General features: G+C 37.5%; 2 protein-coding genes across 4 annotated transcripts; both read right to left on the reverse strand.

Annotated features, from left to right (window-relative positions):
* Positions 1-3,774: 3,774 nt before the first annotated feature.
* Positions 3,775-32,266, reverse strand: MS3_00008272 (uncharacterized protein). Of its 3 annotated transcripts, none has more exons than XM_051216632.1 (5): positions 32,117-32,266; positions 6,571-6,661; positions 5,490-5,714; positions 4,494-4,544; positions 3,775-4,065 (listed from the first exon to the last, which is right to left on the reverse strand). In XM_051216632.1, exons 1-5 carry the CDS (start codon positions 32,176-32,178, stop codon positions 3,868-3,870), a joined length of 627 nt encoding a protein of 208 aa, XP_051065221.1. In that variant the 5' UTR covers positions 32,179-32,266; the 3' UTR covers positions 3,775-3,867. The 3 variants fall into 3 exon arrangements, with proteins under 3 accessions (XP_051065221.1, XP_051065220.1, XP_051065219.1); XM_051216631.1 differs by lacking the exon at positions 32,117-32,266 and adding an exon at positions 7,709-7,856; XM_051216630.1 differs by lacking the exons at positions 4,494-4,544; positions 32,117-32,266 and adding an exon at positions 7,709-7,856.
* Positions 32,267-33,470: 1,204 nt separating this feature from the next.
* On the reverse strand, positions 33,471-34,564 carry MS3_00008273 (uncharacterized protein). The gene has a single exon (XM_051216633.1). It carries the CDS (start codon positions 34,010-34,012, stop codon positions 33,623-33,625), a length of 390 nt encoding a protein of 129 aa, XP_051065222.1. The 5' UTR covers positions 34,013-34,564; the 3' UTR covers positions 33,471-33,622.
* Positions 34,565-72,089: the final 37,525 nt, after the last annotated feature.

Below are 72,089 nucleotides of genomic sequence, written 5' to 3' on the forward strand. Positions count from 1 at the left end.
AGGTGCGTCTTGTCCTTCGGAAACTTGGTCCATCCGAGCTCGACAAGTATTGCAACTTCATTCTTACGCAGAACCCACACGACCATTCCTTCGACGCCACTATTCAATCTCTTCGGCAAGTTTTCGGTGATCATCATTCACTTTTCAATACTCGATATCGCTGCTTAAAACTGGTCATAAATGAGACCGATGACTCCTTGAACCACTTCGACGTTGTCAACCGTGAGTGCGGACGGTTCAAGCCGCGACCCCACACTGAAGACCAATTCAAGCCCCTAGTACTCATATACAGTCTCCAATCACCCAAATTCTCCAGCATCAGAACTCGGTTGCTTAACCACCTTGAACAAGACCCAACACTGTCACTCAATGCGCTCATAGACAAGTACCAACGCATCATAAATTTTCAGTGTGACCCCACTTTGGTTCAATCTGGGGGCAAGGGTGGTTCCGAAGTTCATGCTGTTCAACATCAGAAAAAATCTTCAAGATCGACAACCCCGAGCCTGTCAAACGCCAGCGCTGTTTCTGACAATAATCACTCCAAACCGTCTCAGAAGAAGCCCCATTCGACATGTTGGCACTCTGGAGCATGACACTATGTGAAGTTTTGTCCATTCAAACAGCATGTGTGAGATCGCTGTGAGAAAGTTGGTCACAAAAGCGGCTTTCGCAAATCCGACCGATCCAATAACCGTCGAAATGCACAGACGCAGCGTCGTTTTCCGAAAAAGCCGATTACCCCATCAAGGAGTTTAGCCGTAGTCTCCTACACTCATGCCGCGACTCGATGCAAATTTCTGACCCTCTCAATCAATGGTCAGCCAGTTCGATTGCAGTTGGATACTGCATCAGATATCGTTATTCTTTCGAAAATGACTTAGCGAAACTTGGACCAACCCCTCATCAAACCATCCACTCAGACAGCCGTCAGTGCCTGTGGGGATCATCTCCGCCTTCATGATGAACCCTATCGCTGCATTTCATTCAGAGGTACAACCTTCAATGGTGAGTGCTGTAAGATCTGTTTTGAATGTTTTGTGTGTGTGTGAAAATCCCTCCATGTATACACTTGCACATTGTTCCTGTCGATTCCCTTAGTTCTACATTGTTAGTCTTTTGATTACATTTGGGTTGTTAATATTTGTATTTTTTATCATAGTTTTTATTTTTCTTGCGCCTTCACTAGGTTTTTGTGTTTCTTCCCGAACTGCATCTATGTTGTTTTACTTGATACTTGTTCTTTGTGACAGCCATATTGATTTGCTCCTCCTTTTGTGCGCGTTCTTTCCAGTCAGGATGGAATAGCGTTTATTTGTTGTGACTGGTAATTTTTCCCGCATCTTTTACCAACGCCCTTATTTACTGCAATTTAGATTTGATTGACTGAACAATTATTGGTTGAATAGCCGAGTGGTAATATTTGTTTTCGTCACGATGTACATTTAAATTTGTGATGAATTGTAGAACCGTCATTTACCCGGTTACTTGTTTTGATTTTGACGGGCAAGGGCGCGTGTCTAACCTACATGTACGGCTATTCTTCAGTCCAAACCGTAGTTTGGATTCTACAGTGCTACATCACCAATTCTCCGCTCAACCTTCTAGGTTTAGATTGGTTCGAAGAAATCGGTCTCGCTGATATTTTCATTAGCGCTATCCGCAATCAAGTACAAACTACTGCCTCTACACAACAGCATGCTGCAGACCTTCAAAATCGATACACTGAACTCTTCCAACCTTGTTTTGGACTTTGTTCCACAACGAAAGCTGTTTTAATACTAGAGCCAGAAGCCATGCCAGTTTGTCACTCAAAACGTCCAGTTCCATACGCAGCTCTACCACTGGTTGACGATGAACTTCAACGTTTGGAAACTGAGGGTGTATCAGTACCTATTTCTTATTCATCGTGGGCTGCACCAATTGTGGCTGTAAAAAAAACTCATTGGTTCCGTATGCATCTGTGCAGACTTTTCCTTAGGACTCAACGCGGTTCCACAACAGCATCAATATCTGCTGCCGATCCCAGATGACTTATTTACTAGTTTAAATGGTGGTGTCTACTTTGCTAAGCTCGATCTGGCGGATGCTTACCTTCAAATTCCAGTCGCTCTGGAATCGAGAGAGATTTTGACAATCAACACTCACCGAGGACTTTTTCAGTGAACCCGGCTACCCTCTGGTAACCATTGGCATGATATAAACGGGAGAGAATCTGGTGCTGCACTATTAGCTAATGCTTTTCGGGCAATGCCTGCTACCGCTAAAAGATGTTCGGGAAGCTACCAGAGAAGACCCGATTTTCAAAGAAGCCATCACTTATATTCAGAAGACATGACCAGTTAAACAGCTGAGTGGTGGTATGCAACAACTAGCGAATCGTCCAGAGCCCTCTGTGTTGTTAACGATTGTTTGATGTTCAATGAACTCTTAGTAATTCCAACAACCCTACGCTCCAAGTTCCTACGTCAATTTCACCATGGACACCCAGGGATAAACCGTACGAAATCCATCGCTCGCAGCTATGCATATTGGCCGAACATGGACAAGCAGATTTTCAACTTCGTCAAAAGATGTTCACATTGTCACACAGCTGCGAAAAATCCCCCTAACATGTTTGCAGTACCCTGGCCAAAGTCAGGAAACCCCTGGTCGCGAGTGTATATTGACTTCACCGGAACCCTATATGGTACCACATATCTGATACTGGTTGACTCCTACCCCAAATGGCCAGAGCTTTTGCCAGTTGCGCTACTCGCTACAACTCGAACCATCAAACTCCTTAATCAGATCTTCGCTCAGCATGGTCTTCCAGAAACAATAGTAATAGACAGTGGTTCACAGTTCACATCTAGCCAATTCTGAGAATTTCGCCTGCAAACCTCGATCAACCATGCCTGTTTTACGCCATATCATCCACAATCTAATAAACAAGCTGAAAGGTTCGTTGATACGTTTAAACGAGCCATGCTTAAAGCACGAGTGGAGGGGACCGCAGGAGATATCATCGAACGATTTCTGGTTGTGTACCGGACAACCTCACATGACGTATTGCCAAACTTCCAATCCCCTGCTGAGATGCCTATGGGGCGAAAGCTACGAACAGTTCGTAGTGTGATGACACCCGAACAAGTGGCCCAGCAGAGCCCTCAGATGCAGATTACGCGAATTCCTTACGAAGTTGGTGCGAAAGTGTATGCACGGAACTATAGACACAGATGTGATAGATAGGTAGACTTTGATGTCACAAAAAAACATGGGAACGCCATAAATGATGTTGAGGTGAACCAAGACATCTGTACCACGCATCAGAATCAACTAAGGCCAAGGGAAGCTAGTGAGAAAGAAGAAATTATGAAACGCGTCCCACTCGACTTGCTGTTGGATACTTTTCAACTTCCGCAATACTTAAATCAGAGAAAACTAAGTCACCTACTCTAGCAGAACATCCCTCTGTTTCTGGTTAGTTACTATGGAGGTCGGATCGCAGGCGAAGATAACCAAAGAAATTTCAAGTAAAACTTTGGATACGTCACTTCTAACTTTACCAAAGGGAGGTGTTGAGATATTCAGAAAAATATCCCAAAAATTATCTCGTTAAGTCTAATGCTATTCTTGAATGTGAAATGGTGTCATTTTCTTATTCATCAATATTTATTTCACGTGTCAATATTCACTGTAGTCTTAACTGTATAAATATGCATTTGTCTGTAAAGTCTGTTTACATTTTAAGCGAATATTTTCAATCCAAACATCTAATTCAACAAACAAATGTCTATTTAATAGAACGTCTATTATGAATAACAAAGCAGTTTACAATAATCTTCAAAATATTCCACCTGAATATCTGTGAACTGATTAAAACATTCAATGGAACAGGATCTGTTCATCGTGTCTAATCATTGTCTTGTTATTCCAATTACAATCAATGACTGAATTCAAAGAGAATATTAAACTGATGACAAGTACGATGTATTCATACATCAATAGGAAAACACAGTACAGTGTGGAAAACTGTCGTGATTTGCGATAGCTGTCCAGATAATATTTTGTGCAGGTAACCACCTGTAATTATGAAAGTGTAGATCAATACTTCGTTATCGATGCATCCATATCAATATGTGTATCAGTGAAATATTAGGCATTTAATGACTTAGGGTTACACATTTAGTAATTTCTGAACACTCATACATAACAAATGAACAGTAAGTGCCTTGTATTTTGACCCGTCAAATATTGACAGATGATCGTTTTTATAACAAAGCATCATATAGATTGAGCCGTTCAACAACTCAACGCCTCTCTTTCAGCGATTCAGCTTGGCATCTCGTTGTGTTTGCTTCAAAATGTTTCGTGATGAATGGTTGTGAATGTTGTGAATAGTCGACACTAATGCTTCAAAGTTCTAATTTAAACAGAACGATATCTTTGAATGCATAATAATCAATGAACGGTTATTTGTACTGGAATTCGCTTATTAATTCGGAACTTACAATGAACATTTCACCGCACCAACAAACCAAGGTTGCACCTAGTAAACCTTTCTAAAATATAGAAAAGAAAACAAGTCACCCAACTTCATCACAGATCTACATAGGTATCAGTGGATAAACAGTATTACTTTATTAATAATTTCTACCAATTTTAAACTATTATGTACCAGTTCATGTATGAGACCAATCAGGCTGTTATTCTGAATTCGCGCATCATGTAATCACTCTGTCTCATGCTTGACGGTTGTTTAAACAACGAATTAGTTTCGTCAGACTGTATCATGAAACATTCAAGCTACCTATTCATCGAATATGAAATCGTTGCTTGAAGATGTACTGTTGGTGGTTTTGACTGTAATGATCATTTTGTTAGACAATCATAATATATAGATAGTATTGAGAATTACTTTCTCAAATTATAACATTATTTCATGATGCTTTGTATTAACAACATACAGTGTAAAGTACACATCAGATTGCAGACGTTTACCAGTTTTAATCCATGTGTAAAGGAAACTGGATTAATTAAGCAATTTATACGTGAGGAAAATATGATGGTGCAAATACTGTTGTTAGGTTCGAATCCCGCGGGGTGCAGGTCCGTGGATGAGCACTGCTGAGGAGTCCCATACTTGATCGAAACGGCCGTCCAATGCTTCCAGGTTTTCAATGGTGGTCTAGCTTCAACTGACTCATGATTTCAATCTGTGAAAATTTCTAAAAAATAATCTCCACAAACCCCTTCTGAAAACACTGTTAAATTTACTATTGCGGCGATATGATGTGAATAAACGTTCAACGCAGCCAAACATGTATTAGAAAACAAAGGTTTGTTTGGAATATTCCTCAGTGAAATACGAATTGAAAATGTATTTCTATTTCAATGTTGGAAACGTTTCATCGGTATTCATTATTGGCAATATTTCATTAGGACAACTGTAGCTATTCAAGAAAACCACTAGTATGGTGTGGAAATCTTTGATTAAATCAACTTACAATTTTATATATCACCCCGAAAACAAAGAAAATCAACCCAGTTACAGCAAATACACAACACAATGTGAACAAGATTATCATCCATTTCATTTTTGAACCTTGTAGCTTTATATCCAGCAAAACGGCAATGATGAAGAGCGCGGTAGCTATAGATACAGAAATAATTTGTTCGTACCATTTTCCAACTGACATTAGTAATACAACACCGACAATAATAAAGATCATCTGAATATTGAAAAAGTAGTGTCAAATTCTTATTAGTTCAGAAGATGAATCTGTCAGCAATTAAAGAAATAATGAAACAATAATCTTCACTGTCCTGCATTCGATTGAAATGCTTAGAAATGAATACTTATAGATACAAGCACATGGGAAGGAATGCTTATCTAAGTCTGTCATATTGACAAACATGAATTAGTTTCAAAGCTAATTCGCTCATCCAGTACACATGACCATGTTATGTGACATTTATTACCTATAGTGTGTGAATTATACTAACTTGGGTAAACCGAGAACCACGACAACTAGTGGTGACTGCAACTTGATGCACCAAATAATGACTCGTGTATCAGTGAACACAAGTTCAGTGGCAGATAAAGTGTGTAGATGATTACACAAATGAAAATGACAGAAATCCAATTCGTTTAGTTGTTCTGTGTTTACAACCCATTCCACATCTTACAAATGGTAATATCAACAAACGTAGGTGAGAGTGGAATGTATCGGTATCACGTGTATCCACGTCTACATATTTCTGAATTATCCAATAACATGGACGAATACCTTTTAATGTTACATTATTTTCACCAGTTACCAGTTAAGTCATAGCCCATAAACGAACGGATCACCAATGAAATCAGTGAAACTATGGAAACTGGATCTCCAAACATATTCGGATCTTAAAATTCAACGTCAAAACTCATCTGTTCAAGTCAACCTTCAAACATTCTTTTATCTCTATCACTGTCATCAAAACAACAAGACAATATTGACATTATTCAACAAACAAATCTACAATAAATTCAATCGATGGTTGAATGAAAATACCATGAATGTAATTTTAATATCATAATCAACTGACCGTTATCACTATGACGATAGTGTTCATTGTGGATTTAGTATGTAGATTTTTAATAAATATTATTATTAATCCAAGAACTAATCCGATAAATCTGAAGAACAAAAGAGAGAAATGTATAACATACTAAACTCACATATACAATAGACCATAGTGATGTGCATCAGGTGTTCTACCTAATCTGTATGTATGAAATGGTTGAACAAGTTTCTCATTGTCTCAGTTCGACATTTTCAAAAGTTTATGAAACTTGTCAAAATAAACAATGAGTGGAATACTTAATGATTGGTCGTCTTGAATATCTTATTTCATCTTGAAAATGCCCTGAGATTGAGGAGAAATAGGTCTCCATCTCGAAATTCTCTCACATGGACAAGCATATACAGCCACTGCCAGAAAACTCCTACTCACTGCCCTCTCATGGTGGAGGTGTTGTTCGCAAAATTGAGAGAACGAAAAGCGAATGTCCAGCGCTTCATCCGGATTAGTTGACACGGAGAATCCACCTGGTGGAGTTGGAAAACACTGATTACAAACGAATGATGCACATGGCTACAGGATACTGTGGGAAGAAATAGCATGTGAAACTATTGTTGTTCACCAGCTACCGTGAGACTGCATCTTCCGACGTTGCTCCACTGACTTGTGTATCTAGCGTTTTAGTCGAGGGCTCCGGGTGTAACTCCGTAAGAAAACCGCTTGCTTCGATCTGATCACTCGGGCAGTGTCACAGCTCACACGCAAATCCAGTGACTTGTGTGTCGTATATGTATTCGCTGACCCTTTGTACCAATATTTATGAATTCAAATAAACACCTAAAGATATTTCAGTATGGTCATTTATTGTGATGGGATGTAACACAAAATGAGAGTTGTTTGTACTGGAAACTAAACAAACTAGTTTGCTGTTCCTCAATTATAACATTCTTGTCAAACACGGGTCAAATTACTTATAACACTGTATTAATCGATTCAATGAATGATACGTAATAGTAATACATGTGAAATTGTCGTTATGATTCTCGGGGAATACGTTTATTATAAACATAGATTATTTACGTTAATATGAGACCACTGAGAACAACTGGATTTGTACACTGAGTAAAGCTGAATCTGTCAAATGGAATGAAAAATATCTTACATGCAAGTAGAATTATTCTGACTGGTTTCATTTGACAAGTTATCAAATTCGAATTTCATCATCTTTGAACTATCTGCAATGGAGATTTGTGGATAATTCACCTTTGAAAATTCACCTTCCACAATCACCAATTCTAACGTTGACTGAAATAAGTAAGAATTCACAATACAGTAATGGAAATAATCAATTTTATGGATTACGTAAAACCTTGTATTTTCATTCGCATGCCTATTCCTTTCTTTTTTCATTGTATTTCAACAGTTATGGATTTGACTTTTATCTGACTAGTTTGCTGTATGTATCATCATTACGAGATTCATAACCAAGACCGATTTCACAATACAGTAATGGAGGTTATTAATTTCATGGTTTACATTAAACCTTAACTATCTATTCACATGCCTATTTCTTTCCTTATTCATTGTCTTTCAACAGGTATGGATTCAGCGACAGAATTTGACTTTTATCTGACTAGTTTGCCTTATCATCTTAAAGAGATTAATAGGAAAGTTCAACAGTCGATGATAATTCATCTCATTAGATTCATGTTAGCTGCTTACGGCATACGGTGTTTTGGAATCATCAACGTTAATACACCCACTCCAGTGAAGATAGTTAACATTGATTAATTTATTCATGTCAATAAACAAAACTCAACAGAAGTATGTTTTTTCGATTATTTTCTCCTGTGATTTTCAGAAAAGATTTTGTCGTATTGTAAAGTGTAATGAAGGCAGCGAGTAGAGTGTGTGGTGAGTCTTTCGAGATGATCACGAACACGGTTGTTGATAGACATTGAAAATCTTGCAAAAGGCCGACATGTGATGTCTTTCCAAATATTTACCATCCATTTCATTCATATTCTCCATCCTGTAAATCTGGGAGAATGAGGCACCAAAACATGGGAATCTATAAGAATGTCTTTCGTGTTTGTAATAGAAACTAGCTGGAATCATTTATGCTGAGTGTACTATATTCTAGTTATAATATAACATTAAACTGAACTGTTATTATTGCTACTTATAAAACAACTTATCAACAAATCTAAACTCATGCCCAATTCACACCATTCTATATAAATTAACAAACTCACATGGAATGATTCTGATGTTCACAGTAAAAATGGTTCAATAAAATTAAACGAATTTATAACGGAATTCACCAATTACTTTGATTCAACTTTGTTAACTTATGAGTGCTTACTTTTTTCATTGAACTTTGGTTAAGTTAACTTTGCACAGAACAACGGAATAAGTGATTCGATTAGAAATAAAACAGACTCATTTGACTGTTTGTCCATAATAAGTGAATAAGTGATAGCACCTTTGAGTGAGAATGATATTGCCGCTTTGATGTGCTCAATGGTTGGATGAAGCCTCTACAGAGTAATGACGTTAATTGAGACATCATCAAAACATTAGCGATGTTCACATATTTCTCTTTTTAACACTATGATTAGTTTTTGTGGTCGGAATCGACACATCTTGTGCACTATCAGTATATACGTATTTATGCAATGTGATTGATGAAGGAAGTCGTTGAGAAAACCTGAACCTAGCTTTCATGTGAATACGCCGTAATGAGAAAGCTGTAACTGTAGTCTTGAGGAGAGTGATGCTTTCGATTCGGTGTCTACCAACCTCAAAATTAGAGACGTTGCCACTGAAATGTAATGAATCTTAAACAAATTAGCCTGTTGATGCGGTTTCATCGTCAATTTCCATTTTAATTATTTATTGTTGTTATCGCCCCCATATTTTGATAAAATATTCTGTCCTATAAGGTCACTTCAGAAGTTTATATTTCCATATTTATTTAGTTGCTTCCAATGGACGATACGTAGCTACACTGCCTTGTGGATCATACCTTTAGGTTGAAGGCTCTGGGTGTTACCTCCCAAGAAATCCACCTGCTTCGGCCTGGGCACCCGGGTAGTATCACAGCCGACATACAAATCAAGTGGCTTGTGTGGTTCATGTGTATTGGTTGTTCCTCTGCAACTATATCATGTCTATCAACCTCAATGAATCGTATTAACCTGATCATCTACTCTGTAAAGCTTCACATTAATACAATATATTTTTACTTGCATGTCTCGTCGTTTTCTCATCCATGAATGGTGAATGGTTTGACAATCCTACACAATTAGTGTTATTTCAGAATAGGAATTTACTGGATGGAATAACGATTTATTCACTAACCCATGAACAACAGTTGTTAGAAGCACACTAGTCCAAACACCGTCTGATGCATATTTGATACGATGATGTATGCAACTATTATTTACATTCAGTCTATCACGTATGTGCGTTATATTTCAAGTCACATACTCTTTTAATCCTTTGCATTATTCAAGACCACTAATTCACTCACATAATCTTACAGACTGTTAGATCGTTTTGTTTGCTATTACTTATCATATTGTTCCAATTTCCTCTTTGACATTACCAGAATTGATTACATCGGAACATAATGGTTACAAATGGAAGGATAATTATACGTGTTGTTTCTCTCATTTACATGATATGAAACTGGATGTCAAATGATGATAAAATTCATAACATTCCAGTAAATTAAGTAGGTCTATTACTGTGCATGCACTGTCACAATCTACAGTTCGATTCCACTGTTAACCTTCATTTCATGATACACATACATCAAGTTTTCTAAACATTGAAGCATACCATTAGAATATCCAAAACATGATGTGGTAGGAGTTCTAAACAGCTCAGCAAAGCATGTTCGACTGACAATAATCATGTCTTTTAAAGAGTTCTTCCAGCAAATTCTAATTCTGCATCAAGAATTCACTTTGATGAGCATGTCAATTGGAACATTCTATGCTGAACTGTTTCAAATTACATATATTGATATTGAAGGGGATATTCCTTGATTAACGTTCAATGCTTTTACATATCTAATTACTTATTCAAAGTATAATTAGTTAGTTGGATTGTAAATGCATTTTCACTGAACTTAATTCTTGAGTAAGATGTTGCATTCTACTACCAACTATTCATCTTGATCAGTTCGCCCAATGGTATTTGCAATGAGTATTAAAGCATATGATCGAACTCAAATGAATATTGAATAATCTTGTGGACATAAATATCAACATCTTACTCTCATATATTTGATAACTCTTTCAAACAATTGAACGCGAAACAACAGTCTGTGCAAGTAGATGGCTAGTCATTGAAACAATTTTGGTGATTAGATTGACTAGATAGTTTTCCTAAGTATGAAGTCCTTAACGAACATAAACATTTGAAACATTTGCTAACAAGGAATGCTTGGTGATTACTTAGTCTACGTAACTCACATTATCGAATACTAGATTCTATTACACAATGGCAAACATTTTATATGAAAGTCGATTACCGTAATGATTCGTTTAGGTCTACTGCGAATGGACGTCATTTCGAATGCATACCTATTATAGCTAGAAGACAGAAAGTGGTTATAGTGGTTAAGCGTGTGTTCAACAGCATCACTTCACATCCAAACATACAGTGTGTTCGTATGATGAGAAAACTACTTGTAGAATTCAATTAAAGCCTATATTGAGTAGGTGTGTATGATGTTTTATACTTCATTTTAGTTGTATACCATTCTCTGTATTGACATATAGATTACGTCGAATGCTAGTAAACCATGTAGAGGTTCATCCAGTTAGACTTCCATAGAAATGGCGGATTTCAATATATCCGTCACAGTGTGTTTTCTTTCAATATTACTGTAACTAAGGATTGAAAACACTTGTACTGCCCTTTTATTGATATGAGCAGGCTCAGTATAGAAGATGGATGATTTTTTCAGTTTTATATATTATTTTATATAAGTCTTTATCGTCTTATTACTGTTTATCAATTTGATGTAATGACATTCGTTTCATGATCATTTTGCACTTGAATGAATAAATGTTAGTAAGTATTACGTTATCATAAGGCGATATTACTTTGCTTGAATACATTATTATTTGAATTGTTCTGCTAATTTCATGTGAAACACAACGGTTCCTTGACACAATAGTTTATGAATCCTAACTTGGTAACTAATAGAGTTGTTCAGGTAGTTTATTGATCGGTTAGCTCACCAAGTGATAGTTATTTGTTCCATGTGATGCTCACAAATAATTCTTTACTGTTGTATTAAAAACACTATGACACATGAGAAGTAGGTCTTCCGAATGCATTATCGAATGTGATCTCTTTCCCGATTACGAAGATTAGGGTCGTAAAATGAATTTCAAAAGTCACACACTGATACATAAAACAATCCGTTTGTAGAACTTGTGCAGTATTTTTTCTGAAAATGTATTCACTGTTAAGTAGTTGGTCATTTTGATTGTTAATGCATGTTTAACGGGTTTTAGAAATCAAGTGCGAACTAGCTATCTACTTAGATAAATCATCAGATTGATATGCATTTAACTATTAAGTATATAATGAATTTGATTTGTAGTGGGGATAGAACACCTTTTAGTCATTGAATTCATGACATACGTGTAATTTGATCTTCGACCAGTTTTGTGTGTGCAGATCATTAATTCTATTGTCAATTTTTCGAAGTTTGTTTCCTATACTTGTGAATCGATTTTTAATTCACACTGGTTCAGCGTGTTTTATTATGTCAACCAAGGTGAACTTGACTTCTTTTGTATGGTACACTGGATCGATATTCCATTGAAATCTCATTATAAGATGACACCAACCTAAAATGACGTAGAACAATTATGGTGTATTCAAAATAACCCATAAGTTTATCTTATTCATTCTAATGTTCACATTTGTTTGGAAACAATTGGTGCTTAAAATTTCTCTGATATTCTTCCGATACATCACATTGTATTCACCTTACATTTGTTCAAATGATAAACAGGAAACAATAAACATGAGTAATTATTAGTGTTTTGCACTGATTAGTCTAGTAATAAATCGTAGTTTCCAATGAACGTCAACATGAACATTTTCATACAAAATGGATTGATATAGACGTGTAATGAACAGCGATCACAAGATTACCACATTTGGGAAAACAAGAAAAACCTTGTCTTGAATCTAACCTCCTAAATGCTAATCATGCTATTCATTTGTATTGGTTTAATGTGAACTTCAATTTAATAAACTCTCAAATGTTTACATACTCCACGATAGTTTCAAGAAACAAGTATCACGAATAACATCACAACTTCTAATTATTTTCATAACTTTACTTCTAATTATGTGGGAAGTATATAAACCAAGATAATGTCGATTTTCAAACCATGATTCAGTTATTGTCACTGTTAGTCGAACTCCTTGGACTTTGTTTAAATGGATGGTTTAGGGAAAACTTTAGACAATCTAATATAATAAAGATTAGCGTCAGAAACTCATTTAAAATCTTCTCAAAAACATGATGCATTAAAGAACACTCTTGATCTAGTAGTGCTTTTCCGGATATTACATATCGAAACAGCATCCACAGACCTTCTTATAGATGTCGCCTCACACAGTTTAAGAAATCATCATGATCGCAAGCAAATCTAGAGCGGGAATGCAGTAGAACAATACAACATACAACTGAATTACTGAAGTCAAACACATAGGTAACTGAAAACTTACTCCACGTTCTGTTCAGGAAGATTCGGGGGATGAACAAGTACCGATGGACTGGAAAGAAGGATACCACATCAAGATATCAAACAAAGCAGATGTGAGCGGATGCGCTGACTACAGAGGCATCCACTACTGTCACAACCAGGAAACGTTTCCAAAAGTGTTGTTAAACAGAATGAAGGATCCAGTAGACGGGATTCTATAAGGATCGGTCGTACGCAAACCAAATCAGAACAATGCGGACTACTGTTGAGCAATCAATGGAAAGTAACTCGTTACTATGCATCAGCTTCCTTCACTATGAGAAAGCGTTTGACAGTGTGGATAAGAGCATCTTATAGAACCGTCTTCTACACCATGATGTCACGGAGAAAATCGTAAACATCACCCGGAATTCATGTGATGAGCTATGCTACATGGTGGTGCACGGACAACTGTTTACAGACCGTTCCAAGCGAAGGATCGTGCCAGACTAGACTACTTATTCTCCCTTCTCTCTCATTGTTCTCGTAGTCGACCGAATTATGAAGAACTGGACATCTGAAAGGGAAGCACGAAATACAGTGCACAACTTGCATGCAACTAGGCTTATTGTAACAGAGAACAAACAGACTTCCGATTGAAGAGGACACTAAAAAAAGACGTTGGGGCTAGATCGGACACAAATTGTTGAGATTTATTAACTCCATCATATGGCAATCCATGACCTGGAATCCTGAAGGTGGAAGGAATAGAGAGAGATATAAGAACAAGTCGTGCCGGGAATTGTAGGCAGATATCAAGAAAAGAAATGGTGTTTGAAAACTCTGAAAGGAGAATCCATGACAGAGTTGGTTAACATATCCTGTTTTGGAGACTCTCGTGCTCCTGTGAGTGAGGTAATAGGCATGAGAAAGCTATACACAATCACATTGTATGAAAGCCAGTTACGACCAATGACCTTGCGCTTTTCGACTGCTCACATAGCCGCTTTGATTAATAATCCATTAGAATCATGATCGACATCTCGTAAGTGGTGTCAGTTCACTGCATTGGATCATCAGAGTATAATAACCCTCAGACATATGTCTAAACGTCAAGAAACCATGATGAAACAAAACATTGAAACATTTTATAACTATAAGCACCTATCATGTTCACACATTTACAACTTTTATAAATGGTAATAGTTTTCGTCAACTTTGATCATGGATACAAAACACAAAGTCCTTAAACAACACAAAACATCAATATGGATCTCAAATGGATTATACGTTGACTTTGAAATGTTACTTGACTTATCAATGGTCAGACACTTGAAGCTTTATGAAAGCCGAAAACAAAAACAAAAAATAATAATATTGAAGATTTCGTTGTATTTTTTTTATTTGATGAGATCAACGACTTCGGTGAAGTTAAGACATAAATGAGTTAGAATACGATTAACATTCATTCATCACTGTTATCTGGTTTGGAGTCGGAAGAAAAGGAAGTTTACGCTCGTAAAAATATATACACATAACTTATTCTGGCTTCCGGACAAGCCAATTTATTCACCTTTCTTGAGTAACATCTTAACAGTGCCAACTATTAAATCATCAACGTTGACTGTGTTTGGATGAGCGTATGTGCGTGCATTGCGTATTTTACTCATCACCTGTCTGTAGCTTATTTTCATCGGGCTATAAATATCGATTACCGCTTGATTAAGCTGAATTGGCTCAAAAGCTTTCTCCACTGCGTATCATTTTGCTGCTCCTCTCAGTTGTCTGGATCAACGATCGTATGTAATATACGTAATCACAATTCATTCTCGTATTTGGTTTCGTTGATCACGTTATTCACTAATGCGAATTAAGTCGATCATTATAAACGAGGATTGGAGACTAGTGATGAATCAATAGAAGATAGTCTACAACCAGCTTGATTGGCCGAATACATAATAGATATAAATAAACGAATGAGTAAGGATTAGGTGTCTGTATTTCATAGATAATTTGCCTTCCATTTGGACTTGACTTGTTCATACGCTACATTACTACTTTCATTAACAACGTTATAGTTTTATTGTTAAGGATTTTAGAACCGATAACATTATCACATTATACATTTGATTGTCTGTATTGAAACGTGTGAATGTTCAGACCAGTTTGCACACAAATAGAACAATTTCTAAACCCATCACCGAGCATGGATTTTAAGAGTGAAAGGAGCTATATAAAAACATGAAGTTCCAACATTAGATCTCAGCGGGATTCAGTACGAGCACTTCTAAGGAGTCTCATACTCAAACGAAACAGAAGTCTAATGTTTCCTCTTCCACAATGGTAGTCGAATCAAGATCAGTCATTAATGTAGAATATGAAAACTGCTTTCTTAATAAACAATAATTGTAGTACATTCAAACGTTGCTTTTGCAAAAAATTTAACAAGTTACCAGACACATTATGCAAGTATGATATACACTGTTTGAAACAGATGTTTATGTGAGACAGCATGAGCTTTTCTCACTTCCTTTTGAAGACGACTGGATTTCGACAAATTGAATGCTTCACATTCCCTGACTCCTTTAAATGAGATTGATCAAAACTACTGAAAGCTATCAAACGAGTTACAGTGGTACAGTTGACATCACTACATTTGTTTATTCGTTCCAGGTTTATATTTTTCAGTTCCAACACATCTTTTGTTGTCACACTGATCTTTCATAGTATCCTGTGTGGTGTTTTCATTTTATGGTAGGAGTAGAGCTTTAGTGAAAATATCCAACAGAAGTTATACTGATACCTGTCATTAATTCTGACTGCTTCATACAATTTCAACTTGAAGTTGTTGCAAAATAATTTATGTCACGTATCAGTGACATACGTTTCATTGTGTTATTCTGTTTCATTATTAGATCTTGGTTCCAGTTTAAGTAAGTGGTGGACGTTGTTTCCACCATCTTCTCTGAGCTTCAGACATGGACTCACCGACGTCTACCGAGGCAATCAAATATAAAATTAATCCTTCACTGCCTACTTTTTGAAATGTAATTATTTGTTCTCATTTATCCGTACTTGTTTACACTCAAAAATTCACAAATCACTGATTAGTTGGAAATTTGGAAAAAGTTCACAATGTAACAACAATTTGCCAAACATAAAATTTGTCATTTCCTTTCCGTTAACTTCATTCTACTCCTCTTTATTCGTATTACCCAGCAGAAGTCCCCGAATCAATGGGCTGAAATATTAACAGATCCATACGTGCGACAAGAGAACACCAACCAAGCCGATCACACTTGATAGAGAAACTGTGGGGGAGATGAATACATTTACGTACCTGTTCAGGATCATCATCAATGAACAAGGAGGATCTCATGCAGAGGTGGAGGCACGGGTTGACAAAGATAGGACAGCATTCCTATAGTTAAAGAACATATTCAACTGTAAACAACTATCAACCAATATCATAGTCAGAATATCCAATACGAACGACAAAACAGTTAGTTCTACTGTACGGAGTTGAAACCTCGTGAACTAACACTAACATCATCAAAAACGTCTAGCATAAAAATTGCTTTATTCACAATATCTTGAATTATTAACACACCTACCACCAAAAAGCATGATTAGCAAAATCAAATGAATGTACTTGGAAGAGACAAATTTTCACAAATGCCATCAACAACTGTCATCACACTCAATATCAAGCACGAAATTGAATGAGGAGGCCAACAATGAGTTTCCAGTAGCGCAATATATAAACCGACAAACTCTTTCAAATCAACCCATGCAATTCAAATAAGTTGAGGGCGAACAACAAAGAGAAGAAAATTTTATTACAAGAATAAGCTGAGTAAATGTAGAGAGCATTAGGACGGACAAAACTGCCCACTCTTCGTCTTCGTCTGCATAAAACTAAAATAACTGTCAAATTTCACGATCAATATTAGCTCACATCAATGAAAGTCGACAGATTTCGACACTTGTTCGACTTAGTAGAAGTCAACATGTCAGACAGAACATATGCAAGTATGACTAGCGCATTTTCAGAAAGCTGGCAATCAGGTCAATTTGCAGCCACTGAACATACTGAAATCGGTACAACTTATCAAACAGAATTGTCATGGAGGAGAGTTCAGATTAAAGAGCAGGCAATAGAAAGTTACGGTCAACGACAAACAATGAATTCGGAGTTCGAAAGGCTCTATAAGCTACTAATAAGAGGAAGAATTTTTTTGCCTACTTTTAGCTGGCATTAAGGCGTTTCATGTTGTCTGGAGGACTGATTAAAACCATCCAGCTCAAACAGTGTCAGTCAAAATACTAGTCACTGAAACATACGTTATTTTTCAAAGTCACGACACGTGTGTTGTTGGTAAATACGATCGTTGTACAAACCATTCCAACCAATGTGTTTTGTTTTAAGTTCAAGTACAATGAAAATGTGCCTCAATCCAGAAATTTACACCAACAGACGAAGATCTATTTAACACAACATCTATTATAAATGACAAAACAGTTTACAATAATATTCAAACTATTCCTCATGAATATATGGGAGTATCTGTAAACTAATTAAACACTCAATGGAAAAGCATCGATTATTTGTGTCCATTAGTTATGTCATTCAGTTTTTCCATTTTTTGGATGACAATCGATGATTGTATTTAAGGATAATTGTAAATTGATGACAAGTATGAAATATTCATAAATCACTAAGAATAAACTGTAGAGTGTAGAAAAATGTTCTTCTTCACGGTGTTCGGCGACATGCAAAGTGTGTGGATGATCATAAAAATGAAAAAGACAGAAATCCAATCTGTTTAGTTATTCTGTGTTTACAACCCATTCCATATCTTATAAATGTTTATAACAACAAACATAGATGAGGGTATAATGTATCGGTGTGATGTGTATCCACGTCTACTTATTTCTCATTTATCCATAACATGGACTGATATCCTTTAATGCTATACTATTTTCATCACATAACGAGGAATCCTCATAGATCACGATCCAACAGGATCATTGGTGATCTGAATTATATTCGTTGACATTTTTATGAAATCAGTGAAAATACAGAAACTGGATCTCTAAACATAATGATAACTCAAAACACAACATCGAAAATCATCTATTCAAGTCAATCTTCAATCATTTTTTTATCTCGATCACCGTTATCAAACGAACATGACAAGGTTTTTATTATTTAGTAAACAAATATACACTAAATATAATAGAGAGTAGAATGAAACTATCATGAATGTAGTTTTAAACAATATTCAACTGACGGTTATAACGATGAAGACACTGTTCTTTGCAGATGCAGAATGTAGTTTGTTGTTAAACATTATTATTAATCCAAGAACTAAACCGATCAATCTGAAAAACGAAAGAAAACAATGTACAATATCATAATCTCACAGATACAGTGGACAATAATGATGTGCATCAAATGTTCTACATAATCTGTATGCATGAAATGGTTGAACAAGTTCCTCATTGTCTCAGTTCAACATTTTCAAGTTTATGGAACTTGTCAAAATATACGATAAGTGGAATACGTAATGAGTGATTGTCTTGAATATCTCATTTCATGCATTTCAGTATGATCATTTGTTATGATGTGATGTAACACACAATGACATTGCTGTGCACCGTGAAGAAACATACTATTTCTCTCTTCCTCAATCATAATATTCTTGCCAAACGTGAACCAAGTGTTTTATCACAGTGTATCAATCTGTTCACCAAATGATGCGTAATAGTAATACACAAAATGATGTATTTTAAACATACATAACTTACATTAATAAGAAACCACTGAAAACAACTGGATCTCCATTACGTTCAAAGCTGAATCTGTCAAATGTCAAGAAATATGTCTTACATGCAATTGGAATTATTCTGACTGGTTACCGTTGACGCATCAACAAATGCGAATTTCATCATCATTGAACTATCTGCGATGGAGACTCGTGAACAATTCACCATTGAAAATTCACCTTCCACAATCAGCAATTCCAACTTTGACTGAAATAAGAAAGAATTCACAACACAGTCATGGAGACATTCAATTTCATGGATTACATAAAACTTTAAATATTCATTTACATGCCTATTTCTTTCCTTATTCATTGTATTTCAACAAGTATGGATTCAGCTACAGAATTTGAATTTCATCTGACTAGTTTGCTGTATGGTCTTTATGAGATTAATTATAAAGATCGAAGGTCGATGAAAACTGATCTCATTAGATTGACGTTAGCTGCTCACTGTTTACCGTGTTCTAAGGCCATCAACGTTAATGCACTCATTCTAGTGAATGTAATTAATATTGACAAATATAATCATCACTATAAATGATAGTCAAATGGAAGTATGTTGTTTCTTACGTTGAGCTATTTCATTTACTTTGATATCTTTGCAGTTGAAAGATGAATGTCATACAGTCGAAGCATAGACACCCTTCGTCTTCTGTGGAAAACAATTTGTTCAGTAAACTGATGATCTCAATGTGTGCATTAGGAATGAGGATTTCAACCCCCTCATATCCTTAAACACCCTGTTGTAATACAATGAATTTTGTGCTATTGGATAGCCGTAATGAAAATAATGTCAAACGACACTTGTCGTGTTGTAGGGTTTTGCCCAATCATTCTCCCTACCCTCATGTGGTATTGATATCAAGCAAAGTTTTACATCCGACTATTTATATAAATGAACTATATTGCTTGTAGCATTGCCCGACATTCACATTGACGATTTGTTGATTCTTGCACATTACGTACTATTCACTACTGTTCTCCATTATGTTTTCCGCTGATTTCCAGAAAAGATTTTGTTACATTGACGAGAGTGCTGAAGGCAGTGATTAGAGTTTATGGTGAAGATAATTGAAATCATTTCCGCTGATATTTCTTTATTGTAGTTAGCCTATAACATTGGTCGAAATCGTTGTGATTGCTACTTATAAAACAACTTTTCGACAAATCTAAACTCATGCTTATCTCATACCATTCGATAGAAATTAACAAACTCACATGAAATGATTCTGATGTTCAGTAAATCTGATTCCATAAAATTACACAAATTTATAACGGGATTCACCAATTACTTCGAGTCATCTTTATTAACTCATGAGTGGTTACTTTTTTCATTGAACTTTGGTTAAGTTAACTTTGTACAGAACAATGGAATAAGCGATTCGGTTAGAAATAAAGCAAAATGATTTAACTGTCAGTTAATTGTGAAAAAATGAGTCATAACACCCCAAAGTGGAGATTAATTTATTACTGTGATGTGCTAGTTTGTTTAGGTTGAATGACGTCTCTACAAAGTCTTAACGTCAGTCGAAACGCCATCAAAACATTATTGATGTCCGTTATTTCTTTTTATTAATAGTATGTTTAGTTTCCGTGGTGGAAAACTATATATCTTCTACACTATGAATACATATATACAAACGTAATGTGACTGTTGAAAGAAGGCGCCGAGGAAACTTAAATAAAAGTTTCATGTGAAAACGCCGTCGTCAGCAAGCTGTAACTGCAATCTTGAGGGAAGTGATGTATTCGAATTCGCGTCTCTCAGCCTCATATTTTTCTCACTTTTTGTCCCTCTGTGTATAAAGGCTGAACAACTTTATATGTCAATGCTGTACGTCGACAAGTTTTCTCCTTCTTACAACTTAAATTATTTGATTATTTATGTGCTTGTTTACACACCAATACGGTATACCAACTACAATATTCTTGAACCTGATGGTTAAAAGCTGAGAAATCTCAATTAGTTGAATCGATGTTTTATATGGCATGGTACCGATGAAATCACTGTAATATGATAGGTGATTAAGCATTAGGAATTCGTAAGAGAACTTTCGCTGATCAACGTATAAATGAATACGTAAGTACAACTTCAAAAGAAGTCTATGTGACTTAACAAACCAAATGAGATTGCTTTCTTAATAACTAACCTGTTCTATGATTTCGTTAACTAATTCAACCATTTCTAATGACGAAGTCAATATTTTATCTAATGAAAGAATAGTCAATTATCATACAGTATTTAATAACGATGAAAATGCCATCGAATTCATTCACTGAATTCCACTTGTTCATATGCCTAATGTCAAGTGTGTTCGAACAGTTTAACTTCTATGATGGAGGTAATCAATAACTTGTGTAGGCCAAGTTAATTGAATTTAATAACTGGACATGAAAGATAACCACCAGTAAAGGATTCCGTCATGCAACAAGTAGCATTTCAAATAATAAGGTTCACTCTGTCTATTACAGAGGCAAAACGGTTTTGATCTGGACTTAAACATGACATGAATACCACGAGATATGAATGTTCCATAATGAAGAATAATTTTCCACTTGATAAACCTTCTTGTCATATTCGATATGCGTCATTTGTGTTTATCACATGTGAGAAATACTCCAGTTGATGTACACCATAGGAAGTTCACTCAGTCTTTTATGAATAATCCGAATGAACACATAGAATTCATGTCACACACATAATTGATATAGTTTAAACAATAAGTACTGTGAGAAAATTCCTATCAACTGATGCGAATACATCACGACTACGTCAAATGGAAAAATCCATATATCTTAACAGGCTGTAACAAAATTTAAAAGTGATCGGATGATATGATGATTTCCTTGATAACCGTCGGAAATAGTTTTATGAGAAGTTGTATGAGTCAAGAGTAACATTGAATTTAATTGATATCGTTTATTTGAATCTTCGCATTGTTGTGTTAGAACTGCGATTATTCAGGCCCTCATTAGCATATGTGCATACTTTGAGTATTGTCTCGATATTACCTTCCGTAACAAGTATTATAAGCAGAGATGGATGGTGACTAGCAGTGGAATGGAGGACGTGCATTTCCATCGTATTTCGGACTCGTCAGTTGGATGTATCTAATACTCCGAGTTGATGTTGACGCTAGAACTGGAACGCAGTACCGTTCGCATCAAACGCGTTATCCACTCAGCTGATAGCCACTTGCCTGTGCAATGTATGCTTGAAAACATATTGAGCATATCTGTAGGACAAAATGACTAGACTGTAATTTATGGGCAAATCAATCGTGTTTCTGCGAGCTGGACAATCCAGTGTTGGTACATAGTGTTTCGGGGACAATGGGGTTTGAACTGACGACTGGGCATTTCTGGATCACCGGGCGAACCAAGAATGACTGCCACTAATCCGTTTACATCATCGCTTATCAATGATTCACGAACTGTTTCATCGACACTTTTATACGTTATTCATTGATTTTCCAGCTCTGTATGCAAATTAGAAATTAATTTAGCAACATCTGTCACATCTCCAAAACATGGATGATTCAGCAGCCATGTGAGCAAATTTTATAAAACAGTCAACTGGCTCTTTTTGAAACGCTGCTGTTGTCGCACAAATATAAACTGTAATTGATCGGAAGAGATAGCCATTTTCTGAATCAGCACGGTAATGAAAAATACTGTGTGACTAATTAAAAATCATTGTCGTTAAAAGACACCGGTGGGAATTTTCTGTGCTGATTACTCGAAATAATCACACTGAATTTTGCCTAATTACAGGCTGACCTTGATTCGTTAATTCGAAGATTGATGGTTCAGAATTTTTTTCACCTAGTCGCCAATTGTTATAACTTGTCGTTGGAATAACCTGATAACAGGTCTTGGATTTTGGTGTGAAATTCAATCATCCATTTGACTTTATAGTTGATGTCAGTTTGTGATGAAAACTCCAAATGTAATTGCTAACCCTGACCATTAACTACAAATCATAATTCTAATTCCACACACAGGTTTCTAATCCTGATTTGGTCCGAATATTAGGTAGACACTCTCAAGATCACTATGGCGTCGCTCAAAGATCGTCCGTAAATTATAGTCTCACCGACAAATTAAATCATAGAAACATCCCGAGATACCACCATTGAATATTCATATCCAAGTCATAAATAAACATAGCGATGAGAAGCCTAACGTTATTATCAAAATGAGTTGTTGATCAAATTGATATAGTGCGAACAGTCTAATCGATGATATTATTAAGTTAAAACTTTGTTTCAAAAAGGATCATCTTGTTTAGAATTAAGGTTCAACAATGGTAATAGAATAAAAATAATTGTTCTTCATATGATATTCCTTAATTATCACTCTTCAGTGTTGTAATTACTTATTTACGCTTGTTACTCCTCGTGAAGAAGCATAGACCGCTCACCAGCATTCGCTATCCTTTCCAGCTCTTTCCATCTGTTATTCATCTTCTTCATATCTACTTCTATTTTTTGACGTAATGTTTTTTTGGCCTTCCACTTTTCCGCTTCTTCTCAGGATTCCAAGTTAGGGCTAGCCCTGTGATGCAGTTTGATGACTTGCGGAATGTATGGCCTATCCATCTCCATCGTCTTTTCCTAATTTCTTCTTCAGCTGGAAGTTGGTTTGTTCTGTCCCAGAGAAGGCTGTTGCTGATGGTATCCGGCCAACGCATGTTGAGTATCTTGCGTAGACAGGTATCTATAAATACTTTTGCCTTCTTGATGGTGGTTGTTGTAGTTCTCCAAGTTTCAGCTCCATACAGTAGAACTGTCTGGACGTCCGTATTGAAGATTCTCGTTTTCATATTGGTTGAAAGTTGTTTTGAGTCCCATATGTTCTTCAATTTTCGGAATGCGACCCTTGCTTTGCCAACCTTCGCCTTTACGTATGCATCTGAACCTCCTTGTTCATCGATGATGTCTCCCAGGTATGTGAAGGATTCTACATCTTCCAGAGTTTCGCCATCAAAAAAGATTGGATTGCTGTTCTCCGCTTTGAATTTCAGGACCTTGGGTTTCCCCTTGTGTATGTTGAGGCCTACTGATGCAGTGACTGCTGATACACTGGCTGTCTGCGAAGTCCAAATCGTCTAATTGGTTCTGAGCTGTCTATTGTATGCCGTGTTTTCCCTCAGATGTCGAGCTCTTCATAATCCAGTCGATCACCAGAAGAAAGAGGAAGGGAGAGAGTAGAAGTCTTTGTCTGGCTCCGGTCTTTACTTGGAATGCATCTGTCAGCTGTCCTCCATGCACCATCTTGCATTGTATTCCGTCAAGTGAATTATTGATGAGGTTGGCAATCTTCTCAGGAACTCTGTAGCGTCGAAGAAGTTTCCATAACGTTCTATCTACGTTATCTACACTGTCAAATGCTTTTTCATAATCAATGAAATTGATGTACAGTGATGAGTTCCACTCAACTGATTGTTCGACAATGATCAGCAGTGTCGCAATTTGGTCTGTGCACGACCGGTCCTTACGGAATCCAGCTTGTTGATCTCGAAGTTGGGCGTCTACTGCATCTTTCATCCGGTTCAGCAAAACTCTGTTAAAGACTTTTCCTGGTACTGACAGTAGTGTGGTGCCTCTGTAATTTTCACATTTGCTTAGGTCTCCTTTCTTTGGAATCTTGATGAGGTGTCCTTCTTTTCAGTCCATTGTCACTTGTTCCTCCTCCCAAATAGAAGGTGAATCATGCTTGTAGTTACTTCGACGTCTGACTTCAGTGCTTCCACTGGTACACTGTCTGGTCCTGCAGCTTTCCCGTTCTTGATTAGTCTGATGGCCATTCTGATGTCTCCCGTCGTTGGTGGGTTGACAACTATAGGAAGATCTATGTATGCTGCTTCGATGTCCGGTGTATTCAATGGAACCGGCCTATTCAGGAGTTCCTCGAAGTATTCTACCCATCTGTTCCGCTGTTGTTGAATTTCAATGATTGGCCTGCCGTCTTTATCTTTGACCGGTCTCTCTGGTTTATTATATTTCTCTGCTAGTTTCTTCGTTGTATCGTAAAGCCGTTTCATACTTCCTTCTCTTGAAGCTTTTTCCGCGGTCGTTGTTAGTCCTTCCGTGTATTTCTTCTTGTCGGCTTTATTGCTCTTCTTCACTTGCTTGTTTGCATCTATGTACTCAGCTTGTGCTTTGTTGTTGTTGTTAATTGCTGTCTTCTTGTTCTTCCTTTTTTTGATCTTGTCCAGTGTTTCTATAGAGATCCATTTCTTATGATTGTGCTTCTTTGGACCCAGAACCCCTTGACACATTGAAGTTAATGCTTCTTTGATACTTTTCCAGTTGTCCCTCATAGTAGTTTCGTCTTCCCTCAGTAGATCTTGCAAGGCTTGGAACCTGTTGTTGAGAGCTATCTCGAATTCATTGAGTTTGTCAGTATCTCGAAGGAAGGCTGTATTGAACCTATGTAGTGCTGTTTGTCCAGTTGTCCAGTTCTTTTTCAGCTTCAGTTTTAAATTGGCTACAACTAGGTGGTGATCTGAAGCTACGTCAGCACCTCTCCTGGTTCTCACATCTTCCATTGTCCTTCGGAACTTTTTATTGATGCAAATATGATCTATCTGGTTCTCTGTAGTGTGGTCCGGTGAGATCCATGTAGATTTGTGCATACGTTTCCGTGGAAATATTGTGTTGCCTACGAACAATTTATTGAATGCACATAGATTTGCAAATATTTATCCATTTTCGTTTCTCTCTCCCAGTCCATATTGTCCCATAATATCTTCATATCCGGTATTGTTTAGTCCGACTTTGGAGTTTGGATCTCCCATCAGAATGGTGAGGTCCTTTCTTGAGCACTTCCCCATGATTTATCGCAGCCTCCCATAGAATTGCTCTTTAATGTCGTCGTTGCTATCACTGGTGAGTGCATAACACTGGATAATGTTCATTGTGATCCCCTCCTTCTTTGTTTTGAATGATGCTACGATGATTCTAGATCCGTGAGATTCCCATCTCACAAGTGCATTTCGTGCTACTTTGGACAGCATTAGAGCAACTCCCTAAGTGTGTGGAGCTTTTTCCTCTTCGTGGCCGGAGTATTGCAGTACCTCTCTCGTATTTAGCTTTTGTTGTTCAGCCTGGGTCCAATGGGTTTCGCTGATTTCCAGTACTGCTAAGTTGTATCTCCCACTTTCCGTTGCTATTTGACTGGTCTTCCCGGTTTCTCACATTGTTCGGAAGTTTCATGTACCTATAAAACGTTTTGCTCTGGTTGTTAGAAAGGGTATCGGCCTCGTGGCTTACGAAGGAACTCGGCTTTCACCATGAGGCGTCATGTTTCTTCTAAATGAAGACCTTCTAACTCCCAGGGCAGAGTTTAAATGGTCTGGATTATTTTTTCTGGTTAGCGTTATTTTAGCGAGTTAGTTTTCTACGGGTTGGGGTCGCTAACCTCATGCCAAACCCTCCTCCTTTACCCTGGCTTGGGACCGGCAGTAACTCCAAAGGAGCTATAGGCGGAGTTTACAAAGTTGTACTTCCTATTTTATTGTGTTATTTCAGGTTCTTATCGACTCATGTCTGTAGAGTAGAACATTTTGTTTAATTACGGCTCCTTATGTAGTAGTGTGATATCACGAACTTACGGTATTGTTGCTGATTTACCATGCAAAATACCTCTTTAAATCGTGTTACAAACGTTGGCTTGGTTTCACGTCCTATCGAGTAATCCTATTACAAGCAAACTAGACGATTCGCTAAAATAGGAAGCCTACTCAAGACTCTATGATACCTTAAGAAAAATAAAAATGATAAAAATACTAAAAAAATGAAAAGAGCCCTAATAGCTTCGACAAAACTAGGAAAATAATCGATTGTATATCACAGTACTGTTTTCAGCACTATATTTTATAACCACACAAAATCCCATACTCTCAGCTCCTTTATGAATCGCCTCCATTTGTCATTTGTATGTCCAGTCATACCTTGTTTACACTTATTTTCTTTAATCTAGCTCCCATCTTCAGTTGATCTATCCTTGACCATCAGTTGAACATTCGCAACGCAACTTTTATGAAGCGCGCTGTGATACTGACTAAAACCATCTACATTCATACCTTATAAATTGTCAACCCAGCTGAGTAATTTACTACAGTGAAAATTGTATCATTTGTAACAATTTTATCTTGCCTGTAAACTGGCATGCCTCATGTAACAAACTGTTATTTGAGAATGAATTATTATTATTATTAAAACTTCAAGAATCGCACTCCTATATTTAGAGCAAACGAACATTCCCTCTCTGTTACATTACCATCCCAGCGATTTACAGCAGTTAAATAAACACCTATAGAGTAGTCGCGTGTTAATAATCACAAATACTAACAATCACGTGTATTAGGAATAGAGGCGAAATACATTGAATTTATAGAACTAATAATACTGCTTTATCGATTGACATTTCGATTATTTAACTAACAGTACTTTGAGTTATACGTGCTAACCGCTAGATGAGCACCCACCTTCGGTTTTCTTTTTAAAGTATGCTTTCAAGGCTGGTGTAAATAAGGATGAATGTGGTCACAATCTAATTAAAATGCGTGTAAATAATCATCATAACTGGTGGTGAAGTGTGTTTTTTCTTTTAGCATAACGTCAGTTACCGAGATATCGGTGCCTGAATTTCAATAAATGGTCTCCAATGAAAGCTCACAAACATTTTTGAGATCACATGCAGCACAAACAACGGGTTTGTAGCCAACAAATCCGTCAAGTACCAGGCGGTGGCACTTCTCTCAGTACCCTCAAAGTATGTGGAGTAATTGATAAACGACGGTCAATATCACCACTTGTTGTCCATGCAATTCGACATGTTAGACAGATCAAATACAAGAGTGACCCAGAAAACCTCTCGCAAGAGACAAGCAAGGATCAAGAAAACACTACAAAGCTTTTTATCCAACCAGCGTTCACTTGTAGTTTATCCAGAAACATCGGGAAAGTGAAACGTCACATGTAGAGTTTCTGATTGGATGATCACTATACTGCTACTATATTTAGTAGCATTCCAGAATATTTGAGGAACCCAAGGACATCAAAAATATTATAAAAACCTTATATTTTCTGTACTAGAATGAACGTTTGGAGGGAAGAACGTCTCCCATACCTTACGCTTTTTCTCTCGTGTTCAGGTCGCTGTTTTGTTCTGGCTTGGGGGTTACAAGAATCACTTCGGAACCAAATAAAGCGTTCAATTAGCAAGACTTATCAATAAGTATCTGAGTAGTTTACAATAATCTTCAAAATATTTCACACGAATATCTGGAAACTAATTTAAACACTCTTTGTAACAACATCTATTCATCGTGTCTAATCACTGTCTTATTCAGAATTCCATTGTTTCAAATACAATCGAAGAGTTCATTTAAAGAAAATTGTAAACTAATGACAAGTAAGATATGTTCATACATCAATAGGAAAACACAGTACAGTGTAGAAAACTGTTCTCGTTTGCGGTAGCTGTCCAGATAATATATTGTGCATGTAATCACCTGTAATTATGAAAACGTAGATGATTACTTTATTATGAATGCATTCGTATCAACATATGTATCAGTGAAATATTAGGCATTTAATGACTTAGAGTTACACACTTATTAATTTCTCAACATTCATGCATAACAAATGAACTGTAGGTGCCTTGTATTTTGACCCGTCAAATATTGACAGATGATCGTTTTTATAACAAAGCACCATATAGATTGAGCCGTTCAACAACTCAACGCCTCTCTTTCAGCGATTCAGCTTGGCATCTCGTTGTGTTTGCTTCAAAATGTTTCGTGATGAATGGTTGTGAATGTTGTGAATAGTAGACACTAATGCTTCAAAGTTGTAATTTAAACAGAACGATATCTTTGAATGCATAATAATCAATGAATGGTTATTTGTACTGGAATTCGCTTATTTATTCGGAACTTACAATGAACATTTCACCGCACCAACAAACCAAGGTTGCAACTAGCAAACCTTCCTAAAATATAGAAAAGAAAACAAGTCACCCAACTTCATCACAGATCTACATAGGTATCAGTGGATAAACAGTATTACTCTATTAATTAACGCTACCAATTTTAAACTATTATGTACCAATTCATGTATGAGACCGATCAGGCTGTTATTCTGAATTCGCACATCATGTAATCACTCTGTCTCATGCTTGACAGGTTTCTAAACAACGAATTAGTTTCGTCAAAGACTGTATCATGAAACATTCAAGCTACCTATTCATCGAATATGAAATCGTTGCTTGAGGATGTACTGTTCTGGTTTCGCTGTAATTAGCATTTTGTTACACAATCACAATAAATAGATAGTATTGAGAATCAATTTCTCAAATGATAACCTAATTTCATGATGTATGTACCAACAACGTACAGTACAAACCCCACAACAGATTACAGACGTTTACCAGTTTTAATCCATGTGTAAAGGAAACTGGCTTAATTAGGCAATTTATACGTGATGAAAATATGATCGTGAAAATACTGTTGTATCTACTATGGCGGTGAAATGATGTGAATAAACGTTCAGCGCAGCTTAACATGTATTAGAAAACAAAGATTTGTTTCGATTATTCCTCAATGAAATACGAATTGAAAATGTATTTCTATTTCAGTGTTGGAAACGTTTCATCGGTATTCATTATCGGCAATATTTTATTAGGACAACTGTAGCTATTCAAGAAAACCACTTGTGGAATGTAGAAATCTTTGATAAAATCAACTTACACTTTTATATACCACCCCGAAAACAAAGAAAATCAACCCAGTTACAGCAAATACACAACACAATGTGAACAAGATTATCATCCATTTCATTTTTGAACCTTGTAGCTTTACATTCAGCAAAATGGCGATGATGACCAGCGCGGTAGCTATAGATACCGAAATAATTTGTTCGTACCATTTTCCAACTGACATAAGTAATACAACACCGACATCTATGAATGTCATCTGAATAGGGAAACATTAGTGTGAAAAAACTATTAGTTGAGAAGTTGAATCGGTCAACGACTGGAGAAATAATGAAAAAATAATGTTCACTCTCCTGCATTCGATTGAAATGGTTAAAGTGAATATATTTATGGATACAAGCACATGGCAAGGAATGCTTATTCAAGTCCCTCATAGTGACAAACTTGAAATATTTTCAAAGCTAATTCGCTTAATCAGTACACACGACCATGTTATGTGAGGTTTATTACCTAAATGGTGTGAGTTATAATAACTTGGGTAAACCAAAAACCACGACAGCTAGTAATGACTGCCACTTGAGGCATCAAATGATGACATGTACATCATTGAATACAAGTTCAGTGATAGACAAAGTGTGTGGATGATTATAGAAATTCACATGACAGAAATCAAACTTGTTTAGTTGTTCTACGTTCACAACTCATTCCATATCTTACAAATGGTAATATCAACAAACGTAGATAAGAGTAAAATGTACCGGTATCACGTGTATCAACGTCTACATATTTCTGAATTATCCATAACATGGACAGATACCTTTTAATGTTATATTATTCTCATCATTTATCGGTTGAGTAATACCAGATAATCTAACCGGATCTAAAATGATCTAGTTATAAACATCAACAATGTTATGAAATCAGTGAAACTATAGAAACTGTATATCTATGCATATTGACATCTCAAAACACAACGTCAAAACTCATCTGTTCAAGTCAACCTTCAAACATTCTTTTGTCTCGATCACCGTTATCAAACTAACATGACAGTATTTACACTATTCAACAAACAAATCTACAATAAATACGATCGATAGTTGGATGAAAATATCATGAATGCAATAGTAAGCCATATTTAACTGACGGTGATAATGATGAAGATAGTGTTCATTGTGGATGAAGAATGTAGTTTCTTAATAAATATGATTATTAATCCAAGAACTAATCCGATCAATCTGAAATACAAAAGAACAAAATGAACAACATAATAGACTGAAAGATACAATAGACCATAGTGATGTGCATCAGATGTTCTACCTAATCTGAGTTCATGAAATGGCTGAAAAAGTTCCTCAACATTTCAGTTTGACATTTTTGAAATAATATGAATCTTGTCAAAACGATCGAAAAATGCATTACGTTATAAGTGATCTCTTGAAAATTTCATTTCATCCCCCAAATGCCTTGGTACGGCCGAGGTTGCCAAGAAATAGGTCTCCATCTCGAAATTCTCTCAGATGGACGCGTGTACATAGCCACTACCGGAAAAGCCCTACTCACTGCCCTCACATGGTTGTGGTGTTGTTTGTGGAATCGACTGGACGAAAAGCGATTGTCCAGCGCTTCAACCTGACTAGTGGATGCGGAGAGTTCACTTGAGGGAGTCGGAAAACACTGATTATAAACCAATGATGCATATGGCACCAGGATGCTGTGGGAAGAAATTGCATGTCAACCAATTAATGGTCACCGGCTCTCATGGAGCTGCATCTCCTTACGTTTCTCCATTGCCTTGTGGATCAAACATTTTGATCGAGGGCTCCGGGTGTAGCTCCCTAAGAAAACCACCTGCCTCGGTCTAGCCCGACTGTCAGTATCACAGTCCATGCACAAATGAAGTGATTTGTGTGTCGTGTATGTATTCGCTGATCCTCTTCTTCCAATATTTATCAACTGAATTAAATACATAAATACATTTCAGTATGGTCATTTATTGTGATGTGATGTAACACGACATGAGAACGGTTTGTACTGGATACGAAACAAACTAATTTTCTAATCCTCATTCATAATATTCTTGTCAAACATGGATCAGGTGTATTTAGCATAGTGTACTAATCAGTTCACCGAATGATACGTAATAGTAATACATGGGAAATTTTCGTTGTGATTTTTGTGCATTACCTGTATTTAAAACATATATTACTTACGTTAATATGAGACCACTGAGAACAACTGGATCTGTATACTGAGTGGAGCTGAAACTTTCAAATGGAATGAAAAATATCTTACATGCAAGTAGAATTATTCTGACTGGTTTCATTTGACAAATTATCAAGTTCGAATTGCATCATCGTTGAACTATATGCAATGGAGATTTGTGAACCATTTACGTTTAAAAATTCACCTTCCACTATCACCAATTCCAACGTTGACTGAAATAAGTAAGAATTCACAATAATACAGTAATGGAGAAATTCACTTTCATGGATTACATAAAATTTTAAATATTCATTTACTTGCCTATTTCTATCTTCATTCATAGTATTTCCTCAAGGATGTATTTATGTGCAGAATTTGAATTTCATCTGACTAGTTTGCTTTATCATGTTTAGGAGATTAATAACAAAGTTCGAAAGTTGATCATATTTCATCTCACTTGATTCACGTTAACAGCTGAGGGCATAAAGTGTTTTGAAGTCATCAACGTTAACGTACTCACTTTACTGAATATAATTAACATTGACCAATCTAATCATCCCCATAAATGATACTCATTGGAAGTATACTTTTTCTCCATTATTCTTTCCCGTGATTTCCAGAAAAGATTTTGTCGTATTGTAAAGTGTGCTGAAGGCAGTGAGTAGATAGTGTGGTGAGTCTTTCGAGATGATTACGAATATGATTTTACAAGCGATGATGGATATTGACTAGCAGTGGAAGCCATTACACCCGTTTCATTTGTTGCTAGTCACAATCCGTCTACGCGAATAAAGCTTGTGACTGAAGGCAATATCGAGGTAGTCCGCACAGGATGCACATATGTCAACAAAATACTGATCAATTGCAGTACTGAACATCAGTGGAAAGCCACAAACAAACAATAACAACTTCATCACGAACATGGTTGTGTATAGACTGCTGAAAAGTGATATCCTACCAAATATTTAACATCCATTTCATTCACATCTTTCACCTTCTACATATTCTAGTAGAACAACACATCAATACATAGGAATCTTGTAGAATCACTTGTGTTTGTAAAAGAAACTATTTAAAATCTGTTGTGCGGAGAGTTATGTATTGTAGTAAGCATATAACATCAAACGAAATCATTGTTATTACTACTTATAATACGACTTATCAGCACATCTAAACTCATACTTAATTCATAACATTCGATAGAAATTGAAAAACTCACATGCAATGATTCTGATTTTCAGTAAGAATGATTCAATAAAATTACACAAATTTATAATGAAATTCACCAATTACGTAAAATCGTCTTTCTTCACTTACTTTTTTCATTGAACTTTGGTTAAGTTAACTTTGTACAGAACAACGGAATAAGTGATTCGTTAGAAATAAAGTAAACTCATTTGACTGTTAGTTCATTGTGAGAGAGTGAGTGATAACATATTGAAATGATTTTGTTACTCCGATTAACTCAATGGCTAAATGTAGTCTCTACATAGTATTGATGCCAAAAGAAATACATAACGTTAACACAACGTTGACTATACACACATATCATGTTTCATGTTTTAGATATTTGGATAGGGATGACTTCTTTAAAAATCAACCAACAAATAGTAAACTATTTCTTATTCTATGACCACTGATAAACTGATAAACCATTATACAATTTCGTGAATTGAATCGTGAGGAATAATTCCTATGAAGAACATAATGTTGACTGACTTGATGAACGTCAATCAAAACCATTTTAACTTGCCTGATTTGTCTTGTTCTCATCCATGAACACTGAATGGCTTGACAATCCTGCACAAATAATGTTGTTGTTTCTAAAGAATAAGTAACTAGATAAAATAAAAAATTCTTCATTAACCCATGAAAATCACTTGTTGGAAGCACATCAGTCCAAACACCACCTACTGCATATTTGATACGATGATTACCGCCTGAATTATGTATGTGACTATAATTTACATTCAGTCTACCACACATGTGCCGTATTTTTGACGTCACATACTATTTCAACCCTTTGCATTATTCAAAACCTCTAATTCACTCACATAATCTCACAAACCGTTGGATCGTTTTGTTTACTATTACTTATCAAATTGTTCAAATTTCCTCTCTAACATTATCAGAATTGATTACATTGGAATATAATAGTTACAAATGGAAGGATATGAAACTGGTTGCCAAATGATGATAAAATTCATAACATTCATTTATAACGTTCGTTAATTCATACAAACACCACAGATGCTCACCAATAATTCTTTATTGATGTATTCAAAACACTGAAACATCTGAAGTAGATCTTCTGAACGCCTAATCGAATGTGATTTCTTCACAGGGATATAAGAGAATGTAGATCAAAATCATCGCAAACCTTAATGTCGTGTCAACCGATTTCTTTCCAAGTATCCTGATTACAAAGAAAAAGGTTGTAAAATGAATTTCAAAAGTCATACATTGATACATAAAACAATCCGTTTATGAAATTTGTATAATTCTTTTTTTTTCTGAAAATATATTCAGTGTTAAGTAGTTGGTTATTCTGCCCCCAAACGCCCTGGTATGGCCGAGAGCGGGGTGGGTTCGCCCTCCCTCTCGAAATACTCTCACACAGCCGCGCGTATACAGCCTCTGCCAGGGAATTCCTACTCACTGCCTTCTCGTGGCGGGGGTATTGTTTACGAAAATGAGAGGACGAAAAGGGAATGTCCGGCGCTTTAACCGGATTCCAAACCAATGGTGCACATGGGCACCAGTATCCTGCGGGAACAAATGGCATATGAAGCAATTTTCGGTCATCGGCTACCATGGGACTGCATCTCCTTACGATGATCCACTGCCTTGTGGGTTAGACCTTTAGGTCAAAGGCTCGGGGTGTGGCCCCCTAAGATAACCACCTGCTTCGGTCTGGGCACCCGGGCAGTAACGCAGCCCACACTCAATTAATGAACTGAAACTGTGTGGCGCATATATGTTTGGCGCACTCCTATACCAATATATATGTGTTCAAATAAATAAATAAATAAGTTGGTTATTCTAATTGTTAGCTCATGTTTAAAGTGTTTTAAAAATCGAATGCCAACTAGCTATCTACTTAAATAGATGATCCGATTGATATGCATTTAACTATTAAGTATATAATGAATTTGATTTGTACTGTGAATAGATCTCTTTTATGTTGGTTACGTAGAGACGCACACCTCATTTGATCTTCAATCGATTGTGTGTGTATATGTAGACTATACTGATTGAGTGTGTTTTATTGTGTCAAACTAACATTCACTCAACGTGAACTTTACTTTGATTAACATAATGATAATTGATAAGGTTTTTGATACTAGGATCTTCGTACGGACTTTTGCGTTATTAAAAGAAGAATAAAGGGACCAATCAGTCTTATGTATTACAGTTTACCACTTACTTACTTACGCCTGTTACCCCTCGTGAAGGAGCGTGAGCCGATCACCAGCATTCTCCATCCAACCCTGTCCTGGGCAATCCTTTCCAGCTCCTTCTAGTCGTTATACATCCTTTTAATATCTGACTCCATTTCCCGACGTAATGTGTTCTTTGGCCTTCCTCTTTTCCGCCCCCTTCGGGATTCCAAGTTAGGGCTTGCCTCATTACAGTTCACTAACTAAACTCAAACTCCTACTGACAGATAATACATCGTTCGTACATTTTTGAGAGCAAAATTAGTGAAATATTTCAAGCCCCATCGTGCTCCAACATTTTTTCCTAATTTTCTCCTCAAATACAAGTTTATTTGTTCTTTATTACAATGGGTTGTTTGTAACGGTATGGGAACAACGGACATTGTGTATCATGTATAGACAGCTGTTTATAAATGCCTGTACTGGTTTGATAATGGTTGTAATAGTTCTAGAAGTTTCAAGCCCATGCGACAAAACTGTATTAACGTTTGTATTTGAGGTTCTGAATTTCGGTGATGATTGACAATCGTTTTAAGTTCTGTAGGTTATTCATTTGTAGAAACTTCATCCTTGATTTGCCAATCCGTGCCTTCACACCTCTATTAGATGTTGCTTTTCCATCTATAGTACTGTTCAGATATGTGAACGTTTCCACATCATCCAGAGCTACTCCATCAAGTGTGACAGTGTTGCGGCTCTTTTCGTTGTATTTAGAGATCTTGCATTTTACTTATGTATGTTGAAGCCTATTGATCTATGGGCTTTTGCCACGCAGTTTGACTTCATCTGCACTTGGTGGTGTGTACAGGTCAAAAGTACTAGGTCATCAACGAAGTTAACATAGCCTAGTTGCCCGCAATCTGTCTATTGTATTTCGTTCTTCCACTGAGGTATCGAGTGCTTCATAATCCAGTCGACCACGAGAAGAAAGAGAGAAAGGTAGAGTAGACAGTCCTGTCTGACACCAGCCTTCAGTTGGAACGGTCTGTTATCTATGAATAACTATGTAGCGTAGCCCATCACATGAATTCCGGGTGGTGTTGACGATTTTCTCATTTACACCATGGTGTAGAATACGATTCCATTCGCTGCTTCTAAACACACTGTCAAACACTTTCTCATAGCCAAGGAAGTTGAGGCATAGTAACGAGTTACTTTCAATTGATTGCTCATCAATGGTCCGCATTGTCGTAATTTCGTTTGCGCACGGCCGATTCTAATAAAATCCAGCCCCTTTATCTCTAAGCTGGGCGGCTACTCAATCCTTCATCCGGTCCAAAAACACGGCTGAAAGCAATTCCTGGTGCTGACAGTAGTGTGATGTCTGTATAGTCATCAAATTTTCTCAGATCTCTTTTCTTTGATGTCTTGATGAGTTATCTTTCTTTTCAATTCATCAGCACTTTTTCCTCACCACAAATCTTCTTGAATAGAATGTGAAGAGACTTTTCAGTTACTTCTATGTGTGACGTCAGTGATTCGAATGCTATGTTGTCTGGTCTAACTGCTTTCCCGCACTTGAATTCTCTGTTGATCATGATGATTTCTTAAACTGTGTGTAATGTGACATCTATAAGAATATCTGTGGGTGCTGCTTCGATATCCGGTATCCTAAAATTCACTACGTGCTCTAAGGTGTTCTTTATTTTGTCTTATATCCGTAATCTGTTTTAATGAATTTATGATACTATTCTTTCTACATGAACCATCCAGTTTTAAAAAGTTCATAAACTTCGACAAACAGTGACAATAACCGAATAGTGACACAAAAATCGATGTTATGTTGGTTGATATACCTCCTACGTAATTAAAAATAAAGTTCTGAAGATATGTAAAAGCTGTGATGTAATTTGTGACACTATCGTGGAGTATGAAAACATCTGTAAAGATGAGAATATGACAAGTCATGCAAGCTGAAATATATTCTATTATTATTATATAGCTTTACAGTGTAGATGATGAGATTGATATGTTTCATTGAAATTGATAGACCCTGAACACAAATAACCATAAACCTAAAGATGTATAATTTTTTATTTTAACAGAATGGTTTTGATCGACATTCATGTCCTTGAACATTATATTCTCCATAGTAATCATCCTTGATGATTCGGTTAATAAAACTGTAAAATGGTTTATAAGTTTGTCATTGATCATTGGGTGGGAAATAGTTTTCTATTTGTTGATTGATTTTTACAGCACTCATCCTTATCCAAATATCTATCACATGAAACATGATATGTGTATATAGTCAAGGGAATGAACAATGTTTCTTTTGGCATCAATACTATGTAGAGACTACATTTTGTCATTAAGCTTATCGGAGCAACATGATTATTCCCTTTTCGCGGTACTATGACGTATTCGTTCACAATGAACTAAAAGTTAAATAAGTTTTTTTTATTATTAACCAAATCACTTATCCCATCAGTCAGTCAATCAGCCAGCTACAACGTAGGATTAGGCACATATATACATCGGTCCAAGTTGGCATACCGCATTTGCACAGCAAGACGTAGTTACTTCAATGGAGGTAATATATAGAAGAAAGATTGCATGCAAAAGTATAGTACAGGAAGAATGAATTAGCTGGTAGAAAGAAAGATATGAAGTGTTTTTAATCTCTTAGTTTGTTCTGTAAGAAGTTAACTTAACCAAAGTTCAATGAAAAAAGTAACCACTCATAAGTGAAGAAAGACGATTCTACGTAATTGGTGAATTTCATTATAAATTTGTGTATTTATATTGAGTCATTCTTACTGAAAATCAGAATCATTGCATGTGAGTTTTTCAATTTCTATCGAATGTTATGAATTAAGCATGAGTTTAGATGTGCTGATAAGTCGTATTATAAGTATTTATAACAATGATTTCGTTCGATTTTATATGCTTACTACAATACATAACTCTCAGCACAAATGATTTCAAGGAATTTCTATTACAAACGTAAGAGTGATTTTAATAGATCCCACACAGCGTACTCACTGCCATCAGCACTCTCAACAGTGCAGCGAAATCCTTTCCGAATATCTCCAGAAATAAAATTAAGGGACGGTAGTGAATATTAGGTAATATGTAAGAATCGATAAACCATTAATGTAAATGTCGAATAATGTCAAAACATGTAGCCTCTGTATGTAAAAATTCGGATGGACAGCTTTCCTCGGTATCAATGACGCATGAGGAGATGAAGAGAAATTATTGGACAATCTTAACACCACACTAAGAAAGATTATTTTGATTGCGGATCTCCAATAGTACAAACTTCATGGTATTACAACTGGGTGTTTGAGTGTTGTTCGTGTTCCAGCCTAAAGTTATCAATTTGCCATTTGACGGAATTAAGTATGAGACCATTAAAAAGAGACCATCGTTCACGGAGAAACAAAAAATTAATAATTTCAAAAGGATATGCGAAGATAGAATTCCTTATTCATAATATACACAAAGGAATCATCAGAATACTTAACAGTGTTTTTCATAGAAGACGGGATGCCGATCATCCTTCGATTGTATGACATTCACTTTTCAACTGCGCCCAAATAACGACAAATATATAAAAATGAAAGAAATAGCTTAACGTATGAAACAACATACTTACATTTAGTATAATTTGATGATATGAATACATTGGTCAATGTTAATTATTTTCAATGAAGTGAGTACGGTAACGTTGATGACGTTAAACCATCGTATGAAGTGAGCAGCTGACGTCAATCTAATGAGATCAGTTTTCATTGGTTTTCGATTTTAGTCATTAATCTCCTAAAGATGATGAAGCAAACTAGTCAGATGAAATTCAAATTCTGTCGCTGAATCCATACTTGTTGAAACCCAATGAGTGGGGAAAGAAATAGGCATGTGAATGAATATTTAAGGGTTTATGTAATCCGTGATATTGAATATCTCCATTGCTGTATTATGAATTCTTATTTATTTCAGTTTGATTTGGAATTAGTGATTATGGAATTTGAACATTCAAAGGTGAATTGTTCACAAATCTCCATTGCGGATAGTTAAGCGATGACGACGTTCGCATTTGATGACATGCCAGATGAAACCACTCAGAATAAATCTCATTGCATGTAAGACATTTATCGTTCCATTTGACTGATTCAGCTTTACTCGGTATACAGTACCAGTTGTTCTCAGTGGTCTCATATTAACGTAAGTAATATATGTTCTAAATACAGGTATTCCTCGAGAATCATAACGACATTTTTTCGTGTATTACTATTACGTATCATTCAATGAACCGTTTAGTACACTGTGTTATAAACACCTGATCCATGTTTGTCAAGAATATTATGATTATGGTGGAGAAAAGTAGTTGATTTCTCTCCCAGTGTAAAGCATTGTCATTTTGTGTCAAGTCAAGTCATAGCGAATGATCATACTGAAATGTTTTTATTTCAACACATGAGCATTGGTAAAAGGGGCACAAAATACATTTGCGCAACGCAAGTCACTCGATACATGTGGACACTGATATTGCCCAGGTGCCCAGACCGAAGCATGTGCTTTTCTTAGGGAGCTACACCCGAAGCCCTCGATCAAAATGTTTGATCCACAAGGCAATGGAGAAACGTAAGGAGATGCAGCTCCAGGAGAGGCGGTGACCATTAATTGGTTGACATGCCATTTCTTCCCACAGCATCCTGGTGCCATATGCATCATTGGTTTGTAATCAGTGTTTTCCGACTCCCTCAAGTGAACTCTCCGCATCCACTAGTCAGGTTGAAGCGCTGGACAATCGCTTTTCGTTCCCTCAAATTCACAAACAACACCACAACCATGGGAGTGCAGTGAGTAGGGCTTTTCCGGTAGTGGCTATATACACGTGTCCATCTGAGAGAATTTCGAGATGAAGACCTACTTCTTGGCAACCTCGGACGTACCAAGGCATTTGGGGGATGAAATGAAATATTCAAGGGATCACTTATAACGTATTCCATTTTTCGATCGTTTTGACAAGATTCGTATGATTTCAAAAATGTCAAACTGAAACGTTGAGGAACTTTTTCAGCCATTTCATGAACTCAGATTAGATAGAACATCTGATGCACATCACTACGGTCTATTGTATCTTTCAGTCTAGTATGTTGTTCATTTTGTTCTTTTGTATTTCAGATTGATCGGATTAGTTCTTGGATTAATAATCATATTTATTAAGAAACTACATTCTTCATCCACAATGAACACTATCTTCATCGTTATCACCGTCAGTTGAATATGGCTTACTATTGCATTCATGATATTTTCATTCGACCATCGATCGAATTTATTGTAGATTTGTTTGTTGAATAATGTAAATACTGTCATGTTAGTTTGATAACTGTGATCGAGATAAAAGAATGTTTGAAGGTTGACTTGAACAGATGAGTTTCAACGTTGTGTTGTCAATATGTCAATATGCATAGATATACAGTTTCTATAATTTCACTGATTTCATAAAAATGTTGACGTTTATAACTAGACCATTTCAGATCCGGTTGGATTATAGGCTATTACTCAACCGATAATTGATGAGAATAATATAACATTAAAAGGTGTCTGTCCATGTTATGGATAATTCAGAAATATGTAGACGTTGATACACGTGATACCGGTACATTCTACTCTTATCTATGTTTGTTGATATTACCATTTGTAAGATATGGAATGGGTCGTAAACACAGAACAACTAAACAAGTTGGATTTCTGTCATGTGAATTTCTATAATCATCCACACACTTTGTCTATCACTGAACTTGTATTCAATGATGTACATGTCATCATTTGGTGCCTCAAGTGGCAGTCACCACTAGCTGTCGTGGTTTTTGGTTTACCCAAGTTACTATAACTCACACTATTTAGGTAATAAACCTCACATAACATGGTCGTGTGTACTGAATAAGCGAATAAGCTTTGAAACTACTTTATGTTTGTCAATATTATAGACTTGGATAAGGATTCCTTGCCATGTGCTTGTATCCATAAATATATTCATTTTAACCATTTCAATCGAATGCAGGAGAGTGAAGATTATTCTTTCATTGTTTCTCCAGTCGTTGACCTATTCAACTTCTCAACTAATAGTTTTTTCAAACTAATGTTTCCCTATTCAATTGATAATTATGATTTTTGGATTGGCATTATTAATTTCTTGTGCTTAGGTTTATGAATTAGTTGTTTATCTGCCTGTTGCCAGCACAGTACCCATATCAGCCATTTTATTAGTTTCAAATCTACACTAATCGATATCCAGTTCAAACGTACTTTTGTTTTTGGTGTGTGGTCTTTTCACGGTATCTGGATTCATTCTCTTAGTTTAAGAGGAATATTGAAATACGTAAGTTGATTTATCCACAGACATCTATGAAAATATTTTCATACCTTTCGGTGGCGAGACTATAATTTATAAACGAACAAATCATATTCACAATAACAGATCTTGGAATTTGGCGCGAAATCCCTCCACCCATTTGGCTGAATAGAGTGGCGAAACTCTAATATATGGACGAGCCAATCAGAAGCGTTTTAGAGATTCCAAGGTTACGGCGCCAACTTTAGTGCCGAATGCTAACGTATGATAAGGTCACAGAGAATTTTGTACAAAACGTGATAATTGAGCGGCTATAACAAAATAAGGCGAGACTATAACTTGTGAACGAATCAATCAGTTATAAGATAAAAGATCTCGAATTTTAACGCAAAAGCTTTTATTCATTTGGCTGAATAAATTTCCGGCATCATAGCTAGGGTCAGTTCGTGATGAAAACCCTATATATAATCAATTCTTAGCTAAGGCAAATTATCACAATTATGATGAACTGGATAATAAAAGCACCCGTACCACTGGCTGCAGTCAGGTACTACAATATATACGGGTGATTGGAGAGCGTAGACAATCCTACATAGACTTGGTTATTTGCGTTGTGTCGTTATCCACAAGTAGCATTTTGTGTGCTCAACAACCGGATCGCACATAAACAATATTGAAGCCATATGGTCGAGGCTGAAAGAGTATTAGAGACTTAATCATGACTCCAGATGCTGAGTGTTCTGTAGCCGTATGGATGCTTGCCTCTACTGCATGCATTAAGGTTTAAAAACCTCCTAACCTATTTGTAACCATGACAAGTTTTCGAACCACATATAAGAAGTGTATCCACTTTGTTTCTTTGGTTTTATATAATTTATCTTTACTCTAAACTGACTGTTTGCTGATTGGCTATTATTTCTCAAGGTCACTTAAGATTCGTCCCAAGGTCGTCTAGAGATAAGAGTCTTGGCATTAAAACTGTTCTCAATTCGTAATGAAAAATCTAAATCTTATTCCTCACCCTAACCAGATACTGTAAATCGCAATCCTCATTCTTCAAACTGCCTTAAATCCCTCATTTAGCCCTATTAAGTAGGTATAAACTTCCAAAATCACTTGAGTTTCGCTCAAAGGTTGACCATAAATTATAGACTCACCGTTTCGGTTTCTTTGTTCTTGGTTGATCCTGACGTTAAATATTGAGTGATCGCCAGCTTGAAGTTAGTAGCCCAGTCACTCGACATCCAAATCATGTGTATTCTTTCCACTGCATATTGCCAGCAACCATAATATCTCGGATCTGTCTTTTTGTAACGTAAGCAGCGAAATGTTGTAAACTTTTCAGAAACTCATTTGTATAGGTTTTGTGATTAACAGTCACAATGATGCATTAAAACAAATAATATTAGGAAACTTGTTTAGATATCCAGATGTCAACAACATGTAGCTCAGATGTTCTAGCAGGTTAAAACATCACGGGATAATGCTATCCTTTCAGAGATTGACTTGTGGTGTTATATATTATAACTGTATATGGTAATTACAGCAAAACCAGAACAATTCATCTTCGTGCGACTACTTCGTATTCGTGGAATCGGCAGCTTGGATGTTTCGTGATACAGTTATTAAAGAAACCAATTTGTCGTCTAGAAAACTGTCATGCACGAGACAGGATGGTCACACCGTGTAAAATTTCAGAATAACAAACTAACTGAACTCATACATGAAGTGCTACATATTAGTTTGAAATCGGTAGAGTTAATTAGTAGATTTATACTCTTTCTTCACTGATAATTATATAGATTCATAATGAATTGAAGTGAATTGTTTTCTTTTCTTTATTTTAGAATGTTTTACTAGGTGATGCCTGGATTTTTTGCTGCTGCGTATTGTTTATTGTAACTTCTGAATAAATAATATAGTGTGTGTGTGTGTGTGTAGTGGCATTGGACAATAGCCACACAATCCACAAAGCTGTGAACACAAGACTACTCAGAAAATAGATATTCAATATTTAACACGGAGAAATACCTAACAATGGAGAAGGCGCGGAGAATGAATTGAATGGACTGGAGTTGATCGAGTGGCATGGCTCGGCCATGCAGGCGTGGTCTCTGCTGAATGTTACCTTATATCTTCTATTCATATTAAATATATTGTTCTTTCTCTAGCCTAACCTTGTTCTACATCATGTATTGGCAATTGATACGATACAGTGAGTTGATGTAGTCGATGGTGTGACTTCCACGTAGGATCTTATAGATTAGGCAGTTATATCATGACAAATCTACAAATTTTAGGGTTAGGTCTATTATTAGAGCAGTACTAATATCATAGTAGACCATAATTATGCATATGCAAATGGCAGTCATTCGATTGTTATGAGTTCATAAACATTGTACTGTAGAAACGAGAACTTTGAAGCATTATTGTTTTCTATTCACAGCATTCTCAAGAATTCGTCACGAAACATTTTGAAGAAAACATTACGAGATGAAAATCTGAATGTCTGTAAAGAGAGAAATTCACTGATGAAGTAAATACCGTTCAATTCGTTTCTTTAGTTGAATGGCTCAAATTATATGATGCTCAATTTACACAGACGATCATCTGTCAATATTTTACTAGCCAAATTACAAGGCACTTAATGTTCATTTGTTATGTATGAATGTAGAGAAACCCTACATTTGTGAATGCTTATTATTTCACTGATACATTTGTTTATAGGAATGCATCGATAGTGAAGTAACCATCTGCATTTTCATTATTACAGGTGATTACATTCACAGCAGATTATCTGAACAGACACCGCGAAGAAGAACATTTTACTACACTCTACATTATTTTCGTGTGGTTTTATGAATATTTCGTGCTTAGCATCAATTCGGAGTTCTCTTTAAATACACTCCTCGATTCTGATTGGAAAAGTGGGAAAACTGAATAAGACAGTGATTAGACACGATGAGTAGATCCTACTCCATCGGATGCTTTAATTAGTTCACAGATATTCATGTGAAATATTTTGAAGATTATTGTAATTTACTTTGTTATTTACAAAAGATGTTCTGTTAAGTCAGTGTTCCCCGGCTGGATTAAATATCCGTATAGAAATTATTCATTTAGAATGAAAACACGCATTGAAGCACATTTCGATCTTACTTGGGATGAAAACAAACCAAATTGCCTGGAATGAGTTTTTCAACTATCGTATTTTCCAATTACACACGTATCGTGACTATGACAAATGACTTACATTTCATTGACTGGTTTTGTTTGTATGACAACGTTTGAGAGGAATTTTTCTGATTGGTCTTCCGGACAACATTAATCACCTTACTTCTATATATAAGTACGCAAAAATAGCTTCTTCTCATCTTAGTTGCATAAAGCGTTTTTTGCACTCTGTATTCACTGTTTGTCGTTGGCCGTAACTGTTGATTTTCCCTCTTTGTCGTCTCGACCTGTCCCTGTGGCAATTTTGTTTGATAATAAAAATGATAGCCAGCTTTCTGGAAATCCTCTACCCATTCTTGTACTTTTTTATGTAATATATTAACTTTCACCGAGTCAAACAAGTGCCGAAAACTGTCAACTTCTATTGATTAGAGCTAATATTGATCGTGGTGTTTGATAGTTATTTCAATTTCATACACATTAAGATTAGTAGTGGGTAGTTTTGACCGTTGTAATGCTCCCTACAGTTATGTATTTTATTATTGTAAATTAACTCTGCCTCTTTGTCGTTCGACTTTAACTTATTCGAAATGCAAGGAATGATTTTAAAGTTTGTTTATTTATATATTGCCCCATTGGAAATCCATTTTCTTAGATAAACGTTAGCTTGTTGATTTCTTCACTCAATTTCGTGCCAGTTATTTAGTCCAATTACAGTTGTTGATGACATTTGCGAAAATCTGTCTTGTTATGTAGATTTATTTGACTTGATTCCTCGTGTTTATTTATGATAGATGTGATTTCATAATTTCGCATGGATAGCGTTTGTAAATATACTATCTGTTCAAATAAACCGTAAGTCAAAAATTACTAACTCTTGGTGAACATGATACTCAGATTTCGAAATTGCTCAGAACTAAAATGAACAAACAATTTTGAATTCATTGTGTTTAGTCGAATTCATTGTTATCAGTGGGCTTGCACATGATCTATGTATTAAAGATGTTACTGTTTGGTCACTCACTTGATATTGTGTTACGTGATTTTCTTCATTAAGTTGTCATATAAGGGAAATTTGTAGAATCCTCATAATACTGCATGTTTTCATCGGGAAGTTTAATTAGTCAGAAATACTCATGTGAAAATGTTATATCAGAAGAAATATGTGGAAAAACAAACGAGTACCTTTAAGTTGTATATTGTGCTGTAACTATGCAAGCAATATGTGGTGTCATGTTGAGCCAAAACTCAACCGAGTACAGTGACGTGACAATGTGATTTCATGATTGTCTCTCGTGTCCAGTCCCATGCGGAATCATGAAATCATACAATTTACTAAATTATTTATGTCTGGATGGTTTGCTGGCTCGCAGTAAGACCATGTCGTCTATTGGTATGGAGAATGAATAAAATTTCACGTTAGTGTTAGAGATAAAATCTAGTCACTAACCATGATTGAAGACAGAAATGGCCAATTTCAATTATTTAATGAAGGAAAGAGACGTTAAACTTAAGTTCCTGGATATTGTGGAAACGGTAGAACCAGTCCTTGAGCCGTCTTGTGGGGATATTACACCAGTCTTGTTGAGAACCAGATGAAACCTCATCACGACGACGACTTCATTATTTTACGCAATTAGAAAAGTTAACTGTAAGAAGCTAGGAAGTGAGTGTCTGCTAATTACGAGAGATCAATACTTGAACGCAAAATTGTCGAAAGCCTTGATAAGATGCAGAGATTGAATTCCATAGTATGTTTGAGAGTGTGCATTGTCTGTCTGAATAGAAGACATTTCAGCCGGGAATGTTGGCAGAGGAAGACCACATGTATTCGGAGTTTTACAACGCTTTAACCAGTAAAACCTTTCAATATGAGTCGTATCCACCAAGTGAAATCAAAAGACAGAAGCGAGGAGGTTCGAAGATATATTCGATAGGCTATCAATATATCAAGAATCGTCTGATCTAATCTGGCTAGCTATTACAGGGGTTGTTGAGCATGGCCTTCCCACTCGTGATCTGATGTGGATGCATGACCGAGCACCTTCAGCCAGGTGAGTCCATTAAAACTAATGTGGTCAGCATCCAATGTCAAAAACTCACAGAGCTACTTATTTTGGAGATTTACTAACCTCTACAATATTGACGTAGGTCGAGTACCTAACATGAAAGCAGATGAGGGCATTTATAGTGGTGTTAAATTTATTTACTGCTGATGTTCTCAAGTTCTTGGTTACGTTATGTTCACAGTGGAGATGCAGATCAGAAGGATATTCTTCAGTAAGGTTGTTATGGGTTGGAATTATCATTGTTCTATGAATTATAATATCGGATATACTGTGTGGTTAAGGATGATTTATTTAGCTTCAAGGCTCTTTTCACTGTGAGACTACAAGAAACGAATTTCTGGAGGTTATTTGATGATCGGAGTTATTACGATGACGTTTCGCCTACTGTGTCGAGAAATTTGTTATTGTTGTTATGGCAGTTTTAATTTACAACATGCCAGGACAGTTGCATTAATGAATTAACTTTTTGCAATTCTTGAATAGCAGGATTCTTCTGTCATCGTTTGTTCACTCGTCCTGGTTTGGCTGCTTGGCATAATTAATTACACTGTATTTAATTCTCTGTGAGGATACTGATATTCAGTCCATTAAACGTACTGTCAAATTAAAGTACTCACACTGAAACTGAATACTGACTTAGTGTAAATTATTCACGATACTACCCGAAAACCGATTGTTTGGTAACGTGAGTACCGTTTTTGGACGATAACAAGTATTATTACAGCATCACACCATAGTTTCTTTTCTTAATTTAGACGTCTGTAGCCAGCTATCTTACTGACATGCGATTTATGATAATATTGCTCAACTTTTTTCAATGTGCCCATTACCATTGTACATTACGTCACAGTGGAATTGTATCCAGTCACAAACGTATTGAACCACTTTCATATTCATCGATCTAAACGAACATCACCAAAAGTGTTGTGGTAATCCATACAGTATGGGTGGTCCATTAAAATTAAGTAAAAAAGGCAGTCGTATCGTGGATAAATTGTGATATTCCGGTGTCCTTGCCGTCATATGCTACAGGCATACTTAAGAAGACGAACTCTTACAGTTAAACTTGATCAGTTACGAAATATAAACTGCATAGTTCATCATATTCTTAGACATTGAAATCGATGGAAGATGTATAACATTCATACCTTCCATGAACACAACAATTTCACCACCCAGACGAAGCAAACAATATGCAGAGATTCAGCATAGCCAATTTTTACGTAAAAGTCATCAATAAGTACGTAAGACTGTAGTTTCTCTAACACTTGTGGTATTCCGTACGATAGAAAATACGGATTGGTATACAAAGATTGGTGGAGACATGCTAGGAATAGTGGAGAATACTTGTAGCTTAGGTGGATGATTTTGGTGGAGTCTCGTTCCCTGAGCTGGATGGTTTGGTCGTGGAGTTTTCACCGGTCTTCTGAACGACATCATCAGCATAAACATCAGACTCTTATCTGAAGTTTGTGCCGATGATGTCGTTCAGAAGAACGATGAAAGCTCCACGACCAAACCATCCAGCTTAAAGAACAAAACACCACCTAAATCATGACAGGAACTTTTCACTATAAGAAGTTTTTTGTAGTAGTTTTTAACTTAACTATAAATCCAACTTGTGAACTAATTTTTCCTCATCATACGTTGCTCCGCATGTACCAGTAATGACCATGCATCAGTAAACGTTCGCCCAAATTTTATTTTCGTCTTCGTACGTTCATAGGGAGATATTAAGAACAACTAAATGTTTAACTTATAAAAAGCCGTTTCGTTGCAAAACTTGTAGCACTGCATTAGTATAGACGTTTCGCCAGAATGTTGCGTTGTACATATAGTTTTCTTTACTATAACAGTGTATTCGGATGAATACTTGTAGTGGCATCGTTCTCTAACCTCACGGTCTTCGAAGCCAAACATATAATGATTGAAAAGATGTATGTTACATATGTAAGACTTAAAGAAGTTCGGCAGTGGTGGACAGGGAGACATTCATTCAATCGGATGTTATGGCTCAGCCTTGTGAGCGCGCGCATTATGTGTAACTTATTACTATTCACATTAAATATACTATTCCATATTCAGCACAAATGTGTTCTTCAGAAGTACTAACTATCATTATTAATTGTCACGATACGATAAATCAGTGTAGACAGTGATGAGACTTTCACATGAGTAGTCTTGTGAGTTGCTCAATGTTTTATTTTTCTTGCCCTAAAAGTTTTACAATTTTATAATCTTCCATATCCTTTGTTTGCTACTAGTTCTTTTTATTTTTAAACCTCATATAATCTAACCTGCTTTTCAACTTTCACCATTAGTTATCTTCATAGCAGAGTGATATAATAAATGAGCATCTAACCCATAATACAAACTCCTTAATTATCTGATTTGCTTGTAACATGGAACTAGTAGAGACAGTGTATTCCAACTATGGGCTTTGACTAAAGCAGTATTCATACTTACCACAAACGAAAGAGAGACTAACATCACAAAAGGAGAGAGTGTGGCGTTACTGACCAGCACACAAGATGGTGGAGAGATAACTTCAATCGACCCATGTCTGTAGGGCGGAACATTTTGTTTAAAAACGACTCCTCATAGTCTAGTGGAATGTCATGAACTTGTGGTATTGATACTGATCTATCATGCAAAATGCCTCATTAAATCCCATTACAAGAAAACTAGACAATTCGCCAAAAAGGAAGCCTACTCAAGACTCTTTAAAATCTTCAAAAGTTTCGACATAAAAAGGAGACGGCCATTTGTGTGTCATAATACTGCTTTTAGCACTTAAAAGAGTCAACTGATTGTGTGGACACCACTGCTTTGAGTAGCACGTTCCAAGAATTGATGACTCGGTGTGAATTCACAAACCGATTTTAAAACCTGTATGCCACGGGTATTTTGTTGTTTATCCACTCATACATTGTTCACACTTATTTTCTTCAGCCTAACATAATGCCTTTGATCAGTAAATACGTTAGTAAAAGAGAATTAGACTGAGTAATCATACCCCAAGTAATCCCTCATGAACAATGTCTGCTCTGCTTTTCGTCCTTTCTTTTTCTGGCTCCCTTTTTCGGCCCTCTTGAGATATGGAACGGATGACTTCATCCTGCACCATCCTTAAAGCCTCAGATATTCCAAAGGGATATAAGGTTGCGACTTCTGGGAGCTCTCACCTGTAGTGTGGCGTCGAGTCAAGATTGACTATGGTCACCACTACAGGAAGGTTGCATACCAGATATCAAAAGGCGATTGGAGGTTGTAGCGAGATATATTTGTTGGCGATCTCGTATTATCGAAAGAATATCGAGATCGTGTCAAAGGACTACAAGCGGAATAACTGGGCAGACGCAAGTGCGTGCAGGGTCACAATCAACGGAAGATAGAATGTCTTTAGTACAGTTAAACAAACAAGTATAGCAAAACAATCAATGGTACAAGCGGTTATAATACTGATTGATTCCACTAAACCAATCGCCTTCTCTTGATAAAAGTAGATCACTACACACCTTCAATGGATCTATCCTCGACCATCCGTTGCACTTCGCAATGCAACTTCCATGAAACGCACCGTGATAATGACTAAAACCATCTTCATTCATATCTTATGAAATGTCAACCCAGCTGAGTAATTTACTACAGTGAAAATTGTACAATTTGTAACAATTTGATCTTGCCTGTAAACTGGCAAGCCTCATGTAACAAACTGTTATTCAGGAATTTATTATTATTGTTATAAAATGCGTTTAAATTGTTTCTTCACATAGTCTTCCGCATCCAGAAATTCGCTGAGTTGTTCACTAACGTAGAAATGGTTGTTAAAAAACCTTGGGCCCTTTAATTCATTGACAGAAGCCATAAGTTCTACATCAAAAAACCTAGGAGGATTTTATCAGCTTAAGACAGTTCTGAAAAACAACAAACCAATCGTAAAACAAACGAATAAACTTCGTTACTACTTAATTACACTCGCCAGTTAATCCCAATGGAGCAAAGTCCGCCGACCAGGATTCTCCAACCCACTCTGTCCTGGGCCTTCTTTTCTAGTTCCATCCAATTCATGTTCATTTCTCTCATGGCTATCTCCATTTACCGGCGTAATGTGTTCTTTCGTCTTCCTCTTTGCCTTCGGCCTTCAGGATTCCATGTGAGGGCTTGTCTCGTGACACAGTTGGGTGCTTTCCTCAATGTGTGTCCTATCCACTTCCAGCACTTCTTCCTGATTTCTTCCTCCGCTCGGATCTGGTTTGTTCTCTCCCACAGTAGGTTGTTGCTAATAGTGTCCGGGCAACGGATTCGAAGTATTTTGCGTAGACAACTGTTAATGAACACCTGTATCTTCTGGATGATGACTTTCGTAGTTCTTCAGGTTTCCGCCCCATACAGTAGAACTATCTTGACTTTTATATTGAAAATCTTGACCTTGGTGTTGGTTGACAGCTGTTTTGAATTCCAGATGTTCCTCAGTTGTAAATATGCTGCTCTTGCATTACCGATCCGCGCCTTCACATCTGCATCAGATCCACCTTGTTCATCAGTGATGCTGTCCAAATATGTGAAGGTTTTTACATCTTCCAAATCTTCTCCGTCAATTTTGATTGGATTGGTGCATGCTGTGTTGTATGGGAGAATCTTGCGTTCGGGTTTGCGTATATTGAGACCTACTCCTGTTGAGGCTCCTGCTGCTATACTGGTCGTTTTCTCCTGCATTTGTTGTTGCGATTGCGATAGGAGGACCAGATCATCTGCGAAGTCTAGATCGTCCAACTGCATCCTAGATGTCCACTGTATGCCGTGCTTCTCTCCAGATGTTAAAGTCTTCATTATCCAGTCGATCACCAAGAGAAAGAGGAAGGGTGAGAGTAAGCAATCTTGCCTGACACCGGTCTTTACTTCGAACGACTTTGTCAACTGTCCTCCATGCACGATTTTGCAGTTTAATCCACCATAGGAATCCCGTATGATGTTGACTATCTTCTGAGCACGCCGTAGTGTCGAAGAAGCTTCCATAGTGTCGTTCTGTCCACGCTATCAAATGCCTTTTGTAGTCAATGAAGTTGATGTAGAGTGATGAATTCCATTAAATTGATTGTTCCACAATGATCCGTAGAGTTGCGATTTGGTCGGTACACGATCTATCCTTACAGAATCCTGCCTGTTGGTCACGAAGTTGGGCGTCTACGCAGTCCTTCATCCTGTTTAACAATACCCTGTTGAAGACTTTTCCTGGTATTGAGAGAAGAGTGATGCCCCTGTAGTTATTACAGTTGCAGCGATCGCCTTTCTTCGGTATTTTGATCAGAAGTCCTTCTTCCCAGTCTTTTGGTACTTGTTCTTCGTCCCAAAACTTATTGAAGAGAATGTGGAGTATCCTTGCAGTTGCCACCACGTCTGCTTTTAGTGCCTCTGCCGGAATGTTGTCTGGTCCTGCGGCTTTGCCACTCTTGATTTGTCTGATGGCCATGCTGATTTCCTCAATTGTTGGTGGGCCAACGTCGATTGGGAGGTCCGTGTGTGCTGCTTCGATATTGGGTGGGTTCAGTGTGGCTGGTCGATTCAAGAATTCTTCGAAGTGTTCTACCCACCTGTTTCGTTGTTCTTCAATGTTGGTGATTACCTCGCCTTCCTTGCTTTTCGCTGGTCGTTCCGATTTACGGAGATTTGCAGAGTTTTTCCATCGTGTCATACAGTTCTCTTTTGTTTCCTTCCCTTGCAGCCTTTTCCGCCGTCGTTGCTAAATCTTCAACATATTTACGTCTGTCGGTACCAATGCTCCTCTTCACTTATTTGCTTACTTCTGTGTAAACCTGGCGTAGGGATCGAAAAGCCGGGTGGTGAGAGCTAGAAGAAGCAGTTGCATCTGGTAATTACCTGAATCTATTCCAACTCACCCGAGTTACTGACAGCAAGGAGTCTGGTGTGAGCAGAACTATGTGTAAGGATGATGGTGTGCCAATCACTTACATCCATCGACGTCTTGGACGATGATCGGAATTCTTCGAAGTGCAGTTCAACTGGCCTACTGCTCCGGCAACATCGGTCAGACTGTCTTGCCCTCCATGGCCGATGACGATTGATACACCAAGTGAGGCGGAAGTCCGCAAGGAACTCCAATTTTTGAAATGCTACAAATCACCTGACCCAGATGACTTACCTCCGACTATTTTTAAAGATGGTGGTGACTTTCTGACTAAGGAATTGACGACGTTGTTTATAAAAGTCTGGGAACTAGAGAGTGTACCAACGTCATGGAATGAGTCGATAGATGTCCCTATCTTTAGAAAGGGTTCACATTGTTCCTTGTAACAACTATCGTGGGATAAATCTAGTTCCGATTGCGCCCAACCTATTGACTTCCATCATACTTCGTAGGTTTTTCAAAACCCGAGAAAGATTGACTCGCGAGGAGCAGGCTGGGTTTCGTTCTGGTCGAGGATGTATTGATCATATCTTCACCCTCCGCCAAATGTTAGAACACCGCCATACTTATCAAAGGCCAACAATCGTAGTGTTTCTTGACATCAGGGCTGCCTTCGATTCGTTGGACAGGGCTGTTCTCTGGGATTGTCTATTGAAGAAGGGTGTGCCTGAGAAGTTTATTAACATCCTAAAAGCCTTATATACAAACACCTCAGGCAGAGTGAGGGCATGCAACCACCTCTTTCCATTGTTCCATTCGAGCAGTGGGGTTAGGCAGGGTTGCCCAATCTCACCATTCCTCTTCAACTTCGCCATCGATGACATTCTAGAAACAGCTCTGATGAATGTAAGTAATGGTGGTGTGGATCTGTTGCCTGGAGAAAGACTTCTCGACCTTGAGTATGAGGACGATATTGTCTTACTGTGCGATAATGCCCAAGGTATGCAATCCGCACTTAATCAGTTGGCAATCAGTGTCCGTAATTATGGTATGTGTTTTGCTCCTTCGAAATGCAAAGTACCTCTAATCCTGTACTCACTCTGGATGGTGAGCAGATAGAAGTAGTGGAAAAGTTCGTGTATCTAGGTAGCTGCATAAGCGCTGGTGGGGGTGTGAGTGATGAAATCAATGCACGTATAGTGAAAGCCAGAGCGGCTTATGCCAGCAGTAATTAAAAAGAATAATAATGGGGTAAACAGAATGATACAATCAGAAGAAATCTTTCAGTTAATGAAGAAACACCCATTTTGTATGAAGAAAGTAAAAGAAGGTTACACCAGGATCGCCACTGGCTTCTATTCTGGACCATATCTGATAACGTCTCAAGTAACTGTGTTGCACCATCCTAAGTTTCCAGCCAGGGAGTCGTAAAGAACCAACATTAGCCAGCCTTTTGCAGCTTTCTTTCATAGCACGAGCGGTTTATGCCAATCTAGGACGTCTTTGGTGCCTTCGTGATGTCAGTCTGACTGTATCATGTCGGATTTACAACACGTCGGTGAGGGCAGTTCTGCTCTATGCTTGTGAAACCTGGCCTCCGAGTTGAGGATGTTAGACGACTCTCTGTGTTCGATAATCTCTGTCTCCGAAGGATTGCTGACATTCAGTGGCAACGATATGTTGATAATGCAGAGTTTTGGCATCGTTTGTTCGGGTGCAGAGACGATGATTCAATTGGTGTCACCATCTTGATACGTCGACTTCGATGGCTTGGACATGTTTTTCGAGTGTCGTCTCAGAGAATTCCACGTCGTGCATTACTTTTCGATGCTGAGACTGGTTGGAAAGAGCGGAGAGGTGGTCAGTGTATGACATGGTGTCGTGGTATGAAAGAACGCTACGAAGGACTGTCTTCTGTTGGTCCTTCACGACTCCCTGGTTGGGGTCCGAGAGATGGTGCTACTCAGCGGCTAGAGACGTTATCACGTATGGCTCAGAATGGAAGACAGTGAATATGATACACATTGGAAATCAGCGAGTAGCCTCTTTTATTGATACGTCTCTAGGCTGACTGATTTTTATACTATATTTCAAAGAACCATAGCACTTTTAGAACATGATGTTAGTTTTCGAAAAGTTACAACTGGTGATGTTTGTTTGGATCGGCGAATATTAAAGTGGTCTAGAACGTTAATTACAAGATATAAATTTCCCTGTGATGTTATCTACCATGGCCATGATAATTGTCTTAGTAGTTGACATGAGAAACTTTTTCTATAGATACGGAAACGAAGAGACATAAGAGTGGGTGGAAGTCGTGACTTGAAATAAAAGCAGTGACAAATTTTTCAGAGGTCAATACATGTTAGACGCATTAATGGGATCACTTAACACAGTTTTCAAATGTCTTCAACTTTTCCCTGAAAAATTGAGCGTGCCTGTCGGATATTTTATTATATAGTTCCGAAATTCTATGTACTATTTCTCATTAAGTGATAAGAGCTGTCAAGAATTTTAACCAGCGATTTTAGACAACCGAGGGAAAATCAGATTAAAATGAAGAGATGAATGTAGATACATCTCCAAATCTGTTTAGTCACATTTAGTGCTCCGTTCTTTGCATACAGACCAGACTTTCTATTTGACCTAACATCCAATGGGTAATGAGATCACTGAAAGACGTTTCATAATATTATCCTAAATTGCATATCAGTAAGACAGCTGACTGCAGACTTCTAAATTAAGAAAATAAACCATAGAGTAATGGTTTGGATGTTGATTACGATGCTCTTTAAAGAACTGACTTATTTTGGGTACGGTCAAGAAATTACGTCTGGGTTCTCGTGCACAATTTATATGTTGTCGAGTATCTTACATGTCGTTATTTACCAGCTGTTAACAGCATTTTATTCGTCACACATCAATTTTCGTAATGCTTGTGCTTGTTTCACAGCTTTTATTCCAGTTTATTAATAGTTTGACATATATTTTGCTCACAACTTGGGTGAATGTTTAGTCAGCCTAATGTGGTTATTTGCAACAGTGCAAACTGAAGCATGTGAATTTCATCAAATATCAAGTTAAAAATAAAACACAATCAGAATTTTATGCAATAATAAGCGCTAACCTATTGAATTTCATACTGATAACGAAGTTCAGACCTTTTAAACGCTGCCCCGTGAGTCAGAAGGTCTTCATTTAGAAGAACTTTGATGCCTCATGATGAAAGACGAATTCCTTCCGATGCTCCTTCTGACAACCAGAGAAACCATTTATTTAGGTACATGGAATGTTCGTACAATGTGGGACACTGGGAGAACCTTGCAAATTGCTGCCGAAATGAAAAGATACAACCTAGAGGTGCTTGGGATCAGTGAAACACATTGGACGCAAGTTCGACATGAACAACTAACTTCAGCAGAGCTTCTGTTATACTCCGGTCATGAATAAGGAAAAGCGCCACATACACAAGGAGTTGCATTGATGCTGACAAACAAGCACAAAACGCACTTATAGGACGGGAATTTCATGAACCAAGGATCATCAAAGCCTCCTTCAAAACAAAGAAAGAGGGCATTTCAATGATATGCTATGCTCCTACCAGCGACTACAATGAAGACGCTAGAGATCAATTCTACGAAAGACTGCAGTCAATCGTCGAGAAGTGCCCAACAAACGACCTGACTATTCTGATGGTAGATTTCAATGCCAAGGTTGGAATGGACAACACCGGATATGAGGACATCATGGGACGACACGGACTGGGAGAAAGAAACGAAAATGGTGAGAGATTCGCAAACCTATGTGCCTTCAATAAACTGGTCATAGGCGGCACTATATTCCCACATAAACGCATCCACAAAACCACATGGACTTCACTGAATCACACTATGCAGAACCGAATCGACCATATCTGCATCAACAAAAAGTTCAAGAAGACGATGGAGGACGTGAGAACCAAGAGAGAAGCTGATATAGCCTCAGATCATCACTTGTTGGTCGCCATGCTGGAATTGAAACTCAGGAAGCACTGGAGAATGGGGCAGACAATATCACAAATGTTCAATACGGCCTTTCTTCAGGATACTAACAAACTCAACAAATTTAAGATAGTCCTCAGCAATAAGTTCCAGGCCTTTCATGATCTACTCAATAAAGAAGGAACTACTATGGAGAGCAACTGCAAAGACATCAAAGTGGCAATCACTTCGACATGTCATGAGGTCCTGGGCCACAAGAAGCACCATCACAAGGAATGGATCACTGTTGATACACTGGATAAGATTAAAGAAAGGAGGAACAAGAAAGCAGCAACCAATAACAGTCGAACAAGAGCAGAAAAATCCAAGGCACAAGCCGAATACACAGAAGCAAACAAGCAGCTGAAGAGGAACATCAGAACCAACAAACGTAAATATGTTGAAGATTTAGCAACGACGGCGGAAAAGGCTGCAAGGGAAGGAAACAAAAGAGAACTGTATGACACGATGGAAAAACTCTGCAAATCTCCGTAAATCGGAACGACCAGCGAAAAGCAAGGAAGGCGAGGTAATCACCAACATTGAAGAACAACGAAACAGGTGGGTAGAACACTTCGAAGAATTCTTGAATCGCCCAGCCACACTGAACCCACCCAATATCGAAGCAGCACACACGGACCTCCCAATCGACGTTGGCCCACCAACAATTGAGGAAATCAGCATGGCCATCAGACAAATCAAGAGTGGCAAAGCCGCAGGACCAGACAACATTCCGGCAGAGGCACTAAAAGCAGACGTGGTGGCAACTGCAAGGATACTCCACATTCTCTTCAATAAGTTTTGGGACGAAGAACAAGTACCAAAAGACTGGGAAGAAGGACTTCTGATCAAAATACCGAAGAAAGGCGATCGCTGCAACTGTAATAACTACAGGGGCATCACTCTTCTCTCAATACCAGGAAAAGTCTTCAACAGGGTATTGTTAAACAGGATGAAGGACTGCGTAGACGCCCAACTTCGTGACCAACAGGCAGGATTCTGTAAGGATAGATCGTGTACCGACCAAATCGCAACTCTACGGATCATTGTGGAACAATCAATTTAATGGAATTCATCACTCTACATCAACTTCATTGACTACAAAAGGCATTTGATAGCGTGGACAGAACGACACTATGGAAGCTTCTTCGACACTACGGCGTGCTCAGAAGATAGTCAACATCATACGGGATTCCTATGGTGGATTAAACTGCAAAATCGTGCATGGAGGACAGTTGACAAAGTCGTTCGAAGTAAAGACCGGTGTCAGGCAAGATTGCTTACTCTCACCCTTCCTCTTTCTCTTGGTGATCGACTGGATAATGAAGACTTCAACATCTGGAGAGAAGCACGGCATACAGTGGACATCTAGGATGCAGTTGGACGATCTAGACTTCGCAGATGATCTGGTCCTCCTATCGCAATCGCAACAACAAATGCAGGAGAAAACGACCAGTATAGCAGCAGGAGCCTCAACAGGAGTAGGTCTCAATATACGCAAACCCGAACGCAAGATTCTCCCATACAACACAGCATGCACCAATCCAATCAAAATTGACGGAGAAGATTTGGAAGATGTAAAAACCTTCACATATTTGGACAGCATCACTGATGAACAAGGTGGATCTGATGCAGATGTGAAGGCGCGGATCGGTAATGCAAGAGCAGCATATTTACAACTGAGGAACATCTGGAATTCAAAACAGCTGTCAACCAACACCAAGGTCAAGATTTTCAATATAAAAGTCAAGATAGTTCTACTGTATGGGGCGGAAACCTGAAGAACTACGAAAGTCATCATCCAGAAGATACAGGTGTTCATTAACAGTTGTCTACGCAAAATACTTCGAATCCGTTGCCCGGACACTATTAGCAACAACCTACTGTGGGAGAGAACAAACCAGATCCGAGCGGAGGAAGAAATCAGGAAGAAGTGCTGGAAGTGGATAGGACACACATTGAGGAAAGCACCCAACTGTGTCACGAGACAAGCCCTCACATGGAATCCTGAAGGCCGAAGGCAAAGAGGAAGACGAAAGAACACATTACGCCGGTAAATGGAGATAGCCATGAGAGAAATGAACATGAATTGGATGGAACTAGAAAAGAAGGCCCAGGACAGAGTGGGTTGGAGAATGCTGGTCTGCGGCCTATGCTTCATTGTGAGTAACAGGCGTATGCAATGTAACTAAGGTGTACTCTCGGTGTTCAGTACGCCCGGTAAATCATCGGAGGTTTGTTTTTCGTCCTATCAATTTCGTAGACAACACCCTCACGACGAGTCGGTAGTTAGTAGGACCTTCCTGGTAGAGGCTATATGCGCCTGACCATGAGAGAGTAGGCCGACTGTTCCCACTGTCGTCCATATCAGAGCATTTGAGGGCTTGATCTGTTTCACAACAGGTGGTTATCTTTAAAATTGTTCATTTTGAAACAGTTTGCTTTCATCGTCAACTTACTGTCCGATTATGTTAGTGTATCAGTCCAGATGCATTCTATAAAACAGTTGAGGATAGTTTTGAATTTCTATCGGATCCATCGTTCGTAGGACCGTCAACTACAGTGTTTAGACGAGCAACTTTACTCAAAGACAAAAATTCAAAACAAAGAGACAAATCGAGAAAGGATGCAGAGTTGGATGCTAGATACGATGTGTGGAATAAAGGGTTTGTCTGGTATTTTGAATAAGATACATCCTTCTTCTCTAATAGCATCAAAACTCTAGAAGAAACTTATAATAAACTTAAGGAACAGGAATATGAAAGTCCAAAACCACTGTCACGATATGCTGGTGATAAAGATCTTACAGAACATTTGAAGTCACAAATACATTCTGAAGATCCTGCGGCTCAGTCCTTTGTCCGGAAATCAGCTAGGAAGAAGCGGCAAAAGAAAAGTCACAAACGTAAGTCCACGTACATGACGTTCGGTGGGTATACAGAGTTTATATTTATACTACTTTATCTTGCACCAAATGAGTGTTGACCACCCAATTCAGTTGCCCACTGGATTATTCATAGTGACATCTCAGTCGAAGACTGTGTAGTCTGTAAATCATTCCCTTCTTTCCTAAATCGATAACCTTCCGATAAAACATATGAGTGTTGATGTAGGATGTATGATTTGGGAAAAATAACCTACAAAGTTTTGCGATAACGATCTGAAAATATAATTAATATATATCTTGAGTTAATAACTCAACCGTTAACAGAAAAGCCGATAATAAATGAGAGTAGTAAAAGTTGAACGGAGATCGCAGTAACATCAAAACATAGAAATAGGCTTGTTGCTAAAACTGCTATAGAATAAATAAAATGATGTGAAATAAACAAATCATTCATTTTTTTAAAATTACATACTTCACCGCTGTGACAGATTCTCAGCTTATGCCTAGGCTTCAACTAGAAATTCCCGATATGGCTTTGGTGATCAGTGGATAACGTCATGGGTTATTGGTTTTAGATTTACCCTAATCCAGGTCTATTCCAACATGTATCATACGTTGAATAAGACTTCTATTAGTCATATGCAACATATATGATAACCACTTATGTCGAACCTATCATCTCCCCGATTACAATACTTAAAGCTATTTCTCCTGTGTCAAAAAATTTGGTCCTTCCCGTTTAATACTCATTGTTTATCTTCACTTTCTTTTGTGTCTTTTTCTTTGAAAAACGCACTCCTAAATTACTGTTTTGATGGTTACTTATTTCTCGAAGATTGTATTCGTTTAATCTATCAATAGATTTGAGTATTGGCCAGAAGTAGTGTGCATCGCGATCCATAAAAACAGATAAAATATCACAAAGTAGGCCATAGGTAAATTTGTATTATATCTCCCTCTCAAGTTGAGATTCACATTATCTCTAGCAACTGAGAAGACAAGAAAAACTAGCTTGTTTTCTACCCCATCTGACGACCAAACGGTGAAAAACACATGCTTGTCAATGGAAAATTTATAGGTATTCTTGAGAACAGGGCGCTAAGGATCCCGGTTTCGAAGCGTCGCAATCAGCTTCATGCACATGTTTTGAAAAATTAGGAGTAAGATTTTATTACATCTTTTTTGTGAAAAGGTTTGGCTGAACTATTGGAAGTTCATGCATTTCTCAGCACTCGATCCGTTATGATTTTAATCAGGTTAATTGGATTGAAGGTTACTGTCAACTTTTGGTTTGTCTTAGAGTTTGTCTCTAATGATTTTGTCGTTCTGCCATTCTATTCAGTATGTCAAAACAAACTCAAATGCAGTACGTCCTCTGAGCTGGGTTCATAGCCTGTCATCGGAATTATTTCTCTCCTAGTGATCCACTGACATTGGTTAAACCGCTCAGTTTTCAGTCAACCTCGTGTTATATATTTTTAGAGTCGGGAAGTTTATCACTGCCCTTCACTGTAAGAGTCTGTCTCAAACTCAAATGTACTAGGTAAACTAAACTTATCTGACCAGCAAACAGGATGTTTGGGAATTAACTTCGAACTAACTGTCTGTAGGGCAGAATACTTTGTTAATTTACGGCTTCTTATAGTCAACTGAGATGTCACGAACCATTGGTATTGATGCTAACCAGATAATTTGCTAAAAACAAAGCCTGCACATGAAACTATGAAACCAATACGAACAAAAAAGAGCTGCAATTGCTTTGACAAAAAAGAAGATCGCCACTTGCGTATCAGAATATTGTTTTCAGTACTATATTTTCATGCTTTACATAATCCTATACTTTCAGCTTCTTTTTGAACTAGCTCCATTTATTCATTTCTTTGTCCATCCATACCATGTTTAAGCTTGTTATATTTGATCTATGAGAATGCCCTTGCATAAAAGTAAATTAATAATAGAAAATTAGACTAAGAAGTCAGAACTTCAGTTGTTCACCACAAATGACTCAATTTAAAAAGGCACGAACATTTTATGCTTTGATCCTTGTCCTTTTCTTTTCTTACCCTCCTTTTCAGCCATCTCAGGACACACCTCCATTAACGCATATGGAGCGGGTGGCTTTGTCCTGAGCTGTCATTAATGCTTCGGATGTTCTAGAGGAACATAAGATCACAGTCTATAGAAGTTCTCAAATTGACGTGGATTTATTTCCGACTGTCAGTTGCACGTCACAACGCACTCTATAAAGCGTGCCAAATGCCATATTGACAATACGGATTTTACCGATACTATTTGCGTTCATATGTGAGAATTCTTGTAGTACGTGTCTGGTCACGGTTGACTATGATCACAAATACAGGAAGACTACGTGCCAGTTATCAAGTTAAACCCCTCCGTAAGCCAAATATCAGAGGGCAGTGGAGGATTGTAGTTAAGATGTATTTGTTGGCTATCTCATGGTATCAAAATAATGCCGAGGTTGTGCCAAAATCTACAAGAGAGACTAATGAACACACGAGAGTTCGTGCAAGGTCGCAGACAACGACAGAGAGTGTTTTTTGGTACACTTAAGCAAAGAGGTATAGTGAAACAATCACTGGTACAGTTGATTAAAATAATAAATGTTTCTATTACACAAATACCGTTCTCTTGATAATAATAGGACACCACAACTTTATTTTCATTTCTTAACATGGAGTGAAAATGAATACAAATGAAAACCAACAAAGCGTTCAAAATGGCATTGGAGATTTACGAAATATGATTTACTGTCTAGAATATGACCCTGTAAACATTGTTACGTTCACGTTTCTACTATCACTTCCGACATTGAAAAACGGTATATCGATCTATTTGCAATTTAGGAACCCAAATTTGCAATAAAACCAAGTTTCAATTTAAGTACCGAAGTTTATTCTCAATTTACAAATTGTCGACCCAATAATTACAACAATTACAAAACAAAACTTCAATTTTGTAGTTTCCCGGAGCAAAAACGTCCAAATACCGAACGAAAGACAAAGAGAAGCCAAAATGTCCAAAAATAATGATATAAACAAACAAGACCAGAATTAAAGGTCAAAGGCTCAGAATTTGGCCCACGAATAAAACCATTTCCTTCGGTTTGGGTATGCAGGCAGTATCCCAGTCGTTACAGAAATCGAATGATTTATGAGGAACATACCAATTTGATGTCTCCTTGTGCAAATAATAATGTGTTTAAATGAATAAATACCATAACTATCAAATAAAAATTATCCACAACATATGATGGCGTAAATGACAGCTGATAATTGCATCTAGAATCAATTATAACAACGTACTATAAATCTGAACTCAACCTAGGGCCTTTAATAAGGCTACTGTCATTCCCAAGCTTGGATAAATGATGAAGGTTGAGCATGGGATTAGCGACCCCATCACGTAGATAACAAACTCGCTAGAAAAACGTTAGCCAAAAACAACCCACTAATTCTGATTGCAATAGCTTGAAACTAGCTTGAATCTTTCAAGTTCGAAAACGATTTAAGAGTTAACAGCTCTTAATGACAATTATAATTAAAATGAGTTTCATCATTCAATATAAATAATTAGGATAAATACACAACGACGTAGAAAAATTTAGAGATTTTCAGTAATGAAACTATTTACTAACAACTGATCAGCAGCATAACGTGTTAAAACAAAAATTCTGTAGAATGAAAACGAAAAAGAACTGACAAAATTTCTCTCTGGTTAATGGTTGTACTTTGTAAACTTATGCAAATTTCCAAACACATTAGTGATTTGTGAATTACTGAGTGCAAACAAGTACAGAGAAATGAGAACATCTAAATACGTTTCAGAAGGTAGACGACAGTAGAGGATCTATTGTATATTTGATTGCTTCAGTAGACGTCGGAGTATCCACGTCTGAAGCTAAGAGAAGAAGACGGTGAAAATAGCTTCTACCATTTGCTTTAACTAGAGCCGAAATCTAATAATGAAACAGAATAACACAACCGCTGATACGTAACACAAATCATTTTGCAACAATTTCAACTATGAAGTGTATAAAACAGTCAGTAGTAATGACAGATATCAGTATTTCTTCTTTTGGATATCATCACTAAAGCTCTTCTCCAACCATAAAAATGAACCACCACACACGTTACTATCAACGATCAATGTGGCGAGAATAGATATGTTGAAACTGAAGAATATTAACCTAGAAAGATTGAACAAATGTAATGATGTCAAATGTTACACTGTAACTCGTCTGATAGTTTCCAGTAGTTTTCACCAATCTCGTTTAATGCACTGAGGGTGTGTGAAGCATTCAATCTGTCGAAATTCAGTCGTCTTCGAATAAGACCGTTTTCAACTTTATTTTGAGAAAACCTCATGTCGTCTCACTTAAACATCTGTTTCAAAGAGTTAATATCATACTTCAAATATGTGTTTGGTTACTTTTAATTTACTTGTAAGAACAATGTTTGTTTGCTAAGAAAGCAGATTTCATAGTCTACATTGTTGACTGATCTCAGTTTAACAACCATTGAAGGAGTGTAAGCATTAGACTTCTAATTCGTTCGTGTATGAGACTCCCTGTAAGTACTCGGACTGAATCCAAATGAGACCGAATGTTGGAAATCCATGTTCATATAGCTTCTTTCCCTCCAATAATTCATGCCCGGTGACGTGGGTTCGTAAAGTGTTCTCTTCGTGTGCGAACCGGTCTGGACATTCACAGGTTTTAATACTGATCTTAGAATGTTCAATGTGACTTTGTCAATGGTTCTAATATCCTTAACAGTAAAGCTACAACGTTGTAATTGAAAGTAGCAATGTAGCGTACGAACAAGTCAAGTTCAGATGGAGGGCAAATTATCTATGAAATACATGCACCTAATCCTTACTTTTTCATTCATTTACATCTGTTGTGTATTCCGACAATCAGGCTGGATGTAGACTACCATCTATTGATTCATTTGTGGTCTCACAATTATTCCAATCTCGTCGTGCTTTCTAGTTGTTACTAAAATATACATGTCGCCAATCCTCGTATATAATTATCGACCTAATTCGCATTGGTAAGTAACGAAATTAACGAAGCCAAATACGAGAATGAATGTCGATTACGCAAACCACATACGACTGTTGATCCAGACAAACGAGCGCAGAAGAAAAATGACAGGTAGTGGAGAATGCGTGTGAGCACACTCAGTTTATTCAAGCCAGAAAAAAATAATCTACAGACATGTGATGAGTACAATAAGCAATGCACGCACATTTGCTCATCTAAACACAGTGAATTTTGATGAGTGAATAGTTGGTGATGTCAAAACGTGACTTAAGAAGAATGAATAAATTGGCTTGTCCGGAAGCCAGAATAAGCTATGTATATGTAATTGTGTATAAGAAATCGATCTGAAGAAGTTATCAGTAATAGCAGTGTGTGTATATACAACTATGTCCAATATGTGAACAGATTGTAACTGTGAAGATTCTTATTATGATGGGTACTTAGAATGAGTTGAAATGACAGTTATGTTTTGTTTTTAATTGATTACACTGGATAGTTATTCAATATTAGAATTCCATATTACAAGAATAGTATTATTTTAATTCCTACTCCAAACTGAAGTACAGTGATGAATAAATGTTCATAGTATTCTAATTAATTCATGTCTCACCTTCACCAAAGTCTTTGATCTCACCGAGGTAAAAAAAGACGCAACGAAGTCCACAATATCTCTATTTTCCGTTTTTGTTTTCGGTTTCCACAAAGTTTCAAGTGCTTGATCATTAATAAATCAAGTAACACTTCAATGTCAACTTCTATTCCATTTGAAGTTCGAATTGATGTTTTGTGTTGTTTATGGACTTTGTATTTTGTATCTCTGAACACAGTTAACGAATTTTATTACCATTTATAAAAGTTAAAAATATGCGAACATGATAGATGCTTATAGTTATAAGCGGTTTCAATGTTTTGTTTCATCATGGTTTCGTGATGTTTAGACATATGACTGGGGGTCATCATACTCTGATACATCATTTTCGAAATGTCAATAACGATTCCCATGGATAGTTTATCAAAGCCACTGCGTAAATAGTCAAAATGCGCAAGGTCAACGATCGTAACTGGGTTTTTTTCTAACAGTGTAGTGGCGTGCAGCTTTCTCACACTTATTAACCCACTCATAAGAGCATACGATCCTCCAAAGCAGGATATTTTCACCAACTTTGTCATGTGTCCTCCTTTCAATTGATTTCAAACACCATTCATTCTTTTGATATCTGCCACCCATTACCGACACAATCTGTGCGTGTATCTTCCTGCATTCCTCCCACCTTCAGAATTCCAGGTCAGAGGTTGCATCCTAATGGAGTTTTATGATTTCCACAATAAACGTGCGTTCCATCTCCAATGTGTCTTCCCAACTTCCACTCCAAATAGAAGTTTCTTCGTTCTCCGTTACAATACGTTGTTCGTTATGGTACTGAATTGTCGGACATTGTGTATCTTGAATAGACCGCTGTTAATAGATACCTGTATTAATTTGATGATGGTTGTAGTAGTTTTCGAAGTTTCAGCTTCATACGATAAAACATTATTGACGTTTGCATTGAAGATCCTGAATTTTGATGTTAATTGACAATTGTTTTGAATTCCAGATGTTCTTCAGTTGTAGCCTCTTAATCATTGATTCACCGATTTGCACCTTCAAACCTCCATTAGATGTGCCTATCCACTCCTTTGTTAAGAAAAACGTTTACGCTTGAGCTGATTATTCACATGCATACAAAATTTTTGTCAAGTGATTTTAATTTTTCATCTGCTCTTTACTGTTGAAACACTTGTTCATCTAATTAACATGTTTTTTCTTCTTACCAGTAATAGTACACTTGACATCTAACTGCCGATTAGTATATTTCACGGTCCGCTACGTAATCTGTCCAATGTTTGTCAATTAGTTGTCACTGATCATAGGAAGAAAAATATTGTTCTATTGTTTATTTGAATTTCAAAGGAGTTTTCCCTATCCAAATATCTAACACGAAACATGAAATATGTATATTTCAATTTAAAAATAATAAGCATTTATTGTATGGTGGGTGTGTGGTGTGTGGTGGGTGCTTCATAAATTGACACAGGAAAATGGCTATCAGGACTCAGTGGCAAATTGAATAACGAGATGATTTTCAAAGAGAACGGTACTGGATTCAAGTTCAATAGTGAACATCAACTGTGAGATGCAGATATATACAGCTGACGAGTCCCATATAGAATGAAGTGGTTTCGATTCCACCGCTAGCCACCATCCATCTCTACTTACAATGCTAGTTACTGAACATAACAGTGAGACAATAAGCACAATATCCACACCTGCTAATAAGAGAGTGACCGATAGCAATCCTTAACATCAATTGGAAGATTCAAGTAAACAGAACCATTTGAATTTAATGTTACATTTATTTCATACAACTCTTCGCATTTGTAAACACTCGAATCCCGACCGAATCTGCTGCCTTGACGCGGTGGTCGGGCTTGCCTATCGTGATGACCCAACTGAGCTATATTGGCTGGAACATATGTTCCTGTAGATTCTACCATGCCAGGCAGGTCCATTGGTGAACGGTAAAACTAAAAGCAGCAACTCAAGGTCTGAGGGCGAAGTCGTACTGTTGACTGTAGAGGGGTGTTACTGCAGTAAGGTGTTTCCCTCAGACAACCAGCATTTGCAGCTATGCTGCCTTCCCACAAGGAGGGGTGGGGTTGGAAAAGGTCAACCCTAAAAATGTCACACCTCACCTTACCTCACGGATTTCCGTCTCCGGCGGTAAGGCCCTTCGAAAAACGGAGCTAACACATTAAAAACCTTCCACGAAAAGGCCGTGCGCGACCGGCCTCAAGCAGTTGTCCCTTGGGCTCTGCAGTCACGCTCCCAGGTCGTTAAGGCCAACACTAATCCGACTTCCTTTTCAGGTTCCTCAAGAAATACCCTCCCACGGTGTGAGCAGTCGGGAAGTGATATCACCCCTCATACCCGTAACAGCACACGAGACCAAGTTGGTCACATTCAAATCCTTCGTACACCTCCTAATACCTCTCTTATCCTCCCGACTAACCCTCCTCACGTCTCTTTATCGTCTCGCACCGCTAGGGCAAACGATTCGAGTACGTGGAACGCCATTCCTGGTCTCCTGAAACCACGCTCTAAACTATACGTAGGAGCTTTAAACGTCCGAACACTGTGCCAAATAGGACAACAGGCTTCCTTAGCTAGGACTTTAGAATCTCGCGCCATCGATGTGTGCTGCGTCTCAGAAACGCGCACACAAGATCCGAGTATCGTCATTCATTGGACCGCACCATACAAAATTAAAGAACCGACTCGATTTACACTTCGTGTATCTGGAAGCCCTGATTCTGCTTCCCGTGGCCTCGCCGGCGTAGGTATAGCATTGAGTTCTAGGGCAGAACTAGCTCTCTTACAGTGGATCCCAGTAGACAGTGGTTTGTGCGCTGTCCGACTAAACGGAACAGTAAGGATCCGAAAAGATAGGGACACTCGTCGTTGCCTCTTCGTCGTCTCTACCTATTCTCCCACTGACTGCAGCTCAGATGATGTAAAAGATGAGTTTTACAGAAAGCTTTCCGACCTTCTCTGAAGAGCTAGGCGCTCTGATATAATAATTGTGGTTGGTGACTTTAATGCTCAAGTAGATAAACTAAGCGATGGGGAAAGACACCTAGGTGGATCTTATGGTGTCGTAGTTCAAAGAACAGATAATGGCGACCGTCTGTTGCAGCTATGCTCCTTGTTCCTTGCAAATACTAACCTTAAGCATAAGGGAAAACATCTTTTAACATGGCGACCCTCTAATTCGTCCCAACGTTGGACGCAAATAGATCACATTGCTATCAGCCACCGATGGAGGGGCTCGATAGAAGACTGTCGTTCATTCTGGAGCACATGCTTAGATTCAGATCATGCTCTAGTACGAGCGCGTATTTGCTTGCGTCTTACTGGACGTAGGAAAGACGCTGCAAGGAAACCTCTTAGGGCCCTACTTAATGATAGTCAAGCTAAGAGTATATTTTAGGAACAACTAGAAAAACAGTTAGGCAGCCATGTATGTGATGCCCACCCCGAGGCAGCATGGAACGATATCCGAAAAGCTGTGGAAACAGCAGTGATATCTGCTAGTACGGTAAACCACAAAGTTAGGGAGCAACACTGGACCTCAGCAGCATCTATCTCACTGATAGATGCTCGGAAACTCATTCCACCTGACTCTGAACATAATGAAGAGCGGAGTCAGCTTAAGCGCAAGCTGACACGAAGTCTACGCAATGATCGCGAACAGTGGTGAATGGCGAAAGCAAGAGAGATGAAAAAGGCAGCGGCAATACTTAATAGCACACAATTGTTCAGACTCGTTAAGGAAGCCGGAATTAGGAACACGACCGTTAGCGAAACAATCTCAGAGAAAGATGAACATATTATTCATTCTCAATCCAGGAGATTGGATCGATGGGCAGAACACTTCAGGGATCAGTTCAACTGGCCTTCAGCCACACTTCGGTTCCCCACGATCTCCAGGTAACCTGAATGGCAAGTTAATGTAGGTCCTCCGTTCCTTTAGGAAGTTGAAAAAACCATAGGAAATTTGAAACGAGGGAGAGCGGCAGGCCCTGACAGGTTTACCTCTAAGATTTTTAAGGATGGTGGTCCAGTATTAGCAGTGACATTAACTGAGGTCTTAGGTAGAATTTGGGAACTGGACGTAATCCCATCTGACTGGTCTCAATCACTGATTGTGCCAGTCTATAAGAAAGGACAAAAGTCCTCTTGTGACAATCACAGAGGAATCAGTTTGACAAATATGGTGTCTAAAATATAAGCTTCAATAATACTTCGACGCCTAACCAGGGCTCGTGAAGAGCAAACTGGAGAAAACTGGGTTGGTTTTCGACCTGGACGTGGTTGTATAGGTCAAATATTCACACTACGTCAGGTTCTAGAACACAGACACACATTCAGACGCCCCACAATCGTAGTATTTCTCAACCTTAAGGCAGCATTCGACTCTGTCGGTCGTAAGGTTATATGTCAGTGTTTGTCACTGAAAGGAGTACCAAAGAAGTACATTAACTTTATAAAGGCTCTCTACTCGAACATAACTGGTCGAGTGAGAGCTTATGGCGAACTGTCATCAGAATTGATTACCTCAAGTGGTGTTCGTCAGGGCTGTCCACTTTCTCCATTCTTGTTTAACTTTGTCGTCGATGTACTTTTAGAGATAACACTTTCCTCGTCTAAATTTCCAGGGGTTGAACTTCTACTGGTAGATTCACTTTTGACCTAGAATATGCCGATAACATAGTTCTATTTGGTGAAGACGCTGACAAAATGCAGAGTCTTCTGACCACTCTAAGCAACAATGCAAGCATGTTCGGGATGCGATTCTCTCCCTCGAAATGCAAAATGTTGCTTCAGGATTGGGTTACATCGACAGCCGAACTAGTGATAGGGAGTGTGTCAACCGCTTCACTTATCTGGAAGGTCTCATCAGCCCTTGTGGTCTGGTGTGTGACGAAATCTCAGCACGAATACAGAAGGCTCGAATAGCTTTTACCAACTTGCGTCATTTATGGCGTAGGCGAGATATCCGTCTATCAACCAAATGACGTGTTTACTGCGCAGCAGATCGTCCCGTCCTAATTTAGGGCAGTGAAACATGGCAGATAAGAGTAGAGGATATTCATAGGTTACTAGTATTCGATCGTAGGTGTCTTCGAAATATTGCTCGTATATCATGGGACCATCGAGTAAGTAATGCAGTTGTTAGGAAACGGGTACTAGGTAAGGATGACAAATCAATTGATGAAGTAGTGAAACTTCATCAGTTGAGATGGCTGGGACACGCGTTACGTATGCCCAACCACCGACTGTCTCGACGTGTTATGTTCAGTGGTATAGAAGTAGGTTGGTAGAAAGCTAGGGGCGGCCAGACCTAAACATGACACAAGACTATGAAGTCACTGACAAGTGGACAGAGTCATGTTGGTAGGTGTAGACTACCTGGTTGGGGACCGCGAGATGATAGCAACTGATGGTTAGAGACCCTGAATGAAATGGCTCAAAATCGTTTGCAATGGCGCAGGTGCATCCACTCTTCGTGTTCTCCGTAATTCTAATCTTCTGAATTCTTCATGTCCCTTCATTTCCCTTTCCAAATTTATTTCACTGTATTATACTCTTTAAGTAACATCTCCAAACACTAATCTTCCCGATTACTGTTTATACTCTTATTACCTCAACTACTACGAGGTTTGAATCGACCACTGCATCTCTATGCTAATGTTGTGTGGCAACTCGAACTGATGTACGTACGTACGAAGTTCTATGTTGTTACTGACTGACTGAAACACACGAATGAAGAAAGGAACAGTGTCACAGCAAATGAACTTGAATTTCATGGGTTCTCTGTGATCTGCTTATGACATAAAAATATGTTATTATTGATTAAAACGAAACACGTTTACATAACACATGACATCGGAAACGTCTAGGATAAATTGAGTTCAGATTTCGCTACAGTTAGTTAAAGTCCACGGAGTATTTCATTTGACGTAGTTGTGATATTATCATATCAGTTGATGGGAATTCTCTTACAGTACTGATTGTTCAAAACATGTTGATTGTCTGAGTGATATGAATTGTATGTGTTCATTTGAAGTATTCATAGGGTATTGAGTAAACTTTCTATGCTGTACATCAACTCGCGTGCTTCCCACATGTGACAAACAAAAATGGTGCATATTAAATGTGACAAGATGAAGGTTTATCAAGTGTAAAATTATTCTTCAGTACGAAACTTCATCTCTGATGGATTTCACGTCATGTTCAAGTCTAGCTGAAAAATGTTTTGTTTTTGTACTCAACAGAATGAACCTCATTATTTGAAATGCTACATAATGCATGAGGGAATCCTTAACTAGTGGTTAACTTCCACGTCCAGTTCTTAAGCTGAATTAACTTAAGCTGACTATTCATTCGTTAGTTAGAATATTGATTTTGTCATTAGAAATGGTTGAATTAGTGAATGAAATCATAGAACAGGTTAGTTATTAAGAAAACTATCTCACTTGTTTTGTTGAATCACATAGTTTTCTAATAAATTTGTACTCACGTATTCATTTCTACGTTGATCAGTGCATGTTCTCTTACGAATTCGTAGTGCACAATCATCTGCAGTGATTACTTCTGTACCATGCCATGTGAACTATCAGTTTGACTAAGTGACA

The sequence above is a fragment of the Schistosoma haematobium genome, chromosome 6, assembly GCF_000699445.3.
Source record: "Schistosoma haematobium chromosome 6, whole genome shotgun sequence".
Taxonomy (NCBI): domain Eukaryota; kingdom Metazoa; phylum Platyhelminthes; class Trematoda; order Strigeidida; family Schistosomatidae; genus Schistosoma; species Schistosoma haematobium.

Excerpts from the sequence above, each read along its gene's own strand:
- MS3_00008272 (XM_051216632.1), bottom strand. The coding sequence starts at position 32,178 with ATGATGCAATTCGAACTTGATAATTTGTCAAATGAAACCAGTCAGAAT. Across the intron at positions 4,545-5,489 it reads TCGGGGTGATATATAAAATT|AAAGGTTTACTAGGTGCAAC; the intron begins GTAAGTTGATTT and ends TCTATATTTTAG. Across the intron at positions 4,066-4,493 it reads GGTGCGGTGAAATGTTCATT|GTGGTTACCTGCACAAAATA; the intron begins GTAAGTTCCGAA and ends TCATAATTACAG.
- MS3_00008273 (XM_051216633.1), bottom strand. The coding sequence starts at position 34,012 with ATGTGTGGTAGACTGAATGTAAATTATAGTCACATACATAATTCAGGC.